Source organism: Stenella coeruleoalba, assembly GCF_951394435.1.
Source record: "Stenella coeruleoalba genome assembly, chromosome: 3".
In the NCBI taxonomy this organism is placed as follows: Eukaryota; Metazoa; Chordata; class Mammalia; order Artiodactyla; family Delphinidae; genus Stenella; species Stenella coeruleoalba.
Genome location: NC_137148.1, coordinates 33764718 through 33836806, shown reverse-complemented (window position 1 = coordinate 33836806; position 72089 = coordinate 33764718). Strand labels below are relative to the sequence as shown.

Genomic DNA, 72089 nt, shown 5'->3' with positions numbered 1-72089 from the left:
GCCGTGATGTCCTGATCATCTGCATTCCTTTTCTGGGCCTCCAGGAACTCTATGGGGTATTAGATCATCTCCTTGATGGTCAGGATCTACCAAGGGCCAGGGATTTCTACAGGTAATTCTGTGTGAAGCTGGTGAGTGTGCAGTAGGTGCTGCTTCCAAAAAAATGCAGGCCAAGAGTCCAGGCAAATCCCAGAAGGCAAAGAGCATAGCAAGGAATCCCAGCCAGAGCCAGAACCATCTGAGAAGGACAGCAGTGATTCTGGGTATCCTGTCACATCACCTTCTGCTCTGTCCCCAAGTCCCCACTGGGATCTGTTCTCGATTCCTGAAACTCATCTGTTGATTAGCCCTATAAGCCCCAGTGCCACCCTGATTAAATTTAGAATGAACCAGCCATAACACACCTTCCAACAGAACAATTAATGGCTGTATGCGTGCTCACTCCTTTAGATGTGAGCACACATCTAAAGGGCCTATAGGATGCTGAATTTCGTAAAGTGTCGCTTCTCAGTTGCCCTCTTTTCTTTTTTAATTTTATTGAAGTATACAACTATACTTTACATTATTGTGTTAATTTCTGCTGTACAGCAAAGTGACTCAATTTTACATATATATATTCTCTTCATATTCTTTTCTATTATGGTTTATCACAGGATATTGAATACAGTTCCCTGTGCTATACAGTAGGACCTCGTTGTTTATCCATCCTATATATGAGTTTGCATCAGCTACCCCAAACTTCCAGTCCTTCCCTCCCCTCCCCCCTCCCCCTTTCAGTGGCCCTCTTTGTAACACACATCTCTTCCAGGCAAAGAAAAACCAAGAAATCCTGTGGATCCTCCACACACACTCATTCACCTTCTTCAGCAGCAGCTGGGAGCTGATCAGGAGCGTGGCCACCAAACTCACAGGTGAGGGCACGTCCACGCTCTCCACTCACAGGTCTGCTCTCTGCCATCCAGTTTTGCTTTGCCTGGAAGCTACCCCAGCGTGAATGCCGATATGACTGGGAAGACCAAAAAAAAAAAAAAAAGAAAAACAGGAAAGCCAGAAAGAATTCATTTTACATCTTACAACATCTTCCCTCAAAAGAACCTGTTCTCTTTGCAGACTTACAGTAACAGCTTCTGAATTGCCAACACTCACTTTCTTTCCATCAGACCATTCTCCCTACTGGGTCCTTCATGCTTCTTCTGGTTCCAAGTCATTGCTCCTTCTTTTCCCCAAGTCTTTGATCCAAGCCTGCTGCCCCTGCCTAAGTGTTTTCCTTTGCATCATCCCTTAATATAAACCACAGTCAACCTTCTAAGCTCAGTTCGAGCTGACAGCTTTAGAAGCAATCTGATACTAGTGGAAAGTGTGTGGGCATGGGGACCAGCGGACCTTGGCTCTGCTGTGTGATTCTGGACAAGTCACTTAATTTCTCTGTGCTGCCTCTCTGTCTGATCTATAAAATAAAAGAGGAAAGTAAGTGAATCTCTGAGGATCCTTCTATTAGGAAATTCTAAGTCTTATCATGAAACCCATTCCAACTAATCCAGCCCCCAGCAAATAGGCCCACTTGGTTGGCCACATTTAAGATTGAGTTAAAACCTAAGGACTCTTACTGGATCATGTAGAGGATCCCCCTAACTACACTGTAACTTTTTGGAAGACAGGGACCATAGCTTATTCACGTGTGAAACCCTGACAACTGCCGCCCCCTGGAGGACACGGTGTGAGTTTTCCCAAATACATGGTGGGTGAGTGACCACTTCCAGACGTGGCACTCAAGACCCCATAGACATCACCCTCACATCATCCTGGGGGTGCAAAGGGAGTCTATAGCTTGTGCATTCACTAGCTAGATCACTTAACTTCTTACCAGGTGCAGTGTGCCCCGACCTGCTTTCCGTGGCCTGTTCCTCTACAGTGAAATCAGTAACTTTCTCTCCTGTTGATTTTAGATGCCATTGTTCTCAATTTGACCTACCAATATGTGGAGTTAATAGACAGAGAACAGCTGACCACACGCGAGTACCAGCCCTAGCTTCTGCCCAGGGTACTGTTACATTCTTAGAGAAAGAGAAACTATGCTGCTCCAAGTCCCATGTCAGCCATAAAATCGTAGTGTAAAATCGTAGTGCACCCCATTATCAATCGTCTCTGATGCTCCCTAGATACTGGAATTTCTCCAGAGTGTAAGGTGACCCCCAGCTCCATCCCACTGCAGGCATCATTCCCAACAGACTTCGATTTTCCAATTGTTTATAAACCTACTGCTCACAAGGCAAGGATCTTCTCTTCCCTTATCTCAGTGTTAAAATAAACGCTCAATTTGTGGATCCAAATCCTACCTCTTAGGGTAAAACGTGAGCATGGGGGCCTGAGCCCCACCCAGCACTGACCCTAAGTGGGAGCCTTCCTGTGCTGCACAGCTTGGGCCTTGGCTTTCTTCATTCACTGGACATTGCTATTCTCTCCATTTCAGGGCTTCAAGCACTTCAAAAAGACCCCTGCATGAGTGTCCAGAGAGCAGCCGAAGCTGCCTTGCAGACCCTCTCGAGAAGGTGCAGAGAGATGAGCAACCATCCATAAACCATCAGGAAATAAACCGCTAGGCCTTTTCTATAACGGACTCTTGTCTTCATCCTCATAACTCACAAACTTGCAACATCTTGAGGAAAGAGACGGCACCTAGTGTGGGGATGCTGAAGTGGTGGTATCTTCCTTACCCGCCAGGCTCTCCCTGGTGGCTTCTGTTAGCAAAAACCACGCCCACCAATTCACTTGAGGAATAACTTGTGATTTGAGCGGTGACAGCCCCATGGCTTTGCATAGGACAGCCCTCTATCTTGGGAAGCTTACATCCCAGCAGATATCAAAAAATGACAGAACATGAAACAATTCTGCCGCCATTAAGAGGAGAACCACTGCCATTTCCCACACGGAGCCCTTTTGTCTCATATCTTTGCCAGCTTTGGCTTATTACTCACACTCTTTTCTCTCTAAAGAACAGTCTTACGACAAACTTTAACCTGTCTGTTCTTAAGTTGTAATTTACGTGTCGAGACTGTGCCAGGTACTTTTCTACAAAAGCCCCTTTCTGACATTCTATTAAATCTCATAGTTTCCTTTCCATTTTTATCCTGGAACATTGATCCCTTTGAACTGTATGCGGGTGCGCATGTGTTAACCTTCGTAGCATCTGAACAATAACTCTTCACTCTTTTTTCACAATGCACACCTGAAAGGTTACATACAGGCAATCACGTACAGACAAAGAAGTTTCTAACACAGAGCCTGGGACTCATTTAACACCACCGCTATCAGGATCATTCATGAGCAACATTATTTTTTTGCTATTATTTTTATCTTATTGACATTTAAATTTCAAACACTGAACTCAAGTATATGCTGGCCCTTCGTTCAGATTTTTGAAATAAAGATAAATGGACAGACAGCTTTAAGGGTGCAATGTATTTAACATTGCATGTTAAATAATTAAAGAAAATCTAAGGGGTGGCATAACTATATACCTTTATACATTTAGTAGCACAAGTATAGGGACAAGCCATGCAATTGGAGGAAAAGACCTGTTCAGGACCGAACAGAGAGGTCCCTGGCTGCTGACAGAATCTCCCCTTAACTTCAGACTTGAGAAAAACCAGGAGTCTGTCAGTATACAAAAACCACTGAATTCAGGACAAACAGTAACAGGATATTAAGGAATTGGCTCTAGCCAGTTGGGATTGTGGAGGCCAGTCTGAAGTAAGCAGGGTTGGCTGGAGGCTGGAAATGTTGCAGCTCAAGTCGAGGATCTGTAGATTAGAACAGCAGTCTAGAGACAGAATGGTTAGTGCATTCTTCAAAGATCCCCAGTTTTCCAAACAAGTTCTAGGATGCTTCACTCAAACAGCGGCAACTTATTAAACTGATGTTCCTCTTTATAAATCCCTATTACCTATATTCTAACCCCTTCATCCCCAAGCTCTTTGGAAAAGCATCTTTTCTTTCTACAAAACATTTTAAGAACCAAAGGAATCTTTTAGGTCAGAGATTTTAGGCCAGAGTCCCATTTATTCATTCACTTAACAAATATTTGTTGACTGCCTATAATCTACAAAGCACTGTTATAGCCACTGGGGCTACAATCGTTGAGGAGAAAAATTCTACCCTCGTGGAGCTTATACTCTATGACATCTGTGTAGAAATTCCAGAGGATGGAGCCAGCCTCCAAGATGGCTCCACGATTCCTTCCTCCTGATGGTTACGTACCCCCCTCCCACAGTGAACAGAAATGCCCTGTGCAATCAATACAACAGTTCCGAAGTAACAGTGTAACTTCCAAGCCAAGGTCATCGTATTGCACTCTCTTGAATCACTCACTCCGGGGGAAGCCAGCTGCCAACATAAGGACACTCAAGTGGCCCAAAAAGAGGTCCATGTGGCCAAGAATTGATGCCTCCTGCAAACAAGCAGAGCTAACTTACTAGGCTCGTTAATGAGCCATCTTGGAAATGGATCCATGAGCCCCGGGTAAAGCCTTGAGATGACTGAAGCCTCAGTTGACACACTGACTGGACTATGGGATAAAAGACAGACTGCCCAATTAAATTTGAATTTCAGGTGAACGATGAGTAACTTTTTTAGTAAAAGTATGCCCTGATTATTGCATGGGGCACACTTCTACTAAAGAATTATTTATCATTTTTCTAAAATTCAATTTTAACTGAGCATTTTATATTTTTATTTGCTAAATCAAGCAACCCCAGTGCAGTCTAACGGGAGTCCTGGGCCGGAATCACTAAGCTAAACCACTCCTGAATTCCTGAACCACAAAACTGTATGAGATAATAAATCCATGTTGTCTTAAGGCACTAAGCTTTAAGGTAATTTGCCTCGCACCAGTGGATAACTATTACACAGAAAGTCTGTGATTCCACTCAAAGTTGTATGCAAATTTCTGTGCAGAATTGCATAGGTGTATTTTCTGGGTAATGGCTTTGATTAAATTCTTAATGGAGTCAGAAGCTATTCCCAAGCATAACATACATGAAACAGAGCAAGAAAAAGAAGGCAAGAGACACAGGTTTAGTTGACCTCTTTGACGGGTTAAGTCAAATGACATTTCCAATAGAACTTTCTGCAATGACGGAAATGTTCTATATCTGCACTGGCCAATATGGTGGCCACTAGCCACGTGTGGCAACTGAACACTTGAAATGTGGCTAGTCCATCGGAGGAATTAAGCTTTTAATTTTAAGTTTAAGTAGCCATTATGTAGCTAGTAGCTACAGTATTGCACAAGACGATATCAGAACATGGGGCAAAGAGTCGTAACAGAATTTGGGCTGAGCCACGCAGAACTATAGGACGTTCTCAAAAAGTATAAATTCACTGACACAAGACCTCGTCTGATACTTCTTTATATATCCATCCCCACTATTACTCTCCACCCATCCTAGCAACCAGCAGAGCCTTCCTTATCATTGCTTTGTGGAAATTAGGTAGAATGGCCCCACGAAACACGCATCACAACTAAATCTTTGTCTAAACCCTAATCTTGGAAGGATTCACCCTGACAAGAATTTCCGAGTCTCTTTTTATCATATTCCAGCTTCACCCCTTACTAGCTGTGTGCCTTGGTAAAATCATTTTACCTCTCCGTACTTCAATTTCCACATCTGTAAATTGGGATCATAATTATCTACCTCAAGGTGCTATTGTGAAGATTAAATGTATTAATGTACATGTAAAGCACTTAGAAACCTCGCACAGAATCATTTTTAAGCAAATGTTAACTATACAATGTATATAGTAACTGTAAGGCGAGGCAGGGGAACGCAATCAGACTCACAGCTTGCATCAGACCAAAACTTTCCGGACCACCCAGTTCCAGAAACTGACCTGGAGACTTTCCGGACCACCCAGTTCCAGGAACTGACCTGGGGACTTTCCACCCGGCCCAGCCTTCCCGCCTTTCGAAGGGCGGGACTAATGGCCCCAAGACTGATGCAACCGGCATCAGATATTGCCACGATACCCGAAAAGACCACCAAATAAGGAATACCCTGCGCCCTCCCGGATTCGCCACACCCCTTTCCCTTCTTCCCCTATAAATTCTGCCCAAACCCTCGCCCAGGCGCGACTTCTCTGGCCCCTTTCTCTCGGACCAGTGAACCTCGCCCGGGAGCGTTCTCAAATAAAGCTTGTTTAAGCTCTCCTCCGTTTCTTGGTGCCGTTCCTTACAGTAACAAATGTATTCTTAGAATCACAAATTTTAACATAAACTCAGCGACTTGCATATAAAGCCAGCTGATTATCCTTACCCCACGTGGCCACGTTCCTGGCTCGGCGAACGTTGCTGCGCTTCTTGAGAGGATGTAGACAAGGCGGCCCCTCTAGTCAGAGGATCCCAGCTCAGCTGCTCTGGCGGCCTCTAACTGACTGCAATTCCCCATCGCAGCCTTCTTACTTGCTGTCTTATCATACAGAATAAGCCACAGTCAGGCTGTGTGACAGGCGAAATTTAGACCTATTTGCTCTCCCCAGCAATTATTTCTCGTAATGCCGCCCAACCACTACCTTCCGCTCTCAAAGAGTTGCCCCCCGCCCCCCTTGATGCCTCTCTTTCCGTCAGTCCTCCACTGGCCTCCATGGTTCATCTCTATGGTTCAAACACAGCCATGTTACTTGGGGCAGAGAGACTTACTGAGGGTCTTAGGGAAAAAGAGTTACAGAGAAAAATTATGTTCAAGAACTCGTGAAGAATGCAGATTTGTTTATCATTGTTACTCTTGCTGCTTGCCTCACTATTATTTGCACATGTAATTGGTTTTCAACTTGTGTTTACTTTAGGATAGAGATTCAATGATGTTCACAGACTGCTTAATGGGCCAGCGCTACTTTGAAGCGCTCTGAATCACATTATTTTGCAATTCAGCGCTCTGCCCTTTAACCCAACAATGAGAGCCAGTGTTCTGCTGGTAAATCAGGGATGTTTAGCTTGGCTGACCTTGCTAAGAAGGCAGTTTTACCAGAAAAGAGGAAAATAAAAAATCACAGATGGGAAGAAAGAAATAGGCTTCCAAAGAAAGAAGCCAGGGGGATTGCTTCTTGGAATTGTCCCCTTGCCACCATAGTTTTAAAAGTTAAAATCAAGACCAGGCACTTCTTCTGGAGACCTCAAGAGACTCCAAGATTGCAGCAAATTATTTTCTAAAAGTGTTTTATTATCACTTGATTTAGTCCCCAACTCTGCCACTCTCCTTCAGATTACCTAAGTATAAAACTAGAGAATGCATGTCAGTCACACATGGTAGCATCCTGTGAGCTAATCAGGAGATTTGATCTACACCCCTGACAGAAAGCAACTCTCTGACAAGCAATCTTCTATAGCTGCAGTCTGGGAATTATCATTTCTTGGAATTTCTCTTTCTTTCTAATTTACTGCAGGTATCCCTAAGACTGGGACAGTAGAAAACATGGGTAGAGTCAGGAGCAACATGAGGGAAAGAAAGTGGGGTTCATTACAAAAATGTACGTGTGTTTGCATACATATGAAAATCACCAAGTCATGACCTGAGAAATGGCGTTTACTTCTTAACTCTACTTTGTCAAACTTTATTTATCCAAAAAAAAACCAATCTTACTTATTTGTATTCCTTCTGGACACAACGTCCTGGATTTTATTTATTGAATTATGTGGTTATCCTGAAAGCAAGATAAATTTGGAGAGCACGATTTTCTACATATATGTGACTCATAGTTTCTTTTTCAATTTGGGAGCCACCGAAAAACACAAGATAGGAAATCCTTCCTTCTACCCTACCTACCACTTCCTCCAAATATTCTGAGGTAAATCTTGAGGATTAAATTGACCAATGCCCTAATACTTCAATTGAACATTGGTCAAAAAGAAGCTCAATCTTAAAAATGGGAAACCTAGAGAATTGCTTATTAGTCTGCAGGACAGTTTAACCAGGACTTTTAAAATTTTTCTGGGAAAGATGGGAGAGTTGAAAGTTATCTTTACCTTGAGTCCAGTGGAATTATAAGAAAGTCATTAATTATCCCACATCCAGCCCTCAGTGACTCTGCTTAGGGCTGGGATGGTAAGAATGTGCCAGACCTGTGGATGGAGGTAGACAGGCCTGTGGGGCTATTATCCAGTCTGTAACTTCCATAGAGGATGGAATGGAGCCCCGTGACAATAGCAGAAAGGTGTTACTAAGAGATGAAGATGGCTAAATAGCAAAGGGCCAAATATTGAATGACAAATCAGGTTACACTATATCTGGAAGACCCTGGGTAGCCAGAAGAAGTTCTTGAACAAGGTAATAAAATAATAACTTAGTATTTTAGCATGTAATTACCAGATTAGATAAACTGGTAAGTCAGACAGTAGGTGATAGACTTTTGGACTCAGGAGCTATTATAAAAAGAAATGACAGGGTGGTAAATTACTAGTAAGGAGATTGAATCAGTAATCAGAAACCTCTCAACAAACAAAAGTCTAGGGCCAGATGTCTTCTCCGGTGAATGCTACCAAACATTTAAAGGAGAGTCAATACCAATCTTTCTCAAAAGCTTCCAAAAACTAGAACACTTCCAAAATCATTTTATGAGGCCTGCATTACCCCGATACCAAAAGCAGACAAGGATGCTACAAGACAGGAAAGTTACAGACCAATATCCCTGATGAATATAGATGCAAAAGTCCTCAGCAAAATATTAGCAAATCAAGTTCAACATTATATTAAAAGGATCGTACACCATGATATGCTTGAGTGAGATTTATGGCATAACTTAGTTCATAGGAATCTAGATCAACTTTCTCTTCTATGAAATATCATGTCAACCAACTGCATTGATGACATGCGGATTGGACCTAGTGAACGAGAAATAGCAACTACTCTAGACTTATTGGTAAGATATTTGTATGTTAGAGGTTGGGAAATAAATCTGACTAAACTGAGAGTATCTCAGTGAAATTTCTAGCGGTCCAATGGTGTGGGGCCATGTGGAGACATCCCATCTACAGTGAAGGATAAGTTGTTGCATCCTGCCACTCCTACAACCAAGAAAAGCACAACGTCTAGTGGGCCTCTCCACAGCAAAAAAAAAAAAAAAAGTGCTGCAACAGGCCTTAGTATTTTGGAGCCAAGCCCTGCCATCCTCTGCAAATAAATACTCTTCTTTCAAGAAACAACTCTTGGCTTGCTATTAGGCCTTAGTAGAGACTGAACACTTAATTGTGGGCCACCAAGTTACCACGTGAGCTGAGCTGCCCATCATGAACGGGGTGTTATCTGACCCACCATGCCAGAAATTTGGACATGCACAGCGGCACTCCATCATCAAATAGAAGTGATGTATATGTGATTGGCCTGAGCAGGCCAAAGCGCATAAGTAAGTTATGTGAAGAAGTGATGCAAATGCCTATAATCCTTACTCCTGCTACACTGCCTTCTCTCACCCGTGTTCACCTATGGCCCCATGGTACACGATGAGCGCCATGATCAGCCGACAAAGGAAGAGAGAACTCATGCCTGGTTTACAGATGGGTCTGCACAATATGCAACCACCACCCATGAGCAGACAGCGGTGACACTACAGCCCCTTCTCTGAAAACAGCAGTGAAGGGAAATCCTCCCAGTGGACAGAACTTTGAACAGGGCACCTCATTGTCCACTTTGCTTGGAAAGAGCAGTGGTCAGACGTGCGATTATATACAGATTCCTGGGCTGTGTCCCATGATTTGGCTGGATGGTCAGAGACTTGGAAAGACATGATTGGAAAATTGGTACCAGGAAAATAATAGGGAAGAGGAACATGGATAGACCTCTCTGAATTTTCAAAAATTATGAAGATAGGGCTTCCCTGGTGGCGCAGTGGTTGAGAGTCCGCCTGCTGATGCAGAGGACATGGGTTCATGCCCCGGTCCGGGAAGATCCCACATGCTGTAGAGCGGCTGGGCCCGTGAGCCATGGCCGCTGAGCCTGCACGTCCAGAGCCTGTGCTCCACAACTGGAGAGGCCACAACAGTGAGAGGCCCGCGTACCGCAAAAAAAAAAAAAAAAAAAAAAAATGAAGATATTTGTGTCCCATGTAAATATTCACCAAAATGTGACCCCAGCAGCAGAGAGCTTTCATAGTCAAGTAGAGAGAATGACTTGTTCTGTGGAACCAGTCAGCCTCTTTCCCCAGCCATTCCCATCATAACGCCATGGGCTCATGAACAAAGTGGCCATCGTGGCAGGGATAGACGTCACGCTTAGACTCAGCAACATGGAGTTCCACTCACTAAGGCTGACCTGGCCACGGCCACCACTGAGTGACCAGTCTGCCAGCAGCAGAGACTAACACTGAGTCCTCAGTACAGCACCATTCCCCAGGGTGATCAGCTAGCTACCTGATGGCACATTGATTACATTGAACAAAACATCTAGTATGGAAGGGGTAGTGTTTTGTTCTCACTGAAATTGACACTAAGCGTGCATATGGATTTGCCTTCTCTGCATCCAATGCTTCTGCTAAGACTACCATCTGTGGACTTACAGAATGTCTTATCCACACATCATTGCTTCCAATCTAGGAACTCACTTCACAGCAAGTGCTGCAATGGGCACATGCTCGTGGAATCCACTGGTGTTACCATGTTCCTCATCATCCTGAGACAGCTGGTTTGACAGCATAGTGGACTGGCCTTTTGAAGATTTAGTTACAGTGCCAGCTAGGTAGCAATACCTTGCAGGGCTGGGGCAAGAATCTGCAGAAGATTGTATGTGCTCTGAATCAGCATCCAATGTATAGTGCTCTTTCTCCCATCCACTGTTCAGAAATCCAAGAACCAAGGGATGGAAATGCGAATGGCATCACTCACCCACTGGCGTCACTCACTGTTATTATCCCTAGTAATCCATTAGCAAAACTTTTGCTTTCTGCTCCCATGATCTTATGCTCTGCTGGCCTAGAAGTCTTAGTTCCAGAGGGTGAATGCTTCCACCAGGAGACACAAAAATGATTCCATTGAATGGGAAGTTAAGACTGCCACCTGGCCGCATTGGGCTCTTCAGGCCTCTGAATCAACAGGCAAGGAAGGAAGTAACTGGGCTGACTAGAGTGACTGATCCTGACTACCGAGGAGAAATTGGACTACTGCTCCATAGTGGAGGGAAGGAAGAGCATGTCTGGGATACAGGAGATCCTTTAGGGCCTCTCTTAGTGATACCATGCCCTGTGATTAAGGTCAATGGAAAACAACAACATCCCAATCCAGGCAGGACTACTAATGGCCCAGACCTTTCAGGAATGAAGGTGTGGGTCACTGCATCATGTAAAGAACCACAAGTAGCTGAGGTGCTTGCCGAAGGCAAAGGGAATACAGATTTTGTAGCTGAAGAAGAGAGTTAAAATACCAGCTACAACCATGTGACCAGTTGTAGAAATGAGGACTGTAATTGTCCTGAATATTTCCTCTTTATTTTGCTATGAATTTGTGTGTGTATATTAAGCAAATATCATTTTTTTCTTTCCTCTCTTATTTCCTTATCATGCAACGTAAGATTATTTACTTTATATCATAGTATTTAAGTATTGTTCATTTTACATCATAGTATTTAAGTTACAGGATATCAAGGGGAAGTGTAAACATCCCTCAAGTTCTCAACCCCTTCTTCTGGGGAAAGGGTTAGTATGTTTTCAGTTGTATGTAAGATAGTTGTATCATGTGAGATGGAATTCTGACCTTATTATTATCTTTGTTTGGAGATTAAGTATGGTTTATAGAGATGTGTATGGGGGTTAATAAGTTAAGCCAAGTTAATAAGGGGTGGACTTGAGATGATTAATTTTCTGTGTCAACTTGACTGGGCTGTAGGATGCCCAGGTATCTAGTTAAACATTTTTTCTGAGTGTGTGTGTGACGGTGTTTCCAGAAGAGATTGACATTTGAATTGGTGGACTGAGTAAAGCAGATTGCTATCCCCAATGTAGGTAAGGATCAGTCAATCCATCGAGGACCCAAATAGAACAAAAAACAAAGGAAGTTTGAATTCTCTCTCTCTCTCTCTACCTAATTGCTTGAGCTGAGACTGGTCTCCTCCTGACCTTGGAATGAGGCTTAAACCATTGGCACTCCTGGTTCTCAGGCCTTCAGAGTTGAACTGGAATTTACACCAGGGGTTTTCTGGATCTGTAGCTTGCAATGGTAGATCATAGGACTTCTTAGCTTTCATAATCACATGCGCCAATGCCTTATAATAAATTATATATATATAATTGTAGGGTTCTCTGAAGAACCCTAACTAATACACTCTACTTATATGTACAATATTTATATACAGTACTTCTAAAATCAAATGAAGACTGAAGTAGCTATATTAATACCAGACAAAGTAGACTTCAAAACAAAGAATATATCAAAGAGACATTTTACTGGCAACAAATGGGTCAATTTATCAAGAGGACATAATAATCCTAAAAGTTTATTCACCTAAATCTACACAAAGTTAGAGATCTCAATACTCTCAGTAACTGATAGAACAAGCAGTCTGAAGATCAATAAGGATACAGAAGACTTGGACAACACTACCATGTTGAACTTACTGACATGTGTGGAACACCCCACTGAACAACAGAAAGCAACTACTTTGCAAGTACACATGGAACAGTCACCAAAATAGACCATATTCTGGGCCATAAAACAAATCTGTACAAATTTAAAAGGATTGAAATCATACAAAATATGTTCTCTAATCACAGTGGAATTGAATTAGAAATCAATAACAGGAAGATGTCTTGAAATCTCCAAAATATTTAGAGAATTAAATGTTATTCAAGAAAGAACAAGCCAGTGTTTATTAAATCTCCACATCCTCAAGATCAAAATCTTGGCAATCCCATTCCTAGGTGAGTATACCCCTAGACCCATCCAAACACACACACACACACACACACACACACACACACAGTAGATTCATGGAGCATTAGAGCTTTAAAAATTTATTTCAATCCATTTTAAAATATCAGTTTGAGAAATTCATCATATTTATATAGCTGAATCTTTCTGAAAAGTTATGGAAATTAACTACTGTGTTTTTATTTCAGTAACCAAATCTTATCTTGAATGTTGGCTTATTTTTGAATAGGACCAAGTATTGCAAAAAATTTAGAACCTGTTAACGTCCTATATCAACAAGAAGTTCTATTACCATCTTCAACATATCAGAATAGTGGTTAAGAGTATGACCTACTGAACCAAAGGGCTTGGATTTGAATCCTGTTTCCTCCATTTGTTATCTGTGTGAAGTTGAGTAAATCACTTACTTAGCTTCTTTATGCCTCCATTTCCTCATTTGTAAAGTGAGGCTAATAATAGTACTTATTCCTAGTGTCCTTGAGCTGATTGAATGAGTTAATATAGGTAAAGTGCTCCCAGCAGGTTTAGGTTTAAATATTAATGTTGCTCTTTTCCTGTATTTGTGTCTTTGCAATCCACAGCCCAAGACTAAGTTCCAATGTTCCTGCTCAGAAGAGATGGTATATCCTAGCCTGAGTTGCTTGGGACTTGTATTAGGCATTTAAAACACTGTCATTATAATGTGAGAGAAAAATGTCTCCTAGAATATGTAGGGAGAATATATCACGTTCCATAAATTTACTTTGCTCTCTTTACATTATTTGCCAAGATTGCCAAAGGGCAAGATCGTGAGATAAGATTCCTCACCAACCCACTGGATGAAGCAACAGGTTTGACCAATAAATTACAGTAACTTATGGTCCCTTCTATGGGCTAAATGTGTCCCCTCAAAATTCATATGTTGAAGCCTTAATCCCCAAGGTGACGGTATTTGGAGATGGAACCTTTGGGAGGTAATTAGGTTTAGATGAGGTCAGAGGTCATAAGGGTAGGGCCCCCATGATAGGATTAGTGCTCTTATAAGAGGAAGAAACAAGAGCTCCCTCTCTTTCCACGATGTGAAGATACAGCAAGAAAGCAGCTGTCTGAAAACCAGGAAGAAGGCCCTCACCAGACACCCAATTTACTGGGACCTTGATCTTGGACTTCCCAGCCTCCAGGACTGTGAGAAATAAATGTTGTTTAAACCATCCAGTCCATGGTGTTTTGTTATAGCAGCCAGAACTAAGACATTCTTGTTCTCTCTCACACCAACATGGGAAAGACTGTTGATCACAGATTAGAATTCCCAGTCTGCGTTCCAGGGAACTGTTAGCTGCAGCCACCCCCACTGTTAGAAGCAGGAAAAACAATCTCTTAATAAGCCAGCATCCCAAGATCAACTTTTCCAGAACTTAGCCTTGCTTGTCAATATCATTTTGATCTCAGGAATTTCTGTTTCTTCCTTAAATCCTCTGCCTCATTCTCTATTGCAATTCTCAAGAGCGAGCATCCTCACCCTCCATCAATCTTCCACAGGGGACATGAGACAAAATCTCCTAACTGTATTCAAAAGCAAAAAGGGAGAGAATTAAGAGGCCCACACTTCCATGGCACAAAAGATTAGTATTTCAGAATACCTGCCCTGTGGGTGTCTCAAGAGAACACTCCCACACTGCACATGAACCTGCCCCTGCCTGGCAAGACACAACTCAAACATAACAGCCACGTGTCCACAGGACAGTAAAGGGGCCAGCACTATAGTGAAACGAGATGAGCACCACCCTGGGAGGCAGAAGAGCCATTTCTAGAGTAAACCAGCTATGTCACAATGGATAATAACTGTAAAATGGCCGTTTTATTGAGTATATACAGCCAGTGTCCTGAGTCACAGCGGGCACAGAACCATATCGTCAAGTCCCTGCCCTCACTAGTCCAGAGGAGGCTTGGCGACCAGATCTCCTCAAAGGTGGCTTTCTCACATTTAATGAATCTGTGCACCACGTCCGTGGGAAACAGCCAATCATTGCATTTTTAAGAGACTCCAGACACTTAGGAAGTCTCCTCATCATCCTACCAAAGTATTTAATCCTACGGGGCCACAATCATCCCATTAGAGAGCTTGTCCAGGTTTACATCACACCTGACTTCAGCAATTCCCCCCTCAACACCCTGGTGCTCAGTGTCTGTGCAGAGAAGAGTTTCTGGACTTAGAGTTCAGTGGGGGCCCTTTATGAACTACTGTTATGGTACACACTGAGGATGTATATGATCTAATAACACACCAATCCTGAGACTTTCATGTTAATCAGTTTCTCCTGAGGGTGTCTGATAAAACTTTCCCTTGATGAGAAAACTCCACTTCACTATTACAGAAAATTCCTTTGACCTGTCTGTGTTCCCAGCCCACTTGGTCAGCTGATTATTGCATAACAGACCCTCATCCAGCAGCACATCTGCTTTATTCTCTCAATCAATGCTTCTCTGTCTTGAGCATCATTGATCTGTTATGTACTTGAGGCCCCTCCCCTGGGATTCAGTACCAGCCCCCTCTCATAGGGATGCACGGAAATAACAGTGATAACAGAGTAGTTCTTAATGTTTGTCCTTTCACAGGAAATTGTCCTCAGCCTGTGAATCAAAAAGAACATTTTATTGTTCCTTCTTGTGCCCACCTTTTCACCTTCAGCCCACCCCTTCTGAAACGACAGTCTTCCCATCTAGTCTTGTTAACCCTTGGATGAAAAAAGCAAATTTTTTTACATGATTGATGTTTTGAGGATAAAGCTGGAGCTTTGCCTGACAGGAATAAATAAAAAGACAAATTGTAGGCGCTTTGGTGGTCACAGCAGGGACTCCTATCATGCCATCAGCTTCCTTGTCCCCAAATGTGTGAACTGCCTGAAAGACCAAGGTAATTGAAAAGCATGCATATGCCTCGGGTTTCTCAGATATTAACGGAAATTTCCTCCTACTGCGGTTGCTTTCTGGCTCAGTGATCTGAAAGAGAACAGGTCATTCCATTTCTAGCTAAAGTATTGAATACACTTTAACTAGTCCATCAAGGAAGAAAAGTCTCAGTGGACTGGTAGGTAGCAGGACTAATGCAGCGGCTCAATTCTGCCACTCCTGTACTAAGGATGCTCCAATCTTCCCCTCTCTCCCTCCCCCGCTCCCTTCTTTTCATTTCTCTTCTCTCCTCTTGTGTCTCCTCCTCCTCTCCTAACTCAGAGAAAGAAAGAGTCGTAGATACACCTGAACACCCTAAGTATGTAACATCTTCCTTTATCTTCAAATTTACGATGACCACCTTCACTAGCTATTATGCTCATCTTACAAATAATCCAAACGCCTGTGGTGGGTCAGTATGTGTGTGAGTATGAGGGTGTAAGAAATGTTGGTAGGTATAGAAAAAAATATAGAACAAATGATAACTGTGGGGTCGGTCCAAACATATTGATGAATCCACATATCTTAACCAAAAGGAAAAGTGATTAATAATTTATGTGCTGCTCTTTCAGGGAATGTTGAGTAAGCCAGCCGCTCAGCACCTGCAGCTCTGAGTGGCTACTTAACAACAGGATGGACTCACAAGTCCCATATGAAGCTGAGATTAGCAATGACCTGCCTAGCTGAGAGGGGGAGCTCTCAATCAAATGAGCCAGTTACCTGGCTTGTTGCTAGGCAACTCAAGAGTTCCAGCTCAAGAGTTCGCGTCCCCACTGTACCCCACCTGAATACCAAGAAAATTCCCTCTGTTTCAAGGGACTTACAAGCACCCTGGACTGTTGCTGTTGGGAGGGAGGTTCCATACAGAGCAGTTAAGATGGGGCTCAGTAAATCTCAGGGCATTGATAAGCAGCACTTCTGTTGGTCAATTATTAGGAAATGTGTAGAGTGTCACAAGAAGGCACACTCCGATGCAATTAGACCTTCCAAAGCAGCGTCTCTGCCCAGGTGACTTACAGTGTCCACTTAAAATGTGAGTGATGGCCAGTAGCATGTGACTGAGCTCCCATGGAGCTCCCTGAAACTGGTCGATGCACCAGCTGATTCCCTCCTCTCCCTCTGTCCCCTGCTAGGTCCAGATGACTTTAACTTCAGCACTTTCTGCCTTCTCTCCCAAGGCTAGATCCCATCCCAGCCCAAGTGTCCCTCACCTGGGCTGAGGCAGAGGGAAGGGCAGATGGGGACATTCTCACACTCCCTCTGCTCTCATTGCAGTCAATTTTCATGGCATAAACAGTCCTCTCAGCTTTCCTCAAAGCCTTCTCTTCAGATGTTCAAGAACTTATTTTGGAAGTTTCAAAACGTGTTTGAAGTCTTAATGTTGAAAGTTACTTTCTTCTTGCAGCCCTGCTGCCACGATCCTAATTCGCGCATAGACAATTGTGAAGGTCTCTGTCCAACTAGAGGAAAGGTCAAGTATAAGGATGTTCGGAAAACTTAAAAAGGCATGAAATTTCGTATTTCAAGACAGCAACTCTCTGCAACCTCATTCACTGGTCCCCTCCTTCTCCACCAACTATTCACTCATCTCTTGGATAGACCTGGAGGACATGATGCTGAATGAAATAAGCCAAATACAAAAAGATAAATACTGTATAATCTCACTTTTAGAAGGTATATAAAACAGTCAAACTCATGGAGCAGAGTAGAATGGTGGTTGCCAGGGGCTAGGGGCAGGGGAAAATGGGGAAGTGATGGTCAAAAGATGTCAAATTTCAGTTATGCAAGGTAAATGAGTTCTAGAAACCTACTGTACAGCACAGTGCCTGTAGCTATCAATGCTATAATGTACACTTAACATTTTCTAACAGGAAAGATCTTATGTTAAGTGTTCTTACCATAATAATAATAATAATGAGGGTGGGAGGAAACTTTGGGAGATGTTGGATATGTTTATGGTCTGGATGGTGGTGATGGTTTCACAGATGTATACTTATCCCCAAACTCATGTACAGCTCTTTACATGTCAATCATACCTCAATAAAGTAGTTCGAAAATTTTAAAAATATAAAAAAGAGCACATTAGCCATCCTTCATGGAAAGTCTTTAAAATTAAACATAACACAGATTTTAAAATTCCAAAGTATAGTATCTTTAATGGGTTTTTTAATCATTGTCATTTAAACTAAAGTTTCATTGAAATGTATCAGAAAAATACAGAGATATTATTTGTATATAAAAGCATATTTTAAATTCCATTGAAGCCCACTCATTTCATCAACTACAGCTGTTATTTTGTTTTGATGAAAGATGAATAGGGAATAAACAGATGGATCTACCTGTAGAGCACCCTGAAAAATCTAAGTACGTATCCACGTTAGAGAACACTTCTCCCAAATATGCAATCGCTCAATAGCTCAGGCATGAATGATGCTTCCTACAAAAGGAAAGGGGAGGAGGGGGACAAATTACAGGTCTTGTGTTTGGAAAACACAAGAAAAGCTCCAGAGAGAAGCCTCAATTGTAAATACTTGTTCTCAGACAAGAAAGTAGAAGGTGCCCCTATGACCGTAACATGATGGATTCCACTCTGATAGCAGTGATTCAACCTCCTGACAAGATTAGGGATCTCTAGGTGTGGTGCTTGGCATGGAATCATTGTATCTGCCTTTTTCCATTCAAGGTCCCCTTTGTATTCAGTTTCACTGAGCCGAAGCCAGCCTCTCTAATCTTTCTGTTTTCATAATCAATTTGTAGGGTGTGTTCTGGTCGGTTCTTTTAACCATACTAAAAAGAATCATAGAGCATTCAGATTTCTCTAGTCCAACCCTCTAATTTTCAGATTAAAAAAAAGTCAAGGTCCAGAGAAGTCAGCAATTTTTCCAAGAACATACAGGTCCTTCAAAGGTTCATCAATATCCTTCAGCCTGACTGACATTTAAAAAGACAAGAAAAAGAGGATCTGGATTCAGGTTTGGGAGAACAAAGGCTTGTGTAATTATGCAGGGCCTGGGGATTGGGAGAAGTGGATCCGGAGTGGAAGGAGAAAGAATGGGCCGCGTGCTGAGCAGCTGTCTACAGGGCCGGGCGTGCAAAGGTTTTAACTCGGCCACGGGGCTGCGAGCAGGCCCACCGGCACCGGGAGCTACGGGGCTTCGGCGGCGCAGGGCCGGATGCTGGTGACGGAGATGCTCTGACCTCGGCACCTCAGGACGCCGGCCTCACACTCTGTCATCGTCCGCTCCCTGCCATTCGCCTCCACGCAGACGCTGAACCCTGTTTCCTCGCACTCCGAGGCGGCTCTGCAGACACATTTGCTGCTCTGGGCTGGAAAAAGAAGCGAGAGAGGCTTGGTGGCCCATGGTGGAGGTGGGGAAGACAAGGCGCATCACGTCCAAAGTCGTGATGTTTGGTAATTGGAGAGCTGTAGACGCTCCTGCCTCGCGTGATGCAGTCAATTACCCTCCCCTCTCCCGGACCCCCAGGAAAAGCTGCAGAATTGGGCAAGGGAGGCATTTCGCTCTACTCCGACAGAATAAGCAGGTTTTGAGGCTGCTGCCAGGCTTCCTATCGATGGGACCCCCGCGGAGCGGTTCTCTCCTCCACGCGCTGCACAGGGGGGGCCCAAACCCCCGGTGTGACCCCTCAACGCCCAGACCAAATGCAGAGACCTCAGCAAAACGCCGGGCTGCGAGGCTCAAACAGAGGGAGACAAGAGAAGAATTAACTTGCTTTGAGAGAGAGAGGGCATGAGATGCAAAAGGCCTCATGCCCCATAAAGACCCATCAGAAACGAGTCGGGGAGGAAAGCCGTGTGTGCACTGAAGGTGCGAGGCTGGAACACACCAGCCAGGCGTCCCCAGAAGGAGGGTAACCAGGTCTGCCAGACCACTGTGGTGACTGCCAAACCGAAAGTGACCCAGACGTGCCTATATGTGTCATCGTCTCTGCTGCAAATGGGACGGGAGTGAGGGGAAAGGTGCCCAGCGGGTACCGGCCAGGAAAAGGAGGGCCTGAGGATCTAGCAGAGACCTTACAGATCAAGATCGCACCGTCCGGCTCCCAACTTGACAGATGGGGAAACTAAGGACGGTGACTTGGCTCTGGCGACCCAACTCCTCCCCCCCGCGGAGGAGGGCTGGCCAGTGCTGGTTGTCAAGATCATTGCTACCTGGACACAGCACCAGCAAGTACGGAATCACAGCTTGAGAATGTAGTACCTCCTTTTCTATTCTCTTCACATCCTTCTGATTGCTTCTAGGAGAAAGTGTCAGCTTGGCACGGGTGTGCTTTCAACACACCCCTGACACTTGCTAAACACCCTTTATCACAAGGAAGCTTCATCCTCCAAGCTTTGAGCAGCCTCTGGCTAGAATCTCCTACCTTGTTTTGTTTCATTGTATGTATTTTCATGGTTACCCAATATTTATGGCAAGGGACATTTCCTATTAAAAATGTGATATAACGTTTCTTCTTTTAAAAATTGTTATTTTTATGGGAGTCTGTTTCTTTTTGAATGAGTACATAATATGGCTAATACAAGGACAGAGCAAAAATCATGAAGGTGGAACGTGATGTTTGGGAGGACATTCAGACCATCAGGGAGAGTTCTTGATCGACCCCCTCCCCGGGGAAGGCAGTCAGGGAGGATAGTTCATGCTCAGACCAGTCGGAGTCTTTGATATCCTCAGGGATGTGCTTTGATCTGCCGCTAAACTAGAAAACTTCACTCCTATTACTTGAGCATTTTTGTAGCTACAAATATGAAATGCCCCTTACCGTCACATTTTCCCCATAGTGGACACACACCGCAAGCTTTCTCAGCTGAGGCAGGTAGAGTACAGCTCTCCCTACCAGCAACAGTGTAATTTCTACCCTGACATTGGAGAACATGAATCTTGCAAACTGTCAGAGGCAGTATCCTTTTGCTTCTCTCATCTCGAGCACACACATCCAAGGAGGATCTGAAACAAATTTTTTAAATTACTTTATTTACAAGATTTTCTTTCTTCAAAGCTGAGAATGAGAAGTGAAAGGTGAGGCTCTGGGTTCGATGACTCAGATGTTGTCACCTACAGCAAAAAGATGGAACAGAAATGCAAATGCCCCGCATTACTAGGGCCCAACCCCCTCCAATCTTCAAAATGAACATATTTTGCTCTTTATTTACTCACAGGTTTTACAAGCTTAGATATCTAGTGTCAATGTAGTTTCATCTAGAACAGATCGGATACAGCAAATTAGAAGAGAAGGCAACGTCTGCTAGCCACAGATGGTAGATTGACGACAAAGAAGGAGACAGAAAATTAGCAAAGATCAAAACACTCAGAGGAATGGGAGTCAAATGGGACCACTGGCTGCAGAAGAAAGTACCTCCTCCCAAGCCAGCAGCCCTGAGAGTTCAGGTCCATATTATAGCATTATCCACAGCTGATGACTGAATCCTCAAGGGAAAATGAACTCTATTTTTCAACGCTATTTTTAGAGTATCTACGTTTACAAAATAGTTTAGAAATATCTCCATAAAATGGGTTACTTTTTTTCGTATGCATTGGTGTTAAAATAGTGCCAACTATTTGAAATGTCACTAATAAAAACAACCACATTTCTGAATGCTGATGGGTAAGGAAACAATTACTGTAGCGAAACCCTAGACAGCAAGGCTGTTTTGAATAATAAACCGAATCTATATTTACTTATATATATTTAGCTCTAATGTTTACTTCTCTGAACAAGAGTTAAATTTATTTGGACATTTACATAACAGAAACAAATCCTAGTATTTCTTTTTTATCTGTTTATTTAAACTTTACATAGAAGTACGCAGAACAGCTTAAAGGGCAGAGAACTTACAAGGCCATCTATCTTGTTATCAGTATCTGATGTTAAAACTCTTACCATATTTATAAACAGGCTGCAGATAAACTCAATGAATCAGAGAAGTTGGAAAGAGGATGAAAGTGAGTCAAAGCAAACAATGATTAATAGAGAATAACAGCACAGTCAGAAGATTCTGGGCTGACCATTTCCACTTATGCTATTCAGTTTTATGTTCTCCTTCACATGAGAAGTTACTTCTTATAAGATACCACCATAGTCATCGTTACCCAATGTAGGTGTTCAAGAAGATGTGTTTTGGTGACCATACTAATTGAAAGCCAAGTAATTGGCTAATAATTCGTGTTTTGATTCTTAACCTTAAAGATGGCCAGTAAGTCCTGGGGACTGGATATCTTCCATTTGCCTCTCCAGATTCACCCTCCACTCTTCTCCACCCTGCCTGGGAGGCTGACACGTATGGACCACATCAATAGACTTCCTTGTCCTCTAGCTTCAGGGGTGTTTGATCAATGGGGGAGTCTGGCAAGAGACTGGAGGGAGAGAAGAGGGTACAATGGGGGGTTTTATTCCCCTGGCTCACTGCTGGGGATCTCTGAGGGCCCCAAATGAGGGACTCAACTCTTCCTCAACTAGCGCTCTGTCAACAGGTTTTCGTAAGTGCTCCTCTCTCACGCCTTCTGGCTTGGGCACGGAGATACTATAAACCCGAACTGCTACCAGTCCAGGAATACTGCCCCGTGGCTTGCAGTTTTCTTTACTCTGCCCACATTTCTGTAAATAGTCCCACCAGTAAACCTCCTCTTGTCTCAATTTAATCATGCCCTCTGTATCCAACAACCAGTAATTACTCCAGATATCTTTCTACAATGGAGTGATTTCAAGTGTGGTGGTGTTCTTAGAATGCAAATCTAGAAATAAACATATTTCAAGAATCAGAAAAGTGGCTGCTTTTGTTTCTCTTGGTATCTTTAAGAGTTTACGTCTCATGGGAATTTCAGCCCCAATCTCCTCAAGCTCTAAATCCTCAGGTGACGGTTTTGTCATTTTGCCCCATTTTATGTAGAGAACAAGCGGTCTCAAGCAGTCCTTCAGCCTTTCTCACCAGCCAGATTAGATCACTGCCTAACGCCACCAATGGTCAGTCCTGGTGACCCAGGCAAATAACAAGCAGCAAATGGACTGGACTGAAATGCAAAGACCCTTAACCCATGGTAAGTAACATCTTTGAGCTAACAGAGACTGGCATCTAAGAAATCATGCCATCTATTTTTTTAATTTAATTATTATTTGTTAACTTTTTTATTTTATATTGGGGTATAGTTTATTAACAATGTTGTGTCAGTTTCAGGTGTACAGCAAAGTGATTCAGTTATACATATACATGTATCTATTCTTTTTCAAATTCTTTTCCCATTTAGGTTGTTACATAATACTGAGCAGAGTTCCCTGTGCTATGCAGTAGGTCCTTGTTGGTTACCTATTTTAAATATAGCAGTGTGTACATGTCAATCCCAAACTCCCTAACTATCCATCCTCTGCACCCTTTCCCCCCGGTAACCATAAGTTCGTTCTCTAAGTCCGTGAGTCTGTTTCTATTTTGCAGATAAGTTCATTTGTATCAATTTTTTTTTTAGATTCCGCATATAAGTGATATCATACGATATTTGTCTCTCTCTGTCTGACTGACTTCAGTTAGTATGACAATCTCTAGGTCCATCCATGTTGCTTCAAATGGCATTAAGAAATCATCCCATCTATTTTAAATAAAACAGAGAAGAAGACAGAGCTTACCCACATTCATAAGGCATTTTACAAACACATCTTGAATTCTGCAGTTTCTCCCAGCGCTGACATTCAGGCACTTCCGGTGCCAAAGGGGCATCTAAAAGAAAACAATAATGGAGAGGCAATTATTAGGTGAAAAGCTTCTTCAGAGCAAACAAGGTATTATTTTAATTGTTGAACCAGGCTCTGTAATATTCTCAACTGCAACAAGTTTGTACAGTAAAAAATAAAGCTATAAAGCATTTTACAAGAGCTAGAGCATTCCTAGGACCACCCAATTTCATTGGTCATAATAGCTACCATTTCTTGAGCATTTACTCTTGGCCCTGCCCTTTTTATACATTGTGATATTTAATCCCCTTAATAAGTGCCCATTTAAGAGATGATGAAACTAAGAGACAGAAAAGTTAGGAAATTCATGCTAGTTAACAAATTGGCCAAGCCAGGATTGAAGTCCATGTTTGTCTGAATTGAAGGCCCATAGAGTAGGCTCCCTTTCATCAAGTACATGGGGGTTTAAAAACTGTTTGTTATGTGGACGTATTTTGCCCACTGTGCCTATAATGAGACAGAAAGCATACCATCACTTGACCTATACAAGAAGAACTCTCAGTATCTCAAGGACAACTATAATAACCTCTTACATGTAAATGTCCAAGTGGTCTCCCCTCAACAGTGACTAAATGTCTGGAGGTACTTACATTAATAAAATCCTTTCCTTTATTTTATGTTTCTTACAAACTGATAGAAAGCCAATCATCATTCCAGTTTTGACAGGAAAACACTTTGGTCCAACTTACAAGAGCATAATTTGCCACGGCCTAGGCTATGCCTGCCTACAATGTGAACAGTCTACACCACCCTGCAATTTCCACCTCCTGCCAGCTTCATTACAATGGAATTCAGTGGCATACACTTTTGCATCATAAAACTAGCTACCTGCTGGATATATCTATAAAGGTCATTTGTCTGCAGGATGTGTTTTTATGGGTGCACAAACTATGGAATACTTCCTTACTTCGGAAAACATAAGAGCTTTAGACATGACAGGAAAATCTCACGAACAAGGAAGGTATAAACTTGTAAAAATGGTAGCAAGGTGAAGTATGCCTGCCGTGTCCAGCAAGGTCTCTAGCAAGTACTTATTCTTTAAACATTTTTCTTTGAAATGGTATTATCTTTTATTTTTTTTTACACAGCAGGTGCTTGTTAGTCATCAATTTTATACATATCAGTGTATACATGTCAATCCCAATCGCCCAATTTGAAATGGTATTATCTTAAATGCAACGTAGTATCCTGAATTGGATCCTAGACCATGAAAAGGATATCGGTGGAAAAACGGTGATGTATGAATAGAGTCTGTAGTGTAGTCAATAGTATGGTACTATTTAATATTAATGTCTTGGTTTTGACCAACTAAATTGTGTCAAGGTATGTAAGGTGTTAATATTATGGGAAGATGGGTAAAGGGTATATGGAAACTATACTTGCAAATTTTCTGAAATCCTAAGTAATTCCAAAATAAAATATTTTAATGGTATTATCTAGATCAATGCTTCTCAACCAGGGGCAAATGTTTGCCCCTGGGGACATTTGGCAATGTCAACAGACATTTTTGGTTGTCACCCCTGTGAGACGCTACTGGCATCTAGTGAGCAGAGACCAGGGATTCTGCCAAACATCAGATAAGGCACAGGACAGGCTCCCACACAAAGAATTATCAGGGCTCAAATTCCAGTAGTGCTGGGGTTGGGAAAGTCTGATCTAAATGGACCAAAACTGAAGTTCAGTGATTAAGCCATGTACATTAGTTCTGTATTATTATTAGCAGTTTATTTGCTAACTGTTCATAAGGATAGAATTTCAAATTTTAAATATTTTCTAAAAGTTATTATAATTTCTTTGCGGAAAATCGCTTGTAGAATTACCTACACCAAAGACTTTTGCATTTAAAAAGAATATAGCTTTGTTATCTTCATGGCTTGACTAACCAAGTAAACACACTCTTAGGACCCACCTACAGTATGTACGTTTACTATTTTAAAATCAAATATCTTCCCATCAAGACTAAGTACTGATGCGGGTGCGGATAAATAACGGGCTAGTGTTTAATGGATACAGAGTTTCAGTTTGGGAAGATGGAAAAGCTCTGGAGACGGATGACAACGATGGTTGAACAATAATGGGAATGTACTTAATGCTACTGAATTGCACATTTTTAAATGGTTAAAATGGTAAATTGTATGTTGTGTATATTTTACCACAATATAAAAAAGACTAAATACTTGTACATCAGGTATTTTCAAACTCTGGAGGCTGACAAACCTGGAACTTTTGGTTTGTTATAGGCTTATGTTAAGGGTAGTTATTATTGTTATCTAAGTCTTCTGAAAAACACACAGATCTGAAAAACATCCTTAATTAAAACCTTAATAGGATTTGCTACTGAGTGGGAGAAAATTCATACCAAATGTGTTATAAAGTGACTGAAAAAGACATTTCAGAAAAAAACAAGTATATAAAGTATATAATCTCATTTGGAAGAAAAGAGCAACCTCATCAACTGTACATTGTTCTCCTTAATTTTAGCATTATTGGTACAGGTCCATTACTTTATCCCAAATAAACTCATAGTTATACCTCAGTGCATGTAGAAAACAAGGCAGTTGTCACTGCTCTGACAGCTACAGAACATGTGAGAACAGGCAGGGCAGCCATTCCACTGGACACGCAGCCCTCCCATTCTGTCCTCTGTGATCTATTTAACACAATCAGTCACAGAGTGATCTCTTTTCAATTGTGAAGATCTAATTCACCTAATATTACTATTCATGGAATCAACTACTTCATCTTCACTATAGAAGAAAAATTTCAGCATCGAATTAAAAATTATATACTCAAGAAATAAGAATATCATATAAAATAGAATGCAAGTGCGATTTTCTTCTTGTTTTTAATTGTTACAAACATAATATTTTCCATTTCTTAAAAAAAATGTAAAGAAAGAGGAAGTTATTCTGAAAACAAATCTATCCCATTTTAAGTATCTCTAAAAGAAATAGTTTGGCTTTCTAAATCTCTTCCTGCCTTAGTTTCTTAAAAGACCATTTTATACCAATGGACTTATTTACAAAACAGAAATAGAGTCACAGATGTAGAAAACAAACTTACGGTTATCAGGGGGAAAGGGGGGAGAGGGATAAATTGGGAGATTGGGATTGACATATACACACTACTAGGTATAAAATAGATAACAAATAAGGACCTACTGTACAGCACCGGGAACTCTACTCAATACTCTGTAATGGCTTATATGGGAAAAGAATCCAAAAAAGAGTGGATATATGTATATGTATAACTGATTCACTTTGCTGTACATCCGAAACTAACACAACATTGTAAATCAACTATACTCCAATAAAAAATTTTTTTAAAAACTATTTTAATTTGCCATGTGTTCAAAATACTGGATATTTGGATTTCGACCTATAAGAACAACTTCACAAACCACACTACTTTTCCTTCAATAACTCTGCTTTGCAAGGTTATATGTAAGTGCTTTTATATTTTCAATTTCAATACCACTAATAAACTCTAAGAGCCCAAAAACGAAACATACAGAATTTTATATAAATTATGATCTCAACTCTAGACTTCATAAAAGTACATTTTTAAAAATCAGGAGGAAACCAGAAATCAGCTTTTAGAAATTCTTTATTTTCTTGGCACCTTAACAAATAGAAAGCTAATCTTTGATGTGAAGGATTTAAGTTAAAATTTCAGAATCACCAGGGCTATTCTTGCCTTTCCTTGAATTCTGTGAGTCTATCTGTGCCATGTGCAAAAAAGTCTGTTACCCACTCTATGAACTGACCTTCTTGTAGCAGGGCAGGGATGGAGGGATTGATTCCGCTTTGGAGGTTCAGTGCCTTGAGGAACTGCCGCAAGGACTCTCATTCCCTGAGTGTACGTGTCCTTGGACAGACCCAAGAGCCACTCACCTTTGTGCACACACTGGACGTTCTTCATCTCAGGGCTCCACTTAAGGCTGGATCCGCAGAGAAATGTCGAAGGACCTTCTAAGGACGTGCCACCTGAACAGGAAAAGGTCACCTTCTCACCAACGGTGTAGAAAGGTTTGTGGGGATGACTCTGTATGCCATCCATCAGTGCAGGTAGAACGCAGGCAATTTCTAAAGAGAAAAGAGAGAAGAATACAAGGGTCACTGCTTTCCTAAACCATCTTTAAAAAAAAAAAATGACAGCCTTGAATGGTGCTGATACACTTGTTCTGCTTTTTCTAATTAGAGGACAAGGAGGAAGAGGTGAGTTCACTCTTAGGATGCCCTGAAAGACATATCCCAGCATGCCTGGCATGTTAATGACATGAATGACTGAAGGCCAAAACAGTTCCCATTCTCTCACCCCTGCCCTCAAAGCCATGTGACAACTTAAAATGAATAAGCCTTTTAGAGTCCTGAAGTCCAGCCTGCTGTTAAAACCAGACTTTTTACAGCAGCTACTTCTTGTCTGGTGAAGTCCCACCAGAAATTTCCCAAGAGCTGTGTTCATTTGCATATCATTAGCATGTACCCAATTAGATATTTTGCTATCTGAAATCTTTAAAGAACCACCTTTAACCTTGCAACCATAAAAGTGTTAAATCATTTTTGGTTTCCCAGTTCTATCTTTTCTTATTCCATCACATTCATTAGCTCAAATCTTCTACTTGAAAAAAACAAGAAGAATGAGAAACATGCATAGTCATGGAAGGCGAGTCAGAATTCATGATTAAAAAAAAAAATCTTGCCAATCTCTCTAGTGGGCTTTGGACAATATTCTACAAAGTACTGCTTTATTTCTGCATCATTTTAATCAGACAATCCATTCATTCATTCGAAATCAGCATTTATTGAGTGTCTATATTTTGCCAAATATGCTGTGTGCTACTAGGGACACAAAACACTAGTCACATAATCTGCCTTCAGAAAGCTAATAATTTAGCTTCAGATTTGTTTATTTCTGGCCATGACACATTTGCTGGTTTCACACGAATGCTCCCACTAAGACATATAGAAAGGCTGTACAAAGTTAAAGAAAAAGTATTTCTGAGAGCAACAGACAACAATCAGAGCAATGGAAATTTGAAGGCCCAAGACTCTAGAAAAAGGGAAGTCTAAAGTAGTGATTACAACGTTTGGTAATGCTTCTGTCCTTGAGGTTATTTGTAAAGTTGAAAAAAAACATTTTTTTTTAATGTGCTAAAGGGCTGCTAAACTAAGGAGGAAGCTGCAACTCAAAGGCTGAATAGCTGCATAGAGTTTTTAGCAGTCTCACAGGGCTAGGAGACCAAAAATTAGAGTCCAGTCCTGTTACAAAGGAGGAGCCTCAGTAGAAATCCCATACTTTCCCTTATGACCCCTTAATGGATACAACCTAAGATAAAGGTAAAGCAGACATAAACAAGCCTTGTTCTTGCCAGAAACAAACCTAAATCTTTTCTAGAGGAAGAAAACATCATCCATATGTATTTTTTTTACATATAAATCTGGCATTCAACCAAAACTAATCTAACATTCAAAAATACAATAGAGGGGCTTCCCTGGTGGTGCAGTGGTTGAGAGTCCGCCTGCTGATACAGAGGACACGGGTTCGTGCCCCGGTCCGGGAAGATCCTACATGCTGTGGAGCGGCTGGGCCCGTGAGCCATGGCCTCTGAGCCTGCGCATCCAGAGCCTGTGCTCCGCAACAGGAGAGGCCACAACAGTGAGAGGCCCGCGTACCGCAAAAAAAAAAAAAAAAAAACAGTAGAAACATCTACAGCAGATCCAGATGATGGGGTTAACAGACATGGACCATGAAATAACTATGATTAATATGTTGGAAAAACGAAATTAGAAGATGGAGAATATCAACAGAGAATTAGACAGTATAGAAAAGTAGACAAATGGAATATCTAGAACTGGAAAATGAAATTAAGAACTCAGTAGATGGGCTTCCCTGGTGGCGCAGTGGTTAAGAATCTGCCTGCCAATGCAGGGGACACGGGCTCGAACCCTGGTCCAGGAAGATCCCACATGCCATGGAGCAACTAAGCCCGTGCACCACAACTACTGAGGCTGCGCTCTGGAGCCTGCGAGCCACAACTACTGATCCCATGTGCCACAACTACTGAAGCCCGCATGCCTAGAGCCCATGCTCCGCAACAAGAGAAGCCACCACAATGAGAAGCCCACTCAAGGAAGAGTAGCCCCCGCTTGCTGCAGCTAGAGAAAGCCTGCACACAACAATGAAGGCCGAACGCAGCCAAAAAGAAATAAATAAATTTTTAAAAAAAGAACTCAGTAGAGTTCTTGAAAGCAGATTGTCACAACTGTACAGAGAATTAATAAACTGGAATATAGATCAATAGAAAATATTTAAAATGAAACAGAGAGAGAAAAATTGATGTAAAACAAAGAAATGTAGGGAATTCCCTGGCAATCCAGTGGTTAGGACTCGGCACTTTCACTGTCTTGGGCCTGGGTTCGATCCCTGGTTGGGGAACTAAGATACTGCAAGACACAGGGCATGGCAAAACAAAACAGAACAAAACAAAGACATATATATATATATATACACACACACACACACACGTATGTATATGTATATACATTCTAAAAAATGTATAATTTGTGTCTCATGAGGAGACGTGAGCAAGAATGAGACAGAGCAATATTTGAGGACAAAGGTGAAGAATTTTCTAAAACTGACAAAAGACATTAAAGCATAGGTTCAAGAGCGCTTTGAAGATCACCAGGACAAAGACAAAGAAAATCACACCTAGGCACATCAGAGTAGAGTTGCTTCTGGAAAAGAAAAAAAATAAAAAATCTTAAAAGCAACCAGACCAAAAAAATACGATTTCCAAAGGAGAAACAATAAACTTGAAAGCTGACTTCTCACTAAAAAACAATGAAGTCAGAAGGCAATGTAATAAAATCTTTAAAGGTTTTAAAGAAAATAACTGCTAACTTAAAATTCCTTATCCAGTAAAACTATCCTTCAAAAGTAAAGATAAAATAAAAACGTTTTAGATGAACAAATACTGGGACAACTTGTCACCAGTAGATACACAATAAAGAAAAAGAAGCTTTTCAAGCAGAAGTATCTTATTAATCTTTTAAAAGAACTAAAGTTTGATTTTAATACTCTTAGCTAGGGAATATTTATATTCTATTTTGGCAATATTGATAGTTTATTTCTTCCCAAGGACTCTAGGGCAGAGAGACAGAAAGACAGACAGAAACAGAGAGAACAAGAGGAGACCTTACAAATCAGTAAGAAAAAGACTAACAAACCAACAGAAAAAATGCCCAAAAGATTAGACAGCCACTTCACCAAAAAAAGTATCCAAATACCCAATAAATATATGAAAACAGGCTTAACATCATTAGTCATCAGAAGAAATACAAATTTAGAAATACAAATTAAAAAATAAGATATTGCTACACACTCACCAGTATAGCTAAAAAAAAAAATTAAGATAGACAATATCAAGTGTAGGTGAGGACACAGAGCAATCTTGACTTCTCAGATTCTGTCCGGGATGTACAACCACTTGGAAGACTGGTAGCATCTACTAACTCTAAATGTATGTATACCTGACAACTCAGAACTTTTACTAATATGTATGTACTCAAGAGAATAAAATGTACCTGTGTGCACTAGGACTTTCCTCACATAGCCTAGATCAACTGATATAGGATAAATACATCCCTGTAGTGCTGTCTATCCATCTGCTGAAGAATCTTATATTGTAGCGCAGCTGAGATAGAAACCAGAAAATAGCGTTAGGGTGATACAACATGCAGAAGCACTTACTCAGATGCTACATCTAAACAAAATAGGATCAAAAGCATTTAAGGAAGTAGATTGTGGTAAATCCCTGGTAATTAAACTCTAAAGAACATCCTGATGGTCTTAACCAGAACTGAGCTCCCTGACCCATTCTAATTTGCACCAGAAACTTTAAAATTGCAATAAAATGTGCCTCACCTAACAGGAGCGCTAACAACTAGAGAAAGCTGAGGGGTTTTTCAAGATAGTCCTGAAATTTGGACAGGATCATATAAGCCTTTCAGGAAAAGGAGATCAAGACATGGGCATATGGTAAGCGGTTATTTATCCTGATTTATTCCTTTCCACACTATTCTTTCATCTTGAATTATATACTAGAATCAAGGCCACTCACTCTGACAATGCATTTTCCCAACAAGCCACTGTAAATTTTCTCCACATCTGGCAACAGGGTCTCCAACAAGAGAGTATCCTTCATTGCAAGTATACACTATGTTTTTCCCAACAGGAAACATGGCACCTTCATCCTAAACAGAAATAAAAGATGGAGAAAGGAAGAATATCTCTTTTGCATTAACAAAATATTTCTTTAGATATATTCAGCCTATAAATCATGACTTCTTTAATCATCAGGCAATCTACATTCAAATAACTCATTTTGAAAATTGTCTGTAAAATTATTTTTTCCTGTAGAGTCCTAGCCAACAACACTGGTACCACCATTAATTGAAATAAAGCTATTAATACCACTGTACTATAATTTATTGACAGCTCCCCAAAACCAAGCATTATACTAAACATTTTACTAAAATTATGTTAGTGGACACTACTCAAGTAACTTCTATTATACTTTCAGGAAAGCATCAGATTTTGGAAATGTCCTTGTCAGTCAACTCTTCCTAGTGAGGTGTTATGGGCTGTCCGTTGGAAATATTGACCAATAAATGTCATTATGAACAGGCAGAAATGTTCAAATGTCCTATCAACATGTTCACGAAAGTTTGAGCTTCCCACTGATGACTTTCAGGGGAAGCATGATGTTGATCTTCACCCACTACCCTCCCCAGCCCCTTCACTGTAAGGGAAGTGACGCTGAGGCTGAGTCAGATTCAAGGACATGTCATTAGCCTATAATGCCAGGAGGTGAGATTTCATTGTGAAGCAAGGAAGAATCTGACGTCTGAGCCTTGAGGGAGTCATCGTTCTTGTTTGGTGTCTCTCTTGGTTCCTTTCCTTATCCATCTAGTTCTCGGCTACTCAAGAAGATGGGGAAGAAAACTGGCCTGGGAGAGGGCGTGGAGCTGGACCAGCTCTGCTGTAGGCAACAGAACAAAATTCTGTGGCGCCTTCTTCTCACAGACAGTCTTGCTCTTCCTGGCCCAGTCTGGCTCCATCATGAGAATTGGTAGGAAAAAGAGCACCCAGACTGGCATTGTGATTTGAAGAAAATAGGGAAAGATATTTGATCAGCCTTGGTTCTAACCCCTAGGCCTTCCACTGCCTTGCAGAAGGGACTTCTATATGAGAAAGTCTAACTCAACAGTGTCTAAACCTGGCCGTCTCTGTCAAAACCATTAGTAACAATTAAAAAAAAAACAAAACTCTCAGGCTCTACACTAAACTTACAAAATGAGGAAAAAAAAAAGGAGAACAAGGGGCAAGCAGCAATCTATTGTTAAGTTTCCTGGGTGCCTATGATGTAGCCAGTCCACGGGGCAGTGTTTGGAACCCCCAGCTCCTTACAGGACACCACATGCACTACAGTTGAAGACAGCAGCTTCGTGGTTTGCTGAAGTCTATGAGTCTGCCTGGCCTCATTCTATAAGCATATTTCCTTCAGGAACTTCATGGATTGTGGTGGGATAATATGAGTGTTAGAGAGTCTAGGTCCACTTTCTCTCTCTCTCCATACACACACACATACACATCTCCCAACAGTACCTACATTTGGGGAAATTTCAGCAAACAAACACTCAGTGAGTATATGTTCAAGGGTCTGGCATTTGAGAGGCAAATTCTTCACGGAGAAACCAAGGCTGGTGGCACTGAGAAAATCCTGATGAACAATAGCTCCTATGTACCATGAAGAGATACTTCCTGGTGTTTGGAGCCAAAGCCTCATCGTAAGAAGTAGTGAGAAGAGCACACAAATTAATATGGCCCCAAAGCCATGTTAATTTCCCAGAATGACAAATGGCAGATGACTTGTGCTCCCTCCTGAACAAGAAAATTGCTCAAGTATAATACAGTGACCCATATCTCACCAGACACTGGCTAAATGTCTTACTGGCCCCTGGAATAAACCTAATGCTTTACCCCAACCCTTGTATTTATGAAAAATTTAAAAAGACTCCTTGCAGTGAAAAGAACCAGGTAAGTTCTCTATGCTGAAAAACTTGCTTATAGATTCCTACTTTCGTGTTCAGAATGGAAATGTTTAGCTACCCGCTGGCATGATTACATTTCTAATTCATTGGGTGGCGATATTGATTTCCTTTACTGCAGGAGATATAGTACCTCCTGAAGAATTCTAACCACCTTGGGCCAAAGAAGAAAACTCACAAACTAAAACCCTCACTGCTAAACTAAAACACACACATACAATGTTTTTAGCGCTGTTTCATCACGGAAGGAGGAAGCAGATTATGACATCAGTAGAGAGCTAGAACTTGGAATGAACAGTGTATGTAAAGGAAAAAAGTATCTTTTATAACCAACTTGAACATATCCGTCTTTCAAGGCAGGAGGTGATGGACAGAATTCTGTTGGAACCAAAGACAAAGGAAAACAATGTGGTTCAAGCAATCTGAAAGGAAAAGGAAACAAAACATAATTAACATGATGGATTTTCCACAATTTAACAAATATTTTACAGCACAGTGAATTTTTCATTTGCAGCTGAAGTAAGTAGTGGACACTGCTCTGTGATGTGATGTTTTTGTCATTCTCAGAATAAAATATCTGACCACATCCCATGATAGAAAACACATATCAATTCACGCTTCCAAAAGATAACTACCAGATCAGTAGTATGGAAAACAAACAAAGAAAAGAAAAAGAAATAAAGCCATTGGACAACACATATGATTTATGTGATTCCTACAGGTCACCTGTCTCACACCCACTTTTTCTCCTGCTATTTGGTTCTTATATCCCTTTAACACAAAATTAATTCTGTATTGAAAATAACGTAATTCAAGTTTGTGATCCTGCGAGAGGTAACACAAAATAATAACTATTTTTGACTGAGTGCTTACTATGTGCTAGGCATCTTGACAGATGTTCGACAAATGTGCCTCAGCTCAATTCACACTCACAGTAACTCCATGAGATATGTGGAGAAAGGCTCAGGAAGTTTGAATAACTTGTCCAAGGTTATAGTGTAAAAAACACCAGGGCTGGATTCATGTCTAGTTAAGCTCCTAAAATCATGCTATTTCTACCTCTCACAAGGTAATCTCTAGGGGAGCTCACAGTAATTGAAACCGAGCAGGGCCCTGTGGGGCTCCAAGGCACAGAGGCCTTTTTTCATTCCCCGTTTCCTGTAGGCAAGACTCCAGCCTCCAGCCTCCATGACCTTCCCTGAGTTCCAAACGGCAGATGTGAACAGTTGCTAATCAAGGGAGAAGCATCCAAGCAACCACCTGAGGCGACATTAAAGGGACCAGAGAGACTTCCCTGGTTGGTACAGTGGTTAAGAATTCACCCTCCAACGCAGGGAACTTGGTGTTTGATCCCTGGTCAGGGAACTAGATCCTACATGCCGCAACTAAGGAGCACACATGCTGCAACTAAGACCTGGTACAACAAGGATAAATTAAATAAATACAACTTAAAAATAAATGTTTTAAAAAAATTTTTTTAATGTTTCATTGCTGAATCATACCCCTGGGTTAGAGTTCTTTATGCCACACCCCACTCTTTAATACTGTCCTTATTAACCTTTTCTGATCAGGTACTGGCAAATATTTTAGAAAGATAATTTGAAGATCATGTGAGTTGAGGAAATGTGTAAGATGCTTGGGTATCTGGTATTAGCATAGGGAGGTGAGATGACTTATTCCTGGGTCTTGGGTGCCTCATAATCCAACAATAACCAATATCTCCTGGCTGAGGAAGCTGGCAAACATATGAGATTCTGGTAGGAGGAGAATGTTGCCTTCAAGGGCACAGATCTCTGGGAAGATGAGGGTCTCTGAGGAGACCTCTCCCTCCGTGGGCATATTTCCTCTGCCTGTAGACATAAAGCTGGATGGACAGCAGCATCCTAAGGGAAGCACTGAGAGAATTCTCACTCTTCTTGGTGCTCAGAGGAGAGGAAATATCCTCTTCTTCCTTAGTACAAAAAGGAAAGTTATGCTTATACCTCACATCTGAGTTTCCTCAGTGTGTGGCAAGAATGTAAGGAACTCAGCTCAGAAGGCGGCAACATTCACAGGCTATTTGTAAGGCTTCCCCTCAGATTTCCTGTTTCTGGAGTGGAGATAATACTGGTGTAGAGTGACCTCAGAGGCACTGCTGAAAATCATTGTTTAATGATAGATGTCATTGTTATCATGATTATGATGCCAAAATCTCGGCATCTCTGTACACCAATGCCGAATCAAATCTCAGAGACAGAGTTTTGGGTGAAGTAGAAAAGGATAGCTTTTGTACTTTGCCAGGCAAAGGGGGATACAGCGGGCTCCTGCCTTGAAAAACTATGTGTGTCCCCCTGCCATCCCTGCCAGAGGATTTGATGAGGGGTTTATAACAACAGTCCAAGGGTGGGGTTTCTGACAAGATCAGGGTGTGTGCAGGGCTTGTCCTCCCTCGTCTCCAGTAGTCGAGCTCCTAATCTTTTCTTTTTTTTTTTTTTTTGCGGTACGGGGGCCTCTCACTGTTGTGGCCTCTCCCGTTGCGGAGCACAGGCTCCGGACGCGCAGGCTCAGCAGCCATGGCTCACGGGCCCAGCCGCTCCGCGGCATGTGGGATCTTCCCAGACCGGGGCACGAACCCGTGTCCCCTGCATCGGCAGGCGGACTCTCAACCACTGCGCCACCAGGGAAGCCCGGGCTCCTAATCTTGATGAGCTTCTCTGGTCCCTCCTACCAGAATCCCGTACGTTTGCCAGCTTCCTCGGCCAAGAGATATTGGTTATTGTTGGATTACAAAGCACCCTAGGAATAAGGAATAAGGCGTCTCACCTCCCTATGCTAATACCGGATACCCAATCATCTTACACATTTCCTCAACTCACATGATCTTCAAATTATCTTTCTAAAATATTTGCCAATACTTGATCAGAAAAGGTTAATAAGGACAGTATTAAAGAGTGGGGTGTGGCATAAACAACTCTAACCCAGGGGTATGATTCAGCAACGAAGCTTTTTTTTTTTAATATTGATTAATTGATTGATTTTTGGCTGTGTCGGGTCTTAGTTGCCCTGTGGCATGTGGGATCTTAGTTGCTGACCAGGGATCGAACCCGCAATCCCCTGCATTGGAAGGCGGATTCTCAACCACTGGACAACCAGAGAAGTCCAGCAATGAAGCATTTTTGAAGATAGCTTTGCAAGGTCCTGGCAAACAGGAAGTTAGTATCAGACACCTGGGCTAATCAGTGAAGATGTTAGCTGTCTCAAATGTATGCTTCATGCTTAGTCCAAAGTAAATAAATAAGAGGGAGTGGGGGCTTCCCTGGTGGCGCAGTGGTTGAGAGTCCGCCTGCCAATGCAGGGGACACAGGTTCGTGCCCCTGACCTGGAAGATCCCACATGTCACGGAGCACCTGGGCCCGTGAGTCATGGCCGCTGAGCCTGCGCGTCCGGAGCCTGTGCTCCGCAATGGGAGAGGCCACAGCAGTGAGAGGCCCGCGTACCGCAAAAAAAAAAAAAAAAGAGGGAGTGGTATATCTGAAAAATAATGCAACTATTAGTGAATGCCTACTACATGCCAGGCACAGTACAAATCACTTTATATTCTTAACCTCAGGCAATATCCTATTATCATTGTATCCACTATTTTTATCGTAACTTGCCCAAGTTCACAGAGCAAGTAGGTGGCAGGTCTGCCTGATGCCAAAGCTGCTGCTCGCATCCACTGAAGCAGACTGCCTTCCAGTTCCCCACTCTTTTGTAACACCTGCGTCAGGAAAGCTTGAAGCACACAAGTGCAAATTGGCCACAATATGCCTCTCCTTCAACTGACCCCAATGTTAAGAGCACAGCACTCCCTGATAAAAATCACCATTTAAGGTTTAAATCTTTCAATAGCAGCAGTCGTGTATTCCGTGCTTACTGTAGAGGGCACTGAGTTTTACATAATTGCCAGGAGGTCTGGTCTCTATTACCGCAAATGCTCCAACTCCTGGTCTTCGCATTGTCTGGTTTCTGACGTTTCTCCAATGCAGGATTTCCCACCCTCACTGGGAGGTGGGTTATTGCATTCTCGGCTCCTTGTTTTCTTCCCTTGAACGCAGGGGCCCCAAGAGGACCAGCAGCTCCACCCTCCATCAACCCCTCCTGTAAATAAGAGAGACATGGTTCAGAGAGTACTTGGAGAGGAAGATTTCAGAGTTCAGTGAGCTAAGCTTCCTACTATGTGGTTATTGGGGGAGGGGACGATCTGGGGTTTATTACCTTCACTCTGTTCACTGAGGTCTCCACGGTGGCCAGACTGCCTCTGCACACTGACTAGGACTGCCCGTATTAAGGCTGCATTAACGAACTTCTTGCAATACTACCTTAAATTTGTTTATTATTTTACAACGGTTTCAAAGCACTTTCACATGCATTTTATCATTCATTAATTCTCACAAGAACGAATGGAGGTGACCAAGAGGTCTGTTAACATTCTCAGTTGATAGGTGTGGAATCCAAGACAAAGTGGTTAAGTGATATGCACAATGCTGTACTGGTGGGCAAGAACCATATCCAGACTGTAACCTGGTCTTATGGCTGAGTCCAGGCTCTTTTTATCACCCCACAGTCTCTTAGTAAGGCAAATAAGTTCCTAATGTTAAAGCAGTGATTGGGCATGAGAAGAGCATAGTCTATTGCAGTGGTCCCCAACCTTTTTGGCACCAGGGACCGGTTTCATGGAAGACAATGTTTCCACAGACTGGGGAGGAGGGGACGGTTTGGGGATGATTCAAGAGCATCACATTTATTGTGCACTTTATTTCTATTATTATTACATTGTAATATATAATGAAATAATTATACAACTCACCATAATGCAGAGTCAGTGGGAGCCCTGAGCTTGTTCTCACTTGCCACTCACTGATAGGGTTTTGATCTGAGTCTACAAGCAATTGATTTGTTATGGTCTCTGTGCAGTCGAACCTCTCTGCTAATGATGATTTGTATTTGCAGCCGCTCCCCAGCACTAGCATCTCCCCCTCAGCTCCCCCTCAGATCATCAGGCGTTAGATTCTCATAAGGAGCGCACAACCTAGATCCCTCACATGCACAGTTCATGCTGTGAGGGTTTGCGCTCCAATGAGAATCTAATGCCGCTGCTGATCTGACCGGAGGCAGAGCTCAGGTGGTAATGAGAGCGATGGGGAGCAGCTGTAAATACAGATGAAGCTTCGCTCCCTCGCCTGCCACTCACCTCCTGCTGTGCAGCCCGGTTCCTAACAGGCCGTGGACCGGTACTGGTCCATGGCCCGGGGGTTGGGGACCCCTGGTCTACTGGGTACTCCAGGCTGCCAACCCCAGGGCTGGTGCTGTACAAGATGAGGAAATATGTAAGTAGGAAAAATGCTTCTACCTCCTGTCAGCACCCTTCTTCAATCTACAGGCACCTCCTCAACTTGCTCTGGCCACCTTCTACCTCAGGGCTGGTTCACAGCTCACAGGTTTTAGTATTTTTCCCATCATATTCCTTGGAGGACATTAGAGAGAATTTGAAGCATATTCTAAGAGCTTTGCTTTCCTAGTTAGAAACTGATCTCAGGAACTATTCCGCCAAAGCATTACTTCTGATAATAGATGGGTGTGTTTACTGCTCCTTAGCTATTTCTACTGTGTGACCTACATCCCTCTTCCCTCCACAGCCACTCCTCAGTATCACACACAAAAAAACTAAAATAATTTTTCCCATGATCTTCCTTACCCTTTCTTCCACAATTAGAAATCGAGTTAATAATATAGTCCCCTGAGTATGTTAATAGTAGGTAATAAGAGCTTGAGGTATTATGACTGCTACTCCACTCATCACCAGCAGGGGGAGCTTCCATTTTTATCAAATAGCTGTAAATCTAAGCCTCAAAGGAATGAATCGCAGTGGTGGTATTTTAGTTTACCAGGACAGGCCACTTGGGGAGACATTTGGAGGCAAGGATGCTTTCTTGATGCTTGTCTATAAGCAGCCGTGGTTTAGTCATGTACTTATTCATTTATCAAACATTTATTAAGTGACTTTATGAATCAAGCACTATGTCAGGCTGTGGGAATAAACAAAGGAATCAAACAGTTCCGAATTTAAGAAGTAAGCTTTCTAGAGGAGAGAGACACACAAATGAATATAAAAATAAATATACACAAATCATCTCATACTTTGCCTACTCATAAAGTGAACTTCACATACTAAATACTTAAAACACCAAATGCACTGTTGAGCACACAGCCAATGTTCAACAAGTATTTGTGAATGATTGATTGGTGGGACATAACACAAAATAGAAATAGAGGTGTTTCCAAGAGCTTGCCACCAGAAAGGTTAGTCAGTGCAGACACAAGCTCTGTAGACCTAAGTTATGACAAAACCTTACTGAGGTGACTATGGAAGGATGGAAGGTGTTTCAGGCATAAATCTGTTCTAATGGAGAGTGGAGAGTAGAAGGCAGTTCTGTTAGTTCAGATGGGAAAATAGAGAGATAGCAAAGGACCCGACCTCAGTAGCTACAACTCGGAGGTGGAATAGGGAGGGAGAGACATATTCAAAGCCTTATGAGACTTCCCCTTCTCCATACCCGAGGAAGCACACTCTCAGAGGCCAGAGGGAAAGGGTAATTCCCTTTTCATTGTGTCCAGCATAACTTGAGAGAATGCAGCACACTGACCTGCTTGATCCCCTACGAGGGCTCCTTGTTCACACGCCACACCAAACGTGTATGGTTTGCAATGGCACTCACACTGGGTCCCCTTCACAGTGGCCATGCCACCATTTTGACAAGGCCGGCAATGACAGGGGTCAAATTCATCGAGATATTCCTCAATGGCCCGTTTCAGGTATAGCCTTTTCACAGAGGCACAGGGTACTTCCTTTACCAGCTCATACAAAGGTGTCAGCTACACAGATAAAGACATCACGGTCAGTAATCAGGGTTTGGAGCGAGAATATTTTCCTTTCAGCATTTTGGCTCAATCTCTACTAAAACAAAATCAAAAGCCACTCTTATCTTAATTTCAACTATTTCTTGTTCAAATAAAAAGAGAAAGCAATTCACTACCTTTACAAGACAAACCTAGGGAAAATTAGAAACAGATAGGGAGGGAATATTTTTTTGTATTTTATGTGCATACATAAAATTTTAAAAAACCAACAGGATGTTCATTTTCTAGTTATTGAAAGATTATTTTGAAGACAACACATTTCCACTCCTGCAGAGGATAGAAGAAAAGGAAATGCACTTAAATTACAGTAAAGAAGCAAATGCAATTAAATTTGAGATTAAATATCCTGACTCTGAGATACTTAACATATCTCTAATGGAGACTATGATTCTCTATCCCTGAAGAAATTTAAAACAGGTAGGCATTATCGCTCTGTGTTGGACAGTTCTGATGAAGAGCAACTTCAAGACCGGAGATGGATTGGCTAAGCTCTAACAATCTGCTCTCCCAGGAACAAAAAGGCTCTCATTTGTAGCCTTTGCCAATTTCTGCAGTGTAACTACTCTCACCATGGCCAGTTTCAGGCTACCACCATGATGTCCCTGAGCACGGAGCTGGGAAGAGACCTGCACCATTGGCTCTTGAGAGAGTCTGAGTGAGTTGGCTAGAGCACCACTGCGAGTACGGAGATTAGCTCAAAGGGTCACATTGCCCTCCATCTCTGCCCAAGCTCTTCTGAACTGAACAGCATTGCATGGTTATCTACCTGTAACATGTCTCTTCTTTCTCTGTCCCTTTCCTGTCCAACTAATAAGTTAACATAGCTATGACAGTTACAGTCCTATGTGGGAAAGCACATAGTTGAGAATGGAAAAGAATGTCTGTTTTTTACCCTAAACAACAATTTAGGATTTTTAAAGATTTGTATGAGATACTGACAATGAAAATAGATCATTTTGAATATTAATGAATGACACTTTAAGGTAAGACTTCCCAGGAAAAACTGCCCCTCCCACTGTCACTGTTATTGGGAGGCAACTGGGCTCAGTATGGTGTCAGGAGGGTACCTGAGGAGCACTCGTAACTTTTGAGTTTATAAATGTGTCCAAGTTTCTTAATCTCAAAAGTCAGGTTGGGGCTTCCCTGGTGGCGCAGTGGTTGAGAGTCCGCCTGCCGATGCAGGGGACGCGGGTTCGTGTCCCGGTCTGGGAAGATCCCACATGCCGCGGAGCGGCTGGGCCTGTGAGCCATGGCCGCTGAGCCTGCGCGTCCGGAGCCTGTGCTCCGCAACGGGAGAGGCCACAACAGCGAGAGGCCCGTGTACCACAAAAAAAACCCAAAAAAAAACCACGTCAGGTTGGACCTGGGACACTGCCTGACTCCTGTGGCAGGGAATAGATTATATAATCACTTCTGCTATAACATGTATTTTGAAAATGTGAATTTGTTCCATTGAGATTGAGATATTAAAAAATAAAATGAGTATATCATAAATTTTGTGTTTTCTTATGTACAATTTTGTCCATAAGAAACACGGGGTGAACACAGAAAACTGCACACAACTGAACCAAGCTGCATAAGAATACACAAAACACCCACACACAAGCACACATCTCAAACACCCATCTAGTTCACCACCTGTATAATAAACCACACCAACCACAAATGGTGTTACGACTGTCTGTCATTTCTGATAGCGCTCCTTCTACCACTTCACAATAATTCACAGTCCGTAACCCTCCCATCACCCAGCAAGCTTCAGATCCTCTTCTAGGTAATGTGCCACCTTTATTGTAGTCCATGCATTCCTTAACAATTTAACATGTATAAAACTGCTACTGTTTTTATTGGTGCCTCTTTTTTTTTTTAATGAGTGTCACAAAAGTTTTTGAGTGTTGTGTTCCTAACACATTTTTTCCCATAAGCCCTGTGGTCTTTATTGTGCAATTTTGCCTAGCTCTCTGATTTTTAGGAACACATATGTTGTGTTATAAAAGAACTGACTGTGCCGATAAAACGTCCTAAAATTCTGCCAGCCAAATTGATTCTATCTTTTTAGAACTAATTTGCATGACCAGGAGCCTACAAGACATGGCCACAGGAAGAAAGGTGATCTGACAAATGTAACACTAGGCAAGCCCTTAAATGCCTTCCTCTTGCAAGAATCTATAACTCCTCTGAATCAGGGACCAAGGAAAACATAATCAAATTTAGGTCAAAAGCTTGAAATGCAAATTTTAGCATTAATTTCTCTTGGGATTTACAAGACATTTAACCTTTACAACTGAAATATGGACATACAAGATAATGAAACTTGTTTCCTATTATGTATGCGTTCATTTTACTATACAAAACATAACTGGGATACAGAAAACGCTAATTACAGCCTTCTCTGTTTAACCACCTTAATTTAATCTCATTTTCCCAGTGCAAATAAATATGACTGCTTTCTGGTGCTTTCAACAGAGTGTCACATACCTTTTGTTTTATGATTTGTGGAAGTTCAGTCACAGATCCTGCCCAGCGAGAATATCTCAATTTGTTTCCAGCAGGGTTGTCCAGTTCCAGGTAACTAAGGCCAGACACAAGGCCAGGACGTCCCCCTCTGACAGATGGGACCCCTCGTAACACATTGCCCTGAGTTCCTACTCAAGGAGAAATCAAACGAAATAAGTCTGGATGCACAAATGAAATGAGAATGAGCATATGAAATTGAAAGTCAATGAAGTAACACAACCCATTCAACTGTATGACATTCTGGAAAAGGCAAAACTATGGAGAGAGTAAAAATACCTGTGATTGCCAGGAAGTGGGGTAGGAGGGATTTTTAATATTTTTACTGGATTTTTAGGATCTTTAGAGGACTTTTAGGGCAGTGAAATTGCTCTGTATACTATAATGGATACATGTCATTATGCCTTTCTCCGAACCCACAGAATGTACAAGAGTAAACCCTCATGTAAACTATGGACTTTGGGTGATTATTATGTGTCAGTGTAGGTTCATCAGTTGTAACAAATGGACCACTAAGGCCTGGATGCTGATAACGGAGGAGGCTGTGCCTGCGGGGACAGCAGGGATATAGGGATTCTCTGTACTTTTTGCTCAATTGTTTTGTGAATCTAAAACTACTCAAAAAAATAATATCTATTAAGAGAGAAAAGAAAAAAGACACAACCATTACCTAACAGTAGATGATTATTAAGAAATTATTATTCATATTCTTAATGTTCTCAGTGTAAGAAGAAAATGTGTTATATAGGTGACTATCTTGTTTCTTAGAAGATACATGCATGTATTTAAGGATGAAACATCATGACATCTGAAACTTCCAAATGGTTCAGCAAATATCACAAATATTTTAAATATATATTTATGCATTGCTAAACAGTCAACATTATAAATACTATATGTAGATATATATATATCAAAACATCAAAATAATAATTATTGCATGTAAGAGGTGGGTACGTTGGTGTTTTTTACTGTTTTTTCAACTTTTCTGTATGTTTGAAAATTTTCATAAGAAAATGTTGGAAGGAAAAAGTTCATTGCATCTGGAATACTAACAGTAACCAAAATGCTATTAACAGGCGTATATTAACACATAAAAAGTGTTCTAAAATGTTTGAATACTAATCAAATCCTTTTTCTCATTTCTGTGCCTTATAATTTCAGAAATATTTTCATCTCCGTGTCTAATTGATTTCCACACTGGTCATGACCGGAAGTTCCTAACTTGCTGATCAGACTTACATTTTCATTTCCTTTTTTTAATTAAATTTTGCAATTTCATAACACTTTCATAAAATTTTGCAAATTCAAAAATTACACTTTTATCATCAGAAGTTATTTAAGTCTCATATTTTTAAAGAACTGCCTGAGTGCTTCCTCATCTTCCTTGTTAGTTACATTTTAAGATGCAAATAGTCACACTTTTAACGCAGTGTATTGCCAAGTTCAGTCCCTGAACTACTGGAATCAGAATCACCTAGAATGACTGCAGATTTCTGAGCTCCAGCCAAGACATAGGACGTAGCTGAGAGAAAAGTCAAGTACTCAGCATTTGAACAGGCTGCCCCAGGTAATCCTCTTGCATACCAAAATTTGAGAATCACCACCTAAACTGACATGCTTGTTTACAAACTACAGAGTCTAAGAAATCAGCTTTTATATTTATTTTTAAGCCTGTAGCCTCTCTCTCTACACCTCAGTGAGCTCTGTGCTCCAGCTGGCCCTCTTCCCCTAGACAATCAGCCTGGGGCAACAGTGAAGGGCCCAGATTGTGAAGCCAGACATTGGAATCTTGTGCCTGACCCCAACTGTGGTCTTGGGCAACCTTTCTGTGCCTCAGTGTCCCTGTTGGTAAAATGGAAATATGAATAATACCCAGTTCTTAGGTAGGAGTACCTTGGTTAATTTTTGTAAATCACTTAAAATTGTGCTGGGCACATCATAAGTGCTACATGTTTGTGAAACATAAAATAAAATAAGATAAAACAAAGCAAAATTAAAATAAAATAAAATCAGAAAGCAGCTTCCAATCACCAGCCCAACTGATAACTGATGTCAACAACTTCTCAAAGCTCCCACTTTCATTTCTATTTCCAGATCAGTGTATTTCCATGTTGTTCAGAAACTTGTCCTCCTCCTTTATCATGTCAGGTCCAAGAAGACAGGCACTTTTCCTGGCATATTCACTGCTGTATCACCAGTGCCTAGAACAATTTCTGCGTGCACTATAGGTTCCGTAAATAGTTGATGAATAAAGTAAGTGAATGAGGAATTAAGCCTGGCTTAACACTCTGTCTCCCTCCTTCTTGCAGTCATCTACTAAAGGATCCTCACTTCCTTGATGAGGACTTTAGCACCTGGGTCAGTCTTCTCCTTCATCCCAATTTCTGCCGTCACCCCAAGAGAACTTGAGCTCTAATGCTGCTCTATGGCTTCACACAATGCACCACAGTCTCATTTCCATCCCTACTACACTAAGAATCTCTTCATTTTAAGGCAATTAAGTCTTAATCACCAAATCCAATGAAGTCTTCAGACCTCCTCTTACGTCACTTCGCTGTAGCATTTCTCGCTGTCGATTTCTTCTCCTCTACCTTCCATGTTACTCATCTTTTCTGGTTCTTATCCTATCAGATTATTCCTTTTCAGTCCCTCTTCTTTCGCTGCAACTTTATATTTGTCATCTTTCATTTAATCACTCCCTGTATTAACGGCATCCCTTGCCATCAGGATGAAACCCAAACTCCCTAACACGGCATCTAGACACAGTCTAAATCAGCTTACCCTTCCAGTTCCTTCTTCAATCACTCAAGGCTAACACACCACCTCCCGCACTCTGCCACCACCGTCACCACCACCACCATGCACCAAAAACTTCTAACTGCACTGAGCACCCATGTCACAGAGTGAAACTGAAGCTTCTCCTCTTGCTGTCATTTTTCTAGGCTTGTTTGTCAACCTTCCTCACAGGAAACAAAGATGGTGTTCACTGAGGACATAGTTACAGTACACAGAGGTACCCAGTGAAGTTTCCACTCTGCATGATGGATCACCGCCATAACATATGACAGAGAGATCAGAGGTAAAAATAACCAAGTATTTCAAAAACACAAAATAGAACACCCGCTAGAATTTCAAAGGCCCTTGGAGACCAGGAATTAACCACAAGAAAGAGGGATGGAGGTAAGTTTGTAATGAAAATTACCCCCTTCTCACTTACCTGCAGCCAATTTTAAGGCCTCTTCCATCTCCTTGCATGCGTGCTCTGATGATTTAAACAAAAACTTGATATGTGAGGAAGCACATTTCTTCTTCTTCTCTGAACCAAAAGCTGGGGGGAAAAATTTTAAAGGTGCTTAGTTTCCACATTTGTTGAAAATCTCCTTTGAGATGCTGGCCAGGTGTGAGAGTGGCATAAGAGGTTGTTTCCTATCACTGGGGCCATATAATCAAAAATATGCTATACGTACATTTTCAAGTGCTCTAGAAGGGTCAAGGGGCAGAAAAAGTGATATTTGATGTTTGTTATAAACAAAATAAGATACATGCATTATATTTAGGGGTAAAGCATCACATGTCTGAAAATTACATTCAAATGGATCAGCTGCTCTTGGCTTCTATTAACTTTGACCAGAGGGTGGGGGTGGGTGAAACAGTGGAGGGAGCAAAAACTGAGCACTTCACAGAGTGATACCTTTTACCCAACTGCAGTCAGCTTCTCAGGCATAAGGCAAATAGGTAAAAGTAGATGTGCAATGGCCTCCAGCCCACCCACGGGAGACCCCAAAAGCTGGGTTCTGGTTCTACAGCAATTAATTCCTAAAATCTTAGTTCTAGTGCCTCAGTCTCTCCATCTTTAACATCTCCGGTTTCTACATTTTCTTCCTATGACATATAATCTTAGATGGTTACAATTTCTACTCATTATCAAATGGAGTTTTGCCAATGCATTTTTTTAAAAGAGGATAGAAAATAATAAAGGGTAGAAATATATTTTTATATAATTTTACTAACTATATTATTACAAACTCAGTATTTCTTAAAGAACAATTGGGGGCATATAACATATCCCAGAATTCTTGATTAATTTCACTTAAAACTTTTAAGAATAAAAACTGCTCAAGAGTAAAATTTTTACTCAAAATTTTTTTACCAACTCAGAAAGCTTAAAAAAAAAATCCTCTTCATTTCTTTTTAAGCGTTAAAGAAAAAAAAAAATGTTCATGAAACTGAGTTTAGATCAAGCCCCTTTCTGGATTAATTCCTCAAAGAAATATTCCCTCTGTTGTTGCTACACAAACCTGTGCTTGTGCATTCATTCCCAACCTGCTGAGGTTGGAAAAGCTCACATTCTAATTAAATCTTAATTGGTAAAAATTAAGCCCAATAGAAAAAAAAAATAGTCAATGGAAACACAGAAAAATATTGTAGTTCACTCACAAGAGAAGGCTACAAGACCTCCTCTGAATCTCAGGTAAGCAGTCTTACTCTCCTTCAAGGTGGTAAGAAAGTCTCGACTGAAGAGTAAGATGCTAACAAGATGATTTGGGATAGAGAAGCAAGTGTGGCCACGAGCTTCAGGACAAAGTTGGAAAGGAGCAGGTTGGACTTGGAACGTAAATAAGCCAAAAGGTCTCTGGAAAGGAGGAATGGATACTAGGACACACACTCTTCTCCAACATGGCAGCAGCTGGTGAGGAACATCCTCTCACTGTGAAGTCAACCAAGTATGAGCTCAGTAGCGTGCCCTGAGTCTAACAAAAAGCAGGCAATTCCTGCAGCAACATAGCGTAAGGAAAAAGCTAAGTTGATGCTGGAGCCAGTTAGACCGGCTTACAATCAGTATGCCCTTGGATTTCACTCGGTAGCAGTGAGGATTATTGCTAACATAGGCAACCTGCCTGTCTAGAAGAAGGCATCCAATAAATTTAAGCTATTGTTACAACTTTTAGGGAGTAAGCAAACTCACGATATCCAGAGCAGATTTTTTTAAAAGGAATGTGAGTGGTAAAGAACAGAGGTAAATAAGAAAAGACTTCATTGAAACGTTTTGATTTCTGCAATATCAGTAAACTCCTCATTAGTTTTCCTCGAGGAATATTACTTAATCTGAGAAACGGGGAAGATTAAAAAGTATTCTAAAAATCCAATCAACACCCTCTAGAGATAGCAATAATGATAATGGCTTAACTCTCACTTCAGGGTACTATCCAAAAGGGTAGGCAGGCTTTTTCTTAAACCCTGGAAGATTCTGAGTAGAGTATAACAGATTCTTGCAATTTTGGAGTCTTTTGCAATTTAATCTCTATTTGTCATATTTCAAAGCTCTAAAGTTTAACTACTAATTAAAATCTCTGCGATGCTTGTATATAAGAATATTTTTAATACTCTACCACTTTGTTTGATTTTTTCTGAGTCCAAATAAAAGATAACTTTGTATTCTCCTCCTAAGGACCCAGACTGAAGATAATGTGTCCCATACTGGTCGATCAGTCTTCGATAGGCGCTGTAATCATACAGAGACGGAAGGTAGGAGAGTTCCTTCCAGAATGACTCAGCAAGTTGTAAAAAGTCCGGATTGTTATTGATAAACTGAGCCACTTCAACAGTGTTCTGAAGAACCAACAACTGATAACTCTATAGGAAGAAGAAAGAGTAAAAGGAGTTTTAGGATGAAGACTAAAAGGCAATGGAAATAGTTCCTTGTCCAATGTCTCCATCAATAGCCACCTCCATCAATGCAGACTAAATGAATTTTTATTTTGGATGCATAATGAGGTCTCTTCTGGGCCCACCCACTTGAAGCAATCTAAGGAATTTTCAGAATCCCAAACAGAAATAACATCTGAGTGATGACATGGTAACTGGTTTTATACACACCTTTTAAAACCCCCAAGACCAAGTTGTTATGCCCTCCTCAACTAGGAAAAAAGATTCAACATTGTTAACTGCTAAATAATCTCACAAACAGGGATATAATATCCCTAGAGTCCACAATCGTAACAATGACTTATAGGTAAGGTGACCATATAATTTATCTCCCATACTGGAGTATTTACAGGGTAAGCTACTTTATAATGAGGTCTTTAAACCCTTCCTAAGCATCTTTTCATGTCCAAGACAGAGCTACCTTACACCAAATCCTCACTTATGTGAACAATATAATATGGGTATAATAAATGTTTTTACAGCTCATATTTCCACAATCAACTTCTTAGTCATAAAACAAAATTATATTCCTTTATACCTCGCTTATGTGATCTATTAATCAAGTTACTGACTTTAAGAATGAGATGAATTATGTATATTATGAATGATGATCAGCCTGAAAAATTCTTCAGCAGTAAGTGTGAATCGATTAGAACAATTCATTTCAACTGTTCAGGTTGCCCATGATGAAAGTTTTAGTATCTCAGTACAACAGAGTATCTAAAATTAAGCCTTTAAACTCCTCGGATGAAAATGTTGGTATCTCCAAAGTAATAAAGTATTTTAACATCTTTTATTTTCATGCACCTTCTTTAAAAAACTCTAGTATTAGTGTTTCAGAAGCACATTTCATTGGATTTTTGAAATTGTATATAATACTTAAAATAGTAGCATCAGTAATCATGAATTAGAGATTTAGGCTAGTTTTAACTAGAAGATTTGAAAGTAATAAGTTTTTTTTTAGATTTTTAAATAAGAACAGATACTTCAATGAGAAAATAAAAAGTGTAAATAAATGTATTATCAAAGAGAATTAACAAGACAAAAACCATACCTTTTAAAGAAATATATTGGATTATCTCTTTGAAGAAGATACTATGCCCTAATTAAAAAATGAAAGCTGATTCTTTTAGTAAATGCACTTCTGTTAATGTTAGAAATACCTAAACCAGTAAAATATGGAAAAGTTAACTAATATATTTCATACTAACCTTTTCCTTAAGGATTTTTTCAGTACCTGAAGAGTAACTGTACGAAGAAGATGAAGAACTAAAAAAGAGGAAGCGTCCTCGACTAGATGATGAATGTTCTGTTGATGTATGTTTTACATAAGACCAGGTACTATTGTAAAATTCATAATTAAAATCATTATTTATTTTCACCTATAAAGAAAATGAAAAAGTTAGATCTCTGGGGCTTTGTTTTTGAAATGTTCTATGTGATCCAGTAGTGGATTTAAATTTCTAATTCTGTTCGACTTGAACAAATGTTAAGATTGGAATTGTTTTTCCTATGCTAGACGGTAGAAGAAAAAGTCATCCCAAACAAATTTAAAAACAGACAACAGGATAGTCACATGTGGTTGAGAAGGGACAGCTCCAGCATTCATGAAGACTACTATTTCTTTATCCTTTATTTTGTCCTAGATCAAGTGTCAAAATGAAATGCCCACAGAGGACTGGCAAGTAATATAAATGTTGGAAGCATCCAGTGGAAGGCGGGGTAATGAAGAAGTGAGCACACACCCTGTCTAAAAGGGTCTAAAAGGCACCCAACACTCAAATCCATCCGACAGTCCTATACATTACTACAGGTTCTAGCACTGACAGATATCTGATTTTTCAAGAAAAGAGATATATCTGAATCTTCATGAAAAAATCTTAAGTTTTTTTTAAATCATAGGCAACTATCTTGCTAAAAATGTCAGTCACCATGAGAATAAAACAACATGAAATATGACTCTCAGTCTGTTCTATATAAATATTCAGATCAGTAACTCTCCTTTCACAAGTATTTGTGTTTTTATTATATGTCCATACACATCTGTATTTGAGATCAAAGTATAAATAAACACAGAGAAAATTTAAATGATGAATATGATACATTTTAAAAATAAAGCTAAAATCTAAAAAAGAGTATGTATAAATCTAAAAATTTAAATGATGAATTTAAATTTAAATGATGAATATGATACATTTTAAAAATAAAGTTAAAATCTAAAAAAGAGTATGTATATGTATAACAGATTCACTTTGCTGTACACCTGAAATTAACACAACATTGTAAATCAACTATACCCCAATAAAAATTTTTTTTAAAATGCTAAAAAGAAAATAGAATATTATGCAGCCATCGTAAAGGATGAGTGTGAGGACAAATTGTTCATGTTAAATGAAAAAGCAAGTGTAAATGTGATATTTACAAATCCTATTAACCACAAATATGCAAGTATATGCCCAGTCAAAAAAAGACTAGAAGGAAATTCAACAAAATGCCAGAAAATATTAAAAATACTTTCATCACTACCCATGTTAAAAATTAGGCATTCATGCTAGAAGAAAGACAGAAGAGAAGAAAAAATAGATTTAACCATACCTTTTATTCCAACATTATTTTCATTATATTATGAAATTGGCTTGTTTAAAAGTCAAACGCAAAAATTCAGCTCAAGTCAAAATGAAGAATATATTATTATTCTTAACTACAACGAGGACATTATTATTATTGAATACAAAGAGGACATTATTTTTTTTAATTACTTTATTTAATTAATTAATTTATTTATTTTTTTGCAGCACGCGGGCCTCTCACTGACGCGGCCTCTCCCGTTGCGGAGCACAGGCTCCTGACGCGCAGGCTCAGCAGCCATGGCTCACGGGCCCAGCCGCTCCACGGCATGTGGGAACCTCCCGGACCGGGGCACGAATGGGGCTTCCCTGGTGGTGCAGTGGTTGAGAGTCCGCCTGCCGATGCAGGGGACACGGGTTCGTGCCCCGGTCCGAGAGGATCCCACATGCCGCGGAACGGCTGGGCCCATGGCCGCCCCGTGAGCCATGGCCGCGCGTCAGGCGTGCGTCAGGAGCCTGTGCTCCGCAACAGGAGAGGCCACGTCAGTGAGAGGCCCGCGTACCACAAAAATAATAATAAATAAATAAATAAATAAATAAAAATGTACTAGAGATTTCTAGAGTCACTAGATAGTGTCTCAGTCCTATTTGGTTTTGGACACACACAGAATTTAGTTTTTTCTCTCAAGAAAGAAAAGTTACCTACCTTTATTTCAATGCAAAAAAAAAAAATTAGCCTATTTTTTTCTCTTCTTCAGGTGTACAATTCAAATACTTGATTCATGATTTATGCAGATAAGCCTCTTAAGAACTTTAGTTCAGCGTCTCCTCACTCCCATGTACTCTACACATAGCCACAGAATCCTTTCTCAAGGTAGTGTGATCTTAAATTTTCTTTAATACCCTCTTCCTTCCAGCTAAGATCCTGAAATTTCCCCACACTGAGTCTTCCTCTGAAGTCACAAATTCAAACATCCTACACTCTGACATCTCTTACTCTGTTGACACTCATTCTATTATTGCCATATCTATTATTTAACCTCATAGAGACAGCCCTTCAACTTACTTTCCCTTCTCTTTCCCTATCAGCACCTTCATTTTGTCACTTCCTTCATGTTGTAGTTATGCTTCATGGCTCATGACTTATTATTCTCTTGCCAATGAACCTAACTCCTGCCAATGAACCTTGCCTAGGTATATTCTGCCACCATATTTGCCAGGCAAAAACTCAACCTTTGTTCAGTGCTCACAGCCAGGCACCTTAGCACTGCTATAGAAAAATCACACAACTATCGATTGGTGTTACTGTAAGTCCATTCATAATTTCCAACCTCAGTGGAATCCTCAATACATTCCAGCAACCCTAAATGTCTAGCCAATTCTTTCTCCCATTCCCTACAGTATCTATTTCAAAAGTTCTGCACCCATCTCAATCCCCCAATCTTACAATCATTTCCTTCACTCTCAGAAGATAAACTTCTTTCTTTACAAACATTCCCACTATCAGACACAGACTTCTTACACTTCTGGCTAACAAATTTACAGACTTACGAATGTCTTTCACTTCCTTTCCTGTGCAGGTGTTCCTCCCCCTGTCTAAGGCTAATTTCTCTGTCTTTTTTCTGTATTGCATTCCCTCTCACCTCTTTTTTTTTTTTAACATCTTTATTGGAGTATAATTGCTTTACAATGATGTGTTAGTTTCTGCTTTACAACAAAATGAATCAGTTATATATATACATATGTTCCCATATCTCCTCCCTCTTGCGTCTCCCTCCCTCCCACCCTCCCTATCCCACCCTTCCAGGCGATCACAAAGCACCAAGCTAATCTCCCTGTGCTATGCAGCTGCTTCCCACTAGCTATCTACCTTATTACCTTTGGTAGTGTATATATGTCCATGCCTCTCTCTCGCTTTGTCACAGCTTACACTTCCCCCTCCCCATATCCTCAAGTCCATTCTCTAGTAGGTCTGTGTCTTTATTCCTGTCTTACCCCTAGGTTCTTCATGACATTTTTTTTTTTCTTAACCCTCTCACCTCTTCAAAGGACTAATTAAATTGACTGATTACTCCCTGTCTTACAGCTTCAACTTTTCTTTCTCTACTGGCTCATTCCTATCAACGCTTATACATATTCTAACCCCACCTAAGTACAGTGTGCTGCAAGGGCTCTGAGCCACACTTCTAGGGTTCAGACCCCATAGTTGTGGTCTACTACCTCTGTGATTGTAGGTAAATTACTCAGCATTCTTTTTTTTGTGTGTGTGAGCCCAGCCGCTCCCGGCATGTGGGATCCTCCCGGACCGGGGCAGAACCCGCATCCCCTGCATCAGCAGGCAGACTCTCAACCACTGTGCCACCAGGGAAGCCCCTACTAAGCATTCTTTGTCTCAGTTTCCTCATCTGTAAAAATAGTAGATGACAGTACCTACATACTTAGGTTATTATTAAAAAAAAGTTCTATTTAAAGCACTTGAAACGTGCTTAGTATATAAAGGTTCTTAATATATGTGAGCTACTTTTATTATCATTCAAATTATTTTCTGTTAACAGAGTAGATTTAGAAATCTCAGATATCTAGACACATACCAACAGAGGAAGCAGAGGATCAGATAACTAAGCATTAGTTAAAATTGCCTTTAGAATACGTTTTTGTTATTCATTTGATATACATATAGGATCTTGCTTTAAAAAATATAATGAAGTATACTAAGTGAACTAAATCAGAGAAAAACAAACATCACATATCATTTATATGCGGAATCTAAAAAAAGGATACAAATGAACTTGTTTACAAAACAGAAACAGACTCACAGACATAGAAAACAAACTTATGGTTACCAAAGGGGAAGGAGAGGGAGGGATAAATTAGGAGTTTGGGATTAGCAGATACAAACTACTATTTATAAAATAGATAAACAACAAGGTCCTACTCTATAGCACAGGGAACTATATTCAATATCTTGTAATAAACTGTAATGGAAAAGACTCTGAAAAAGAATATATATATCTGAATCACTTTGCTGTACATCAAAAACTAACACAACATTGTAAATCAATAAAAAATTTTTAATATAATGAATTACATTCAAGATCAAAACAGGAGGATCCAGGAAGTTATTTTCTCCACCTTAATCTTTACTCACTCCCATCTGCAACTCATTACATGCTGAGAATAAACAAGACAGTCTTTCAGCATCTCCCAGGCTAAACTAAGCAGGGTGGCACCTTCCCAAAGTGACTGTGGAGCTGGAATGTGCTTATGTTTCAAAGGCTTCCTTGTGGTATGAAAAGTATGAGCAAACAGAGAGTGTGCATGGCATCAAAGTAAGTGGCTTACTCAATAAGCAACTGGGTTTGTCCTGGGTAAACCACCATGCTGATTTCCAAAACAGAGATTAGAAGAGAGATGGACTGATTATTCTGTTTTATGTTTATTTACTAACATTTATGTTCCAAGAAGCCAAAAGTCATGTTCCACCTGTAGAGGCCTGAATCCCCAGTGGCTCCCCTTCTATTTGAACTGAGGAGGACATTGACCGCCTCCATATTCGCACCTGGGTTTCCCACTGCAGTGACTGACTCACTGCCTATTGCTTCCACCTCACTTCCCTCCGGCTGGATCCTAAATAACAGGCTATAATTTCCCTCTACCTCTGACAAACACCTTCACATTCAGTGACTGGCAAGGCATTTCAGATGTTAATCCAAAAACCAAGCCATGCTGTAGAAGACGAACATCAGAATTATGCTTTTATTAAATTATTTTTCTTCTTCAGCAGCTGCAGGTTTCCAGCATGTCTCCTTTCCAACCATGTCAGAAATTCTCTCCCTTATTACTTCCTCTGTTCTGTAACTTTCTAAATTTGACTACATACACACACACACACACACACACACACACACACACACATATATATGCACATATATATACATATATGCAATTCTCCCCCTTATAATTATGAAAGAATTATCAACACATCCTCTTAGTAATATGAGGAGAAAAAATTCTCTTTATATGCCTATCTCACATTCTCCCTTCTGGCCAAAGGGTAAATTACAATATAGGTTTTTCACCAAGCAGAATTTAGAGTCAAAAAAGCAGTTAATACAACACATTGGGAGAGTAAAATATACTAGAAAAATGAAGGGCTGTGAAATCTGACAGACTGGATCCAAGCTCTACTGCTTATTGATTTGGTGACTTGAAGCAAGTCTGCTGAAGTCCTCTGAGCCTCAATTTCTATATATATAAAACAGTAAAATATTACTTGCTTTCCACAGATGTCGTGAGGATTAAAATTACACAAATTGCCTAAAATAGTGCAGATGCCACAGGAAATATTCAAAAATTGGTAGCTATGATTATTTTTCAAGTCAGTTCCACTTTCTACTTTCATGATTCAGTAACTCTTAAATGTAATTTAATTCCATTATAAGTCGGAGGTTGGTGGGTTTGCTCCTCATAATCAGAACTGCTTTCTGAAGATGACTAATGTTGGTAAACTAAAGCCCCTTCCTTCTGAATATCCTAATAGTTTTGGTTTACAAATTTGGGAGTCATCAGTAAGGAGGGCTGAACTGGAAATTTCTGAGCTCTGGGAAGATGGGAGGAAAGGCATGAGAGAGGAGATCTTGGAAGAGATGAGCAAGAAAGAGGCTAAAACAGGATGAGACCAGAAACTTCTTCTGGCTTAGGTTGTGGAAGGACAGACAATTTAAGATAGAGGATCTCAACTGTTTTCGTCGGATGCATTGGCACCATGAGGTAGACAATCTCTCCTCTATGTTCCCTCTAAATCTTCAGGAATTTCCCCTAAAGCCATTACTGATTTGTGTGAGTAGATTTTGTGTTGAAATCAATCAACAGGATGAGTTTACGTGTGTATGACAGAAACAGCCTGCAAGAAGCAGAAGCCTGCAGAGGAAACCTTGAGACCATAAACAAAATTTTAAAGTGTGGCAGTGTGGATGCGGGCAAGGATGTGGAACACAGGCCACTCTTCCACACTGCTGGTGGGGTATAGATTGGTCATATATAGGTTTTGGAAACTTTAGTGAAGTGTAACCTAAACATAGCCTACAAAGCAGCAATTCGAGTTCCTGGTGTCTGCACTAGAGAAGCTCATTTGTATGATTAATACAAAATATAAGATAGTGGTTGTATGGGCAGTACAGGTAGAGAAGATGTGACAGAGAGAGGGAGATAGGAGCCTTTAAGTCACTGGTAATATTCTATTTCTTGAGGTGGGTGGTGGGCATATATAGTCCTGTTTGTATTATTAGTTTTCTCCAAACTGCAAGTATAGGTTATTCACAGCCTTTTGTACATAGAAATATTTCATAATTAAAAAAAAAAACATTTTTAAGTAAGGCGACACTGTGGCAGTGGTTAGGAGACTATCACAGCCAGTCATGAGCAGGTCCTTGGGTTTTAACACCCACACAGGGACAGACCATCAGGTTCTGGACCCACATGGAGTATGGAGTTCAAAATGAGACAATGGATATTTCAGCTTGAATGACATAAATTAAAAGTATCATTGCCCTATAACACAGATTTAAAGAATATATATTCCTAAATAGTGAATGTAACATAAAAGAAGAAGACTCACAGATATAGAGAACCAACTGGTGGAAAGGAGGGGGGCAATATAGGGGTGAGGGGGTGGGAGGTACACACTACTGTGTGTAAGATGGGCTCAAGGATGTATTGTACAACACGGGGAATAGAGCCAATATTTTGCAGTAACTGTAAATGGAAAGTAAGCTTTAAAAATTGTATTAAAAAACTTTAAGAATAAATAAAACATTTCTTAAAAAAAGAAAATGTATTCTTTTTAAGCCTATATAAGACATTTCTAAGAATTGACCACATATGAGGCCACAAGTAAATTCTCAACAAAATACCCAAAAAAATCAATATCATATAAATAACGATCTCTGGCAACAATTCACAGATTAGAAAGAAATCAAATCAATGTAATTAAGTACCTGGAATGTATAGGAGAGGATATTTCCGCTCAGTCTGTAGAAATCTCTCCCATCCCCGCTAAACACCTTTCTGCACTGACCACCAAAACTTTTAGTGTTGAGGACTTTGTTCCTAAACTGGCCTGTGAGCGCATTGTAACTGTTTTTAAAAAAATGAAAGAAGAAAAGGCTGTTAAAAACTAGAAACACCACTTGCTGAAACAGGCATCATTAGAGAACTCTAGATATTCTTGAAATACATTACAGTTAAACATCTCTGGGAGAGCTCAAATAAAAAGCCTCCTAGAGCACACTATGCATTACCCAACTCCCCCTGCTTGCTATAATGGTTAAAACTAATAGCTGGGGAAACCCAACATCCTTTTAGCCTAAGAACTTATTTAGGAAACACACAGCCCTTTTGTATCTATGGCAACAGCTGGTTTTGAATTGAATCTATAGAAAAAACCAAACAATTAAGATTACTCTTGAAGAGAGAGAACTCTCTACAATGATTTACAACTAGTCGGCCTCTTAGCATGCTAACTGGTATACTCTATAAAGTAACTTTACCATTTTTCCATTAATGAATTTCATAGTAGTATAGAAAAATCACATCTCAGCAAAGAGATTATCTTAAAACCTTGAAACTTTAACTTGGGTCTGACCGTTAAAAGTTTTTCAGAATTCTTTTTAAAAAGGCTAACAGGATTGCCTCAACTTCACTTGAAAGTTCCCAGCTAGTTTAGGTGATTACTTTTCAGTCTGAGTGTTCCAACACACTTTCTCTCTTCTTCCGCTGCTCTCATTCTGTTGTCTCTTCGTTCCCTTAAGTAGCCCCACATCATTGAATTAGTTCTCCCCTCTTCCCTCCCATAGGGGGACTGACTGGCCAGGATTTCCCAGGTCTGAAGGATTTCCTTAGATGCAGGACTTTCAGTGCTAAACCCAACAGTCCAGGGACAACTTGTCCCTCTATGCTTTACCACATATATTTACAGGTATATAGATAGGAATTTTTAAATTGTTTCAGGATGTGGCAAAGAGCTCTAAGCAAAGTCTTGACTATTAGGTGATTTGTTATTAGACTTACCAAACCACAAAATAAAACACAACAAAATAAAAACTACAACCCATCGATGTGTACAGGAAGACACCCAACACCTTACCCCTGTCCAGTAAGTTCTATGTTGGGAGGAGGTTTATCGAGGTCACAGGAAGGCCTGCTTTCTGAGTCCTCACACCTGTCTTCATCAGCACTGTCCTCTTCACAGTCAGAATCCCCATTGCAAACCAAAGATCTGCTGATGCACTGACCTGAACACAAGAAAAGCCACCACACAAAAATAAAAGAGGTGAAAAGGAAAACGCTACCTGGGATCAAAAGATTTCACCCTGGACCCTCAATACAACACTGATACTCTAATGTGAGTTTGAGATACACCCTCAGTGCCCAGGGAAGGACTGCTGATTATTTTGGTCCTCATTTTTCAACATGCAAATTGATTCTGACCTTGGCTGGACACAAAATTGAAAATAGAACCTGAATTCAAATTCCAGGCTCTCACCCATAGCCATTAAGCACTTTGTCTGAATTCTCCAAAATCACTCAATGCCAATCAATCACTGGGAAGACAGATTGACTTCCTGCCCTTCAACTTTCCATTTCTCTTCTGTAATCACTGACCAAGATGCCAAAGTGCTGTCTTTCTTGGTGATTTAGATATATATGCTTTGAGAGCATGAGAACTGGATTAAAAGATTAAAATTCGACATTTCTTTAGCACCTTCTCTGTTCAGGACACTCTTGGGTGTTGGGATACAAATATGAATAAAAAGGGTATTCACCAGGGTTTTCATATACTTTACAATCTAATAGGAAAGAGTATGAAGTTAGATCATTACAATTCAGCAATGTAATTGTTGTGATAGATATAAGCCCAGGGTACCAGAAGCACAAGGAAGCACTAGAGGGTACCAGATGATCTAGCCCCGGCCTCCCTCCGCATTATAGCCAACCATTCTCTTACTAGCTTCCTACGCCCTAGTCATACTGGATCACTTACATAAATCAAAGACCAACCTTTTTGCCATCTCCACTGACTTTGCACCTACAGTTCTTCAAAAATCAAATCACACATTACCTACTCTCAGAAACCACCCTTGCCCCACAAGCTACAATGTATGCCCTTCATTTGTGCCCTTATAGTGTGCATGGCACAAAACTGTCCTGATAGCACATCCCACTATGCTGTCACTTGATCCAATGCAGCAAACATTTGTTGAGAGTCTACTGTGTACCACACACTCCAGATGCAAAAATAAAAGAAATATAATACACACCTTCAAGGAGTTCAGTCTACCAAAAGATATCCAGGGCAACAAATACTTCAGATTACAGATGATACAATGTACATAGAGAACACAGAAAAGTAATCTGTTAAATAGCTCTATCAGTTGGGCTTTTAGCCTAGGTCTCCCTAAGGTGGCATCATCTGATTTGGGTTTTGAAAATACAATAGGAGTTTGACAGGTATTGTTAAAAAACACGTCTAACACAGGAAATATTTATGTACTATTTTGCCCACAAAACTTTAAGAATTTTGAGGGAAGAGGCTATGTGTTTCATTCTACATCCACAACCCTCATTTCTGTATCTGGAACATAACAAGAATAATAAATGTTTGCTAAAAGTTGTTGAATTAACCTTTCTGCACAAATGCAACATAGACAATAGGTCAAATATTATTCAATCCAAAACTGTTTCATTTCCCCATGCATAGAGATGACCCATATTGCTCCTTGATTAACTAATTAGAGTTGCTTTTCTTGTAAAAATAAAAATAATTTGGGCAGTAATATTGTTTTTGCCCAATTTCAGTCTTCATTCCAGACTCATTCCACATCTTCACCAAAAATGCAATGTCAAGAACTGTTTGGGTCTGTCAATAGCCATATTTCTCTTTCAAAGAAGCAAAGAGTATCCCCACCTTTATTACCAGATGACACCCATGCATTTAAAAGAATGACAGTTAAGTGTGTAACTAATATGCCAATAAAAATCCAACTGATTTGGGGGAAAATTAACTTATAGGCTAATATAAATGCAGTACAATTCAACAAATACATACTGAGCAAATTAAACAAATAGCATTTGAACTTACACTCTGCGTGCCAAACCTATGGGAAGCAAATACCTGAAAAACACCTGAAACGTTCTCCACATCCCTCTTCTGTTGGACATCCTCGTGTAGGTTCACACGATTGTGGTTCAAAAGCACTTCCAACACAGGGATGGCCGCCATACTGCCCATAAACAGCAACTGACCGCCTGCGAGTCTAAATACAAACCAAATAGCTTTTCAATATCTCCAGTTTCCTTTATCTGAGAAATAAAATCTGGGATAAATTAATACAATTGGAGAAATAATGTTTGTAAAATTGTTCTGGTGTACTACAGAAGTAAAGCCTACAAAATCAATGCACCCAGAAACCCACTTGTCTTTGAGTACAGTGACACCTGGGTTATTATTTATAGAGCACTCCCAGTTATATATTTACTCTTAGGGTTGAATGAAAAAAAAAATTAGTGAATCTTTAAGAAAGTATGCTGGATAGACCAGATCACAACACAAAATGACTAATTTTTTGCCAAAGCAATGTACCAAGAGCTAATTAGAAAAGGTGAAGTGAATTTTGCTGGAGAAAGAGTAAGCATATTGGGAAGGGAAGTTAAGATGAACAGGAGTAAGGGAAACCTTTAGAAAAGTGGTGGTAATTAATTTGAGCTGAACCTTAAGCCTTCTTCAGGAAGGCAAGGTGAGGCAAAACAATCCAGAGAGACATATATGCTAACATGGAAGTCAAATTTACAAAACAGAAGCCTAAGTGGTCCACAGGTGAAGGTACATCTACAATGATACATTGCTGGACAACCAAAATTACTGACCTCTGAAATGGGAAAGATGTCAAAGGCCTATCTTAGGGTGGGGTGAGGTAGGAGGGGGTAGAAAAAAATTTGAGGAAATCTCTAAGGCAAATGAGAAAACTAATTCATTCTAAAATTCATTTACTCAATATGAAGACATGTATCTAATGTTTAAACAAAAAGAAAGATCTGCAAAATCATTTTCCTCCCCAAAGGCAATCAAAGGTGCATCTTTTAAGCCTCTTCCTATACTCAACTCTTACCAGTTAATAAAAATGGACAAAATCTGAGATTCCAGAGAATTTAAACCTTTAGCAACAGGGAAGACTAGATATACAAACCAAAGTTGAATCTATTCATTCATCCTAAATTGGAACAAAGGGTCACAGATATGTAATTTGAACTCTGAGCAGGTTTGCAACAGCCTGGGGCTTTCATTGCGTCTAAGCAGAGGAGTCATAGAGGAGTATGAGTGAGGAATGGAACTCAGTATAGTTTCTTAGTAAGTTTTTAGTTTCTGTATTTAATTGATGAAGACACCTCTTATACGTGGCTTAGTAACATTGTGCTTTTCTGAAGTTCCAAAGTATAGATTGCGTTGTCGTATAAGTAATGTTTTCCTTCTCCATAGACACCAGGATGACCTTGATGGCTGTCTGCTCTCAGGGTCTCATTCTCACCTATCAAATTCTGATCTTATGACCCCTTTTTCATTTTCACTTGTCTTCTTCTGGGTGAAAATTCTGTTTTTATCATCTAAGCATGATGACCTTCACACAAAAAAATTACTCATATGAAAAATACCTTCGATCTACCTCTATTTAATGTTCTTTCTTAACTTGTTTTTAAATTATAAAAATGTTTTCTGAAGTTGGTGTTTGTTTGACTTTTGTTTTGTTATTCATGTACCTGTTTGCCTGTAATCAGAGCTGTCATCTAATATTATATTTGCCAGAAACCAAATCCTAGTTACTTGTGTAACTTGTTTTGTAAATACCCCTCATGTAGATACTAAATAAGAAAAATAAGGATAATGACGATGCTTCAAAACACAAGTTATCTTCTATAATATGGTTCTGTTATTTTAATAATTTTAAAATGACTTTAAGTGCACATTTTTATCTAAACTGAACCACCTTTAAAATCTTTTACAAATATCAAATCATGTTGTACACCTGAAACTAATATAATGTTATATGTCAATTGTATCTCAATACAAAAAAAAAAAATTCAGCCATTCAAATGTTTAGAACCTTTGAAACCAACATTGTATTTTTGGAATTTATCCTAAGATGATTATCAGAAAAAAGACATATCTATGTGCAAAAATGTTCACTAAAGTTTTATTCATAATAACAAAATATATAAATAACCTAAATCTCAAACAATAGGAAGTGGATAAATAAGATTGGTATATACATATAATGGAACATAATTCAGCTGTCAAAATTCATGCTGATAGTATAATGTTAAGTTAAAATAGAATATAAAATCATGATCAAATAATCCTATTTTAAAAATCATAAGCACATAGAAAGAAAATAAATTGAGGAAACACCCAAATGCCAGTCAGTAGAACTCTAATTAAATTTTTTAAATGTACATTCATACAATAAAATGCCATGTAGCTATTCAAAAAGAATAAAGCGGATCTGTGCTTACACGGAATAAAAAAGAAAAGAGAAATTGAAAGAGTAAATACTAAAATGCTGACATATTGGTTTCTTCTAAATGGTAGAATTATAAGTAGCGTTTTCTTTATTTATATAGAAATAAACCATTTTATTTCATTTATAAAACTATAAATCATTTTCTCCAATGATTAATTTATAATAAGGAAAAAACGGACATTTTTAGAAGTACTCTATAATCTCTCAGTCAGGTCTGGTATTTTATTTATATTACTTTTGTATTAAACTTTAAAAATGTTTGACTTTCCATGGTCATTCACTATTAGTTAGGTAAAGTGAAGCAGCTATTTTGCTACTCTTTAGTGTTTGTTTCAAATGAAAAGAAAAGTTGAATCCAGTAAATATGAAATTTTGAATTATCTACTAACTTCATGTCATGATATTCTTATTTCTCTGATAGTGAAAGAGTTAGTGAGTTGCTTTTAGTGTCTCTCCTATGTATATTTCTAGGCTCAAATGTAAGATTTAGAAAAGTCCTGCAAGAAAAATGAGAATGCAGAAATTTTTATTACAATATTAAGTATGAAATAAATCATACTTTTTCCCTTCAAAATTACTAATTACATTTTCAAAAAATAAAACAACATTCAAAAGTTAATGCCATTGTGTCCACACCTAAGCTATTTCTACATATAAATAGTAAATACAAAGTTTTCACATGGTCCTACCTGAGTCTTGGTACAACCATTGCATTCTGACCAAGGGGCATAGGAAGCCCACTGGCAATTGACTGGCGAGGAGGCACTGTCATAGTGTCAAATTGTCCATCATGAAGCCGACAGAAAGGTAGGAGAGAAGACAAAAAATTGGCAAGAATAGTCAAAAATTGCTTCACAATTTTTTTCCTAAGAGGCACCAAGAGGATCCCAAAATATATAAAAATATATGTGGGAAGGACTCACTTTTTCAGAGATTTATTAAATTTCATTTATGAAATATCTAGAATGTACCAGGCACTATTTAGACACTAGAGCTATATACATAAAAGAGATAGGATACTGGCAATTGGTAGAGGGGAGGATGAAGACACAGATGTGTAAACAAATAATCATAACACAATAATCATGATCCTTTGTACAGTAGAGCTAATGAGATAGATTTCCTAACAGAAATGTGTACAGTACAATGCGTTGTGGAAATATACATAAGAGAGTGTCTAAAGTTGGGAGGCTAAGTGAGAACATATAAAAGGAAGGTATTATGGCCTTTGACAGGATTTGGACGATGAATTGAAGAGCTATACAGAAATTTAACTGAGAGACAACAAGCTCTAAAACGACCGTATGAGAAGTAGGAAACCAAAATCTGGCAAAGGCTAAATGGACGAGAATTGAGTTTTACGTGCTCCCCCTGTTTATCTAGGTCACTTCTCAAGCACACACCCAAGTACAGTAGCGTCAAGTTGAGCTCAAAGAATTCCACCCCAATAAAATACATGTGGAAGATGGCAAGCTGACTCTCTTACAATGCTTAACTCTGGCTGTGTCCAAGAGGTCATGTTGCTTAGTCCAAAGAGATTAAGGAAGCCTTACCTAAAACCACACTTTACAAGGGGTAGAGGAACCAGGACTCCTGCTTTCTGGACTTTGAGTACATTCCTAACCTGGGAGACATCTCAGGTCAAGGTGATTCCTGCTTAGTTAAGCATAGCACTGCCAGGTGCTGCAGATAAGGAGTGCCATTTGTGGCTCAGGTGCCCTTATGGGGCTAATCTTGCTAACCTGTCATCTTGATATGGCATCAGTGATCCAAATGCCTTAGTGTTTTTGACCTTTAAACAATCTGAACTTAATGCTATGTGTCTATTTTGTCTCCCAGAGACAGGCAGAGGCCTTCCCCAAACACCGAGGCTTGGGAAGGGAAGCTCGCTTGGCCTCACCTCCTCTGTGCACCCTGTCCAGTCCCCTCACAGAGCCCTTATCACACCTGCACTGAAATCAACTCTTTCAAGATCTCAATCACCCCCTCTACTCTCAGTACCATCTGGCTCCTCTGTGTCCCAGTCACTGGCACACCTCCAGACACATGTTCTGACAGTTCGATGAGGTAAACCGACCTGGTCCTCTCCCATCAGACAGTGAAAGCAAAGCAAGGCCGTGAGTAAATGATGCTGGCTTTTTTCCAGGTCTCAAGAGCCGATAAACCTATTTCCTTAAAAAAACTCTCAACCTTTAAAATCCCAAAGACTATTTTGCAAAGATTACATTTAAAAATCAAATTCTGCTCTAAGATGTGTAAGTCAGCTGCCATTCCCTGAATTGCAGGTAAAACCATGGTACTGGGAGAAGCAGGAAACCTTGAGGTGTTTTTAGTCTTCAGGTTTCTTCCTTATAGGGAATAAAATAAAGTAAAATAAGAATAAGAATAAAACACACTTTCTCTATAATTGCCTTTTCTAGAAAAGGGAAAGAAAAAAAGTGTTGAAGGGTTAAACATGCTCAGGCTGCAATGTAAAAATCAGACCATAGTTAAGAATTTCCTTAAAATAAAAGAAATGATTGTTAATGATTTCCACACACAATCCAAAAAATTCTCACCTTGAAAAAACTTGGAACTCTCCTATAAATCCCACCAAGAAGAATAAACTTATTGCCTAGGAGGGGGAAAAAAAAACAATAAAGCAATATTTTAGTTAGCATTGCTTTAATGAGTCAAAAGTGAATACATCTGTACAAGTCAAGATTTGTGAGTTGGGAATAGAAAGAGTGAAAGAACCATGGAGAAGCCTTGATGATTCTGCTTGACTGTTAAGTTTTCATTATACATAAAAATTTAATACAATTCTCTTTTTTATTTATTTATTTTTTTGGCCGCATTGGGTCTTTTATTGCTGCACATGGGCTTTCTCTAGTTGTGGAGAGCAGGGGCTACTCTTCGTTGCGGTGTGTCGACTTCTGATTGCAGTGGATGCTCTTGCTGCAGAGCACGGGCTCTAGGCACGCGGGCTTCAGTAGTTGTGGCGCACGGGCTTAGTTGCTCCGCGGCATGTGGGATCTTCCCGGACCAGGCCTCGAACCCGTGTCCCCTGCATTGGCAGGCAGATTTTCAACTACTGCGCCACCAGGGAAGTCTCTAATACATTTCTCTTGAGTTCACCTCCCATTATTCATTTCTGGAAAGACAACTAGGGGCTAGGTGATGTCGTTGACAAATAAATTGAAAAGACTCCCCAGAGTTAAAAGTTCACAAACATTTCTTTAGGGTCCCATCATCTTTTAATTCCTTACTCCACTCTCTTCTCTAACTTTGGTACCCATGAGGACACCAGAGAAGAGAATGCCTGGAAAGAAGAACAGTTTCAAGGGCTGAGAAGCTAAAAGAGAAATAACTTCCTAAATGGAAAAATCAAAAGTGGAGGTACATTCCTAGCCAGAGATGCCATGATACTCATCACAAGCCTTAGCTCTGCGGGTGGTTCCTTCAGTCTTTAAAACACCACAGAGGCCTTTTATAATCACATTCATGTGATAGCAGCAGCCTAAATATTGAGCATCTGACAGGTTATGAAACTGTATGTAAAATGTGATTGCATTTTGTTTGAAAATCAAATGTGTATTGAAAACAAATCTACAAAGAAACATAACAAGGAGACTAGTTCATTTCTGGTTGTGAAATCATAGGTGACTTTTATTATTTTATTTTCATTTCTATGTATTTTCCTACTTTGACAACTGAAGGTGAAAGGAAATACAATTCAAATCTGTACTGGAGACTCCTTAAAAATACCAAACACATTCAATTCATAACCCAGTAAAAGAAGTCCTTAAATCATCTTACCTCACATTTTACCAGGCCAATGTTCTTTCTCTTCTCTTGATCTCCCCAAACCTCTTTTCTCTCAGGGTAGCTGTGGAATGGCTTCCCAACACTTTTTCCAGATGCTTCTACTCACCTTCCTAGATCACCCATCCTCTTATTAGGTATCTTTTTTTCAGTTGTAAAATCCTAGTTGCCTACTTCTGCCTTTTACAGCCTTACAGAGTTTTTAGCCTATAATCTGATTAACATATAACCAAAAGGGCAGAGAGGTCCCAACAGCTGTGGACACCCTGGAAATGTGAACAGTGGTGGGAGAGGCTATGGATACTTTTCTGATTTTTCAACAAACACGTGAAGCACATAATGGAAAGCAACACCTTTTAAACGTTGGGTTTTTTTTTAATTATAAACTGCAGTGGGTTGTTTCTTTTCAACAATATGTCTTTTTTTGTACTATGTCAACTCATTTTTCCTGCCCTTGGGCCAGCCTATCTCATAGCTCTTTTAGTCACTCCCAGGCATTCTGGAACAATCTAACAGTCAAATTTCAATGTATCATCCAATTTTAAATGTCTATCCTGCTCCCAGGTCCTGCGGGAGGGGTGGGGTCTACTTCAAAATTCCTCTGCTTTATTCTCCTTCTTCTCTTCCCCACCTCCCCAGGATGCCTGTCTTCTCCAGAGTCAGCGCAGCACGAGTGAGAGGGGCAAAAGCCAAAAGGATCTTGCTTGCCCGACGCAGCTGGAGTCCAGTGCTGGTAAATCAGGGTGTGTTGGATGTTTGAATGCCAATTCTTTATCTCTCATGGTGTTTTTGTCATTCTTTGGATATCCCTCCTTTGGGAATCTACAACCACTGTTCTCTGGCACAAATCATTCGTCTCTTTGCTCAGCTCTCTTGAGTCTCACCAGTGCCCGCTTCCTGATGCTGCCTGCTGGGGTTGCTTCATCCCGCAGGCGTCTCCCAGGCAGAGTCCCTGACAACCCAAGTCTGGCCCCTTTCTAAAGGTCCACATCTGGTCCATGGGATACCTGCACACATCCTTGCCCTGTCAAACTCTGGATGTCAGGGTGTAACCAACACTGCTGTGTTGACTTACTTGCTAACCACAGGGCAGTGAACCAGCCTATGCCTTTAGATTTTCTCAAACGTGAGTAGGGTATCATTCCCTATACACCCTCATGCTCCAAGGGACACAATATTGCATACTTTTGAGGATGGAGATGGCCAAAGGGTCACCAAACAAATTTAGGGCTACTCTTTTGGTATTGCAATAATACCACATTGAATGTACAATATCTCACTTTAAAATGTGAGGGTACTGAGCACCTATTATTATTGGCCTTTGACTCTCAGGCAAAACAGGCATCGTGAAAAAATCCATTTTAACTTTCTATTACATATTTTTTAAAATGTCAACGAAGTTTTAAGGGATATACTTTTTCATCAGAAAAGATAACCTTGCCACCATCTTCCTTGTATATATATTATAACCCATGAAGATCTGCTTATCACAAGTTCATGAGTTATACAAGCTGAATCTCTTAACCAAAAGAATGTCTTGAAAATTTGCGAGCTGAGTACCTGAAAAATGAAGCAGTTATCATTCCTTGCCTTTGGAAAGAGTATCTCATCAAATGGACAAGATAGAACAATTATAAATTAATAAACAAATTAATGACAGATATAGACATACATCTGAGTTAACTCTATAAAAGAATTGCTTAGTTGAAAAGATATCGTATCTTTGCAGTGTGTAATGTAGCTAAGCTGGGACTACATTTCCCAGAATTCTCTTCTCTTCTTTCTTATGACTGAATGAGCATTAGCTCTACCTCCTTCCTCTGAAGTGTTTCAGCTACAACCATTGTCTCTATGCTTCTAATTTCTCCACATCTGGTCTTTTACATTTGTCTGTTGAATCATGAGCCCATTTGAGGTAAAAAAAAAAAAAAACACATTAATTTCTGTAGCATACACTGGGTTCCAAATTCCAAGAGAAAAAAGTATGGAAAAATCAAATCTAATTTCTTAGCATGCCCTAATTAATATCTTGATCAATAAATTTAGAACATAGGGCACCAAACAGATGAAGAAGAAGGTAGATTTTAAAATCAATTTACTTACATCTTTATCAGAAATAGACATCAATTTGCAACACTTCTAGCGATAAAGAAATGCAAAAGGGCACAATAATATGATTTGAGTACTTTGTAGCCATTAGAAGCACGTTATAGATTGAACAATGACAGGAGAACATGCTTATGATATAGTGAGCAAAAAGATTCAGATCTAGATTGATAGCAATTTCATAAAATATATATTGTACATGCTCATATAAAAGTCTGAAAAGAAATAGATTAAAATGTTAATAGTGGTTATCTCTGAGTGGAGAAATAATCGATATTATCTTCTCTTTGAACTTATTTTTGCCAAGATGGTAGTATTCGAATCTGGAAAAAGACATTTTTTTAAAGGCACAAACACCATCACAGTATAATTGACAGAAGACAGCTGGTAACATCAGATCAGCTCTGGGTGTGGCGAGGAAGCAGAAAAGCCCTCATCTGAGACATCTCTGTGCCTGACCACATCCCAGCACCATGGGAATCATGCTTTAGGTTTACAAACCCCAGGTTCTTCTCAGTCCATGGAAGAGAAAGTGAAGGTCTGGACCACAGCCAGCTCAGAGGGAAACACTTTTTGCTCTAAAGGCCTGAAACACTTCAGACCCAGTTATCTCCTATCCAAGGGATACAAAGAGAATGAAAAGAATTCTGGGACCACCTCTCTGAATTTAGTTCACATGAATGGTGGGGGGGCGGGCCGCGGGGGAGAAAAAAGAATACTTCCTCTTAAAAGGCCAGACCTGAAAACCATTTCTAGTGGTGTCTTCATAGCCTAAGTTTACCGTCTCTGAAATGTATCACAAAAGCATACCCTTCAGATTTACTGTAAAAATATGAATCTCTACTTTCAAATATAGGTGAGAACTCTGCGTGCAACTCACAAAGAAATCATTTCTTTATTTGTTGATATTTTATCAACCAACTGAAAGATAAAAGTAAATATGTTACCCCAGCAGAAAAATGTCATAATAATCAATGATCCATCTTTAAGCACAAAACAATTATTAAGATGTCTCATCATAAAATAAGTAAGGAAATTGATTGATGGTTAATACAAATATTAGGTGAAAGTATACTAGCTAGATGACTCTAGGAAATGCATCCTATTCTTTTTGAGCTAACAAGCATTTTAAATTTTTAAATAAAAATACAAGATAGAGAGATAGAGATTAGATTATATCGTAATTCTAACTTTGTATGATTACTTGATGTTCTAGCATCATAACATTAAACAAATTAACTTTATGATTTGTGTGTAATTTTCAAAACTTAATGAAATGTAATTTCACCCATGAGTTACTCAAGACCCGCCTCTCACTCCGCCTCCAAAGCCCCTGGAAAGTGAGCGTAGATTCAGTATTGCAAATCGGTGGCATAGTGATGACAAAAGCAATCTAGCAGCTGACAGGGCTGAGAAATTATTGTTCCAGCATTATAATGTAAAATGTTTAAAGTTTAAATACAAACCTCTGCAATAATAAAATTGTAATAGCAGGTTCAACTTATTTTTGCATCCCAGAATTCTAGTCTATGATAGTGATTTCTGTCTTCAGTCCTGCATTTCTTTATCCTTAACATTTGGCCATTTTCCATTAGACCAATATGTGTTTTTGGTAAACCTTTAGTTTCATTCAATTTATCTGTATCTTCTACTCTCACAAGCCTTATCTTCTCATCCAGATTCCAAACTCTAAAGTTGCAAGTCTCCAAATTCACTTTTCTATAAAGCTGTTAGATAAGTCAGATCATGGGGGTTCATTGCGTGACTCCAAATCAAACAAACAAAATCCGTGGGAGGGAATTTTTCCCTAAGGAATAACAATTGTATTATTGTATTTTATTTCTTAATGGCTTTCTTGGGACTTTCATAAACATTGTCTCCAATCTCTGATTCCCAGACCTCTAAACCAATAAATTAACTGCAAGAAAAGAAAAACAAATTCACTTTGGCTGAATTGTTAACTATATTTAATTAAGAATTTTTTTAAAGTCACCCTCGGAGATTTCTCTTTCCTATTTTCCCATGTATTCTCTTTTTTTTTTTTTTTTTTGAGTTATTTAAGTTAAGCCTTACTCCCTTTTGAGTTAGCTTTGTTCACAAAAATAATGAAGTTATCTTACCTTCATGTTTGGGAAAACATTCAGGGCAGAAGACAGAAGGAAAATTTCCTCCTCCAGTGCCCAGTGAATTTTCAACAGGAGGAAGAGCCCAGCAGTCTACTCCTCGCCTGTCTCTCCCTACTGGGGATTCACTTGGCACTCATATATAGAGCAAGTGGTTCCAAGACTTAGCTGTGACCCCAACCAGGTTCTCTGGGGACACGAAGAGCCTGCCCTGTACTTAGTCTGTGTCTTGAAACCAGATGCATCTTATCAATTTACCCAGGCCTTAGCTACAGTCAGCTGGGACTGTTTGGAAGTGTAGTTCTGAGAAAACATCTGTAAATCAAGAAAAGCAGCAAATGTTCTCACTTCAGTGTTTAAGTGATTTTCAACCAAAGGAGACTCTGTGTAAGGCAGGGGATAAGCCTCCTTCCCGTTTCGATCTACCACGCCAAGCAGATGTTTTCATGATTCTCTAAAAGGGTGTTATACAACAGACTTTGAGATTAAACACTTTGTGGAAGAAAAAATTTAAATGCAATTCTGTCACTCAAAATGTAAATGGAACATTCTGGAGTGGAATCCCCCCAAAATATATATATCCTAACACAATATAATGCACACCCCTTCATGCTTACTTTCAATGATCAAATGATCATTGAATGATCAAAAAGAGCATCTTTTTTTGCAAACATATTTAAAGGCATCACTAATTTCCCCAAGAACAGCCCTTAATCCTATGATATTCAGATCACTCTGTTGGAAAATTCTTGTCACAGTCATCAACCATGTCTCTGTTCTCTTCTTCAGTTGCCTCGTCGTATTCTGCCGGATCTTCACTTTCCATGGCTTTGCATTGATTCTAGCACTTCTCCAACATCATTTTCATAGATTTCACAAAAGGCTGCATTTTGCAAGATTTCAGATTTTCTATTAAAGTTGAGCTACAGTTTTTGTTTTTTTTTTTTTTTTTTTGGTTTGGTTTGGGTTTTTTGTGAGCTACAGTTTTATTTGCATGGCTTGGCCAAATATTCTGAAACTAGCTGTTAGGGCATTATGGGTAGGAGTGACATAAGTGTGAAGGAGGAAAG

The 72089-nt window shown here is 40.0% G+C and overlaps 3 protein-coding genes and 1 long non-coding RNA gene across 6 annotated transcripts in view; 2 read left to right on the top strand and 2 right to left on the bottom strand.

Moving 5' to 3' along the window:
* MROH2B (maestro heat like repeat family member 2B) overlaps positions 1-5895 on the top strand; it is a 52738-nt gene extending 46843 nt beyond the window's left edge. Inside the window, 5 exon segments of the mRNA XM_079917303.1 lie at positions 1-113; positions 117-131; positions 809-911; positions 1947-2012; positions 2357-5895. The exon segment at positions 1-113 is cut by the window's left edge and continues 4 nt beyond it. Coding sequence (XP_079773429.1) covers positions 1-113; positions 117-131; positions 809-911; positions 1947-2012; positions 2357-2577 — 518 coding nt within the window. The 3' untranslated portion in view covers positions 2578-5895.
* LOC307183157 overlaps positions 1-7479 on the bottom strand; it is a 248489-nt gene extending 241010 nt beyond the window's left edge. For both annotated transcript variants that reach the window (XR_013827387.1, XR_013827388.1), the window contains exon 1: positions 6312-7479. This is a non-coding gene — a long non-coding RNA (uncharacterized lncRNA). The remainder of the gene's footprint in view (positions 1-6311) is intronic.
* Positions 7480-10980: 3501 nt separating this feature from the next.
* Positions 10981-11397, top strand: LOC307184834 (putative inactive deoxyuridine 5'-triphosphate nucleotidohydrolase-like protein FLJ16323; the record flags this gene model as incomplete). The annotated part of the gene is made up of 1 exon (XM_079918615.1): positions 10981-11397. One exon carries the CDS (start codon positions 10981-10983, stop codon positions 11395-11397), a length of 417 nt encoding a protein of 138 aa, XP_079774741.1.
* Positions 11398-17954: 6557 nt separating this feature from the next.
* On the bottom strand, positions 17955-71619 carry C7 (complement C7). 2 transcript variants are annotated; one of them, XM_079918539.1, is made up of 18 exons: positions 71017-71615; positions 65545-65600; positions 63676-63751; positions 60586-60727; positions 58558-58705; positions 57410-57548; positions 50058-50228; positions 48531-48774; positions 46358-46468; positions 43102-43268; positions 40350-40578; positions 37632-37803; positions 34019-34106; positions 31695-31827; positions 27463-27654; positions 23465-23555; positions 20612-20796; positions 17955-19159 (listed from the first exon to the last, which is right to left on the bottom strand). In XM_079918539.1, the coding sequence occupies exons 1-18, from the start codon at positions 71020-71022 to the stop codon at positions 18978-18980; spliced, it is 2532 nt and encodes an 843-aa protein (XP_079774665.1). In that variant the 5' UTR covers positions 71023-71615; the 3' UTR covers positions 17955-18977. The 2 variants fall into 2 exon arrangements, with proteins under 2 accessions (XP_079774665.1, XP_079774666.1); XM_079918540.1 differs by lacking the exons at positions 17955-19159; positions 20612-20796 and adding an exon at positions 20811-22203 and having other exon boundaries at positions 71017-71619.
* Between the last annotated feature and the right edge of the window lie 470 nt (positions 71620-72089).

Excerpts from the sequence above, each read along its gene's own strand:
- C7 (XM_079918539.1), bottom strand. Across the intron at positions 63,752-65,544 it reads GAGTTCCAAGTTTTTTCAAG|TGCCTCCTCGCCAGTCAATT; the intron begins GTGAGAATTTTT and ends ACACTATGACAG. Across the intron at positions 19,160-20,611 it reads ACTATGGGGAAAATGTGACG|CCCAGAGCAGCAAATGTGTC; the intron begins GTAAGGGGCATT and ends TTCTTTTTCCAG.